Source organism: Loxodonta africana, chromosome 20 (genome assembly GCF_030014295.1).
Source record: "Loxodonta africana isolate mLoxAfr1 chromosome 20, mLoxAfr1.hap2, whole genome shotgun sequence".
NCBI lineage: Eukaryota > Metazoa > Chordata > Mammalia > Proboscidea > Elephantidae > Loxodonta > Loxodonta africana.
The window spans coordinates 8,220,790-8,292,878 of NC_087361.1; positions in this window are offsets into that span (position 1 = coordinate 8,220,790).

The window sequence follows — 72,089 nt, forward strand, 5'->3', positions numbered from 1 at the left end:
ACCAAATGAAACCCACTGGCATCAAGTCGGTTCCAACTCACAGCGACCCTGTAGGAGAAAGTAGAACTGCCCCACAGGGTTTCCAAGGCTGTAAATCTTTTTGGAAGCAGATTGCCACATCTTTCTTCTGAGGAGGGAGTGGTAGATTCAAACCATTGACGTTTTGGTTAGCAGCCAAGAGCTTGACCACTGTTCCACAAAGCCTCCTTCACTATTGAAAGACTACTTCTAAATGTTACATAAACCATTCCACACCTGAACTCATTTTCCCCCATCATCCTATAGATACACCGGTGGTTATGATTTGCATTTCTCTAATGGCTAGTGATTGCAAGCATTTCCTCATGTGTCTGTTGGCTGCTTGAACATCTTCTTTGGTGAAGTGATTGTTCATTTCCTTTGCCATTTTTAATTGAATTATTTGTCTTTTTGTTGTAGAGGTGTTGAATTTTCCTATAGATTTTGGAGATTAGACCTTTGTCAGATTTGTAATAGCCAAAAAATTTCTTCCTAGTCTGTAGGTTCTCTTTTTACTCTTTTGATGCAGTCTTTTGATGAGCATAAATGTTTAATTTTTAGAAGATCCCAGTTATTTAGCTTGTGTTCTGGAATTTGTTGTTAGTTATGGTTTGCATCCTGTTAATGCCATGTATCTCATTATATATAGGGTTCCTATGAGTTGGAATTGACTCGATGGCAATGGGTTTTTATGGTTTTAATGCCGTGTATGAGGGCCTGTACTATTGATCCTGTTTTTTTTTTTGTCTACAATCTGTGGAGCTGTTGGTTTTTATACTTAGATGTTTGATGCATTTTGAATTAATTTTTGTGTATGGTGTGAATTAGTTTTGTGTTTGGGCCCAGTTTCATTTTTTTGCAGACAAAATGAAGATCAGGTGAATGTAAGTGGGTGGATTTACATCTGGGTTCTCAATTCTGTTCCATTGATCAATGTGTCTGTCATTGGATCAGTACTAGGCTCTTTTGACTACAGCCGCTGTATAGTAGGTTCTGAAATAGTTTGAGTAGTACTGGTGTAAGCTCTCTCTGAATGTTTGCTAGAATTCTCCAGTGAAGCCATCCAGGCCAGGGCTTTTTGGGCGGAGGGAGTTTTTTCCTTACCTTTTCAATCTCTTCTCTTGTTACGGGTCTGTTCAGATTTGCCACATAATTTTGTGTTAGTTTGGGTAGGTAGTGTGTTTATAGAAATTTGTCCATTTTCTCTAGGTTTTCAAATTTCTTGGAGTATTGTTTTTCATAACACTCTGTCATAATCCTTTTTATTTCAGTTTGGTCTTTTGTAACGTCCCCCATTTCATTTCTCATTTGAGTTATTTGTGTCCTCTCCTGTTTTTCTCTAGTCACTTTAGCCCGTGGTTTGTTGATCCTTTCAAAGAACCAACTTTTGGTTCTGTTGATTCTTTCTATTGTTTTTCTATTTCATTTATTTCTGCCCTGATCTTTATTATTTCCTTTCTTCTGGTGGCTGTGGGCTTCCTTTGCAGTTCTCTTTCTATTTGTTTGAGTTGTGTAGCTAATGTTTTGATTTTGTCCCTTTCTGCGTTTTTGAAGTGTGCATCTATTGATATAAATTGACCTCTGAGGACTGCCTTTGCTGTGTCCCAAAGGTTTTGGTATGGTGTGTTTTCATTCTAGGAATTTTTTTATTCCATCCCTGATTTCTTCTATTACCCAGTGGTTTTTAAATAGGGTGTTATTCAGTTTCCATGTAACTGATTTTTTTTTTTTTTTTCCTTGTTCTTCCTATTGTTAATTTCTACTTTGAGGGTGTTGTGGTCAGGGAAGATACTTTTTATTCTCTCAATGCTTTGGATTTTGTTGAGGGTTGCTTTGTGGCCTAAAATGTAGTCTATTCTGGAGAATGTTCCATGTGCACTGGAAAAGAATGTGTACTTTGCAGCTGTTGGGTGAAGTGTTCTATGTCTATGAGTTGACCTTTAGCTCTCCTGTGTCTTTGTTGAGTTTCTTTCTAGATGTTCTGTCCTTGACTGAGAGTGATGCGTTGAAATCTGCTGTTATTGTGAAATGTCAGTTTCTCTTTTCAGTGCTGTTAGAGTTTGTTTTACCTATTTTGGAACCCTGTCATTGAGTGTAGTGTAAATATTTATTATGGTTATATCTTCATAATGGATTATCCCTTTAATCATTATATAGTGCCCCTCTTTGTCTTTTATTGTGGATTTTGTTTTAAAGTCTATTTTATCTGAGATTAGTATTGCCACTCCTGCTGTGTTTTTGGTAACTGTTTGCTTGATGTATATTTTTCCATCCTTTGATTTTTAATAAATTTACATCTTCATTTCTAAGGTGTGTCTTTTGTAGACAACATATTGATTAATCATGTTTTTCTATCCATGTCTGTCTCTTTATGGGTGCGTTTAGGCCATTTACATTCAGTGTAATTATTGATAGATATGTTTATTGCTATCATTTTGTAGTGCTTTTTTTTGTGGTGTTGACATTTCTTTGTTCCTCTTACTGTCCTGTGCTGAATTCCTTTTGTTTGTGGAATTTTTTTTCATTTCTTTTGTTTTCGTAGATTTAGTTTTTACTGAGATGTTATGTTTTTCTTTATTTTGATGAGTAGTTTTGTTAACTTTCTTTATGGTTACCTTCAAATTTACCGTTATCTTCCCAGGTTTGAAATATCTTTTATTATTTGATATCACCTTTTCTTCCTCTCCATTAAGAAGTCCTATCCCTACATTGTTTATTCCCTCTGTTATTGTTCTGACTCTGTTGTCATTTACAGATTAACCTCTCTGATTCCCTGTTGTAAATATTCAGTTCTGAATAGTCCCTGAGGGTTCATTTCCTACGTTGATATCTGGCTGGTGCAATCTCGCCTCCTAGATTGGCGATGTCATCTGATGTTTGTTCTCAAGCTGAAGGCCTCCCTTTAATAATTCTTGTATTTTTGGTTTGGATTTTACATATTCCCTTAATTTCAGTTTATCTGAAAATGTCCTAATTTCACCATCATATTTGAATATATTGTTGTTTGGCAATTTTTTCTCTCAAGGATTTATATATGTTATTCTATTGCCTTCTTGCCTGCACGGCTTCTGCTGATTAATCAGAGTTTGGTCTTATTGTTTCCCCTCTGTATGTGACTTTTTGTTTTTCTTGAGCTCACAAATTTTTGCTTTTGATTGTATCCCACATCCTTCTCAGGGTTTTTCCATTTTTCTTTATGTATTCTTATTCTTTTTCCTCAAAGTGGTGTCCAAGTACTTGTTTTCAATTTCTCTGATCCTGTCTTCCCATGTTTCAAACTTGCTCTTTAGACCTTCTATGACATTTCTGAAATCTTGTTATCTTTTCAATTTCTAATTGTAGTTTTTGTATGATTTTCACTTGTGTAATTATTTTGATATTTTGTTCCTGTATTATTTTCCTGAATTCTTCCATTGTTTTGTCTGTATTTTCCATGATTTTGTCTGCCTTTTTCATTAATTTCTCTATTTTTCCCTTATTTTTGTCTGCCTTTTGCTTCAACTCTTGGATTGCTCTGAATATTAGAGGTTTGAATTCCCTATCAGATAGTTCCAATGCCTTTTCTTCTACTGGAAGCTCATTTGGTGTTTTATTTTAGATACCCACTGGAATGAAACATCTTGTCCTTTTTTATGTTTTGATATTTGGTATTTTTATATTTGATATTTGACAATTTGATATTGTCTGCTGTCTTTGGGACATTCAGTAGTTATTTTCTTCATTTATTGATTGTAGATTTGTTTGTTTCACCCTGCTTTTTTGTTTTATCTGGTTATGTCTGAACTAGCAGCCTGTGGATCCTTTATTGTTTGCTTGCTGCAGGCAGGATACTTTTCACCTCCTTGTCCAGTGAGCAGGGCCAGTCACTCAGCTATGGTGCAGCAGGCAAGTGCAGCTGAAGGGGAGGCACGGGGTTGAGTTGTTTGTGGCACATACTGAGGACAACAGGGCAGTCCGGGGGCCAGGACAGGCTACGGTAGGCCATGTCTGTGCTGCTCACAGGTGTGATGTTCACTGCAAGGTACAGAAAGGCAGGAGGGAGGGGGGAGGTAGTGATGTGTGGAGCTAACTTGGGTATGGGAAGGAACAGAAAGAGGAGAGAGAAACAGGAGCTAAAAAAAGAAGGGCTGAGGGAGACTTCTGCTGGAATGGAGAGACCAGAAGCCAAAAACTGAAGAAACACAAAAAGGAAAAAAGAAGAAGTAAAAATAAATAAATTAAAAAAAAAAAAGCCCCTAGGAATCCCACCGGTGACCAGGGAAGTGGCTCCCAGCCCTCAGGGCACAGTGTGTCTAGAAGAGACAAAGATGGCACATAGCGACAGGTATCCAGGAGACAGGAAAAGAAGGAAAGTAGAGAGAGATGAGAAACTGAGAAATCCAGGAGACAGGAAAAGAAGGAAAGTAGAGAGAGATGAGAAACTGAGAAATCAAGAAAGACAAAAAGGAAAACAGAGGAAATAAATAAATATTAAATAAATAAGGAAAGAAAAAAAAAATGCCCCCAGGGATCCCACAGTGGATCCAGAAGGTGACTCCCAGGCTTTGGGACACAGCCTGACCAGAACAGATGGAAATGGCACACAGCACCAGGTATTCAGGAGACAAGAACAGAAGGTAAGTAGAGAGAGATGAGAAATTGAGACATGAAGGAAAAAAAGAAAACTAACAAAAAAAGGTCACAGGGATTCCACCAGCGTGGTGGTGTGGGCTGCAGAAGCAGTTCCTCCTCCAAGAGGTGCTTCACAGCCTGTCAAGAAAAAGCAAAGGTGCCACATGGAGCCAGGTACTTGAGAGAAAGGATGGGGAGGATGTGAGAAACAGGGAAGAAACCAAAAGAAGCCAAAGAAAGCAACACCAGCAACAAAGAAATGGCACTGAAGGAGCCAGCTGTTATGGGCACGGTGAATCCAAGTGACACAAAGCCGATGCCTCCTGGCGGAATGGCCTAGGCCCGCTGAGAAGCAGCAGGGGCCAAGTAAAGGGAAGGAGGGTGGGGGTTGGGAAAGCATGTATCGTTAGTTACAAGGTGCTCTGTCTCTTGCTGGGAGCTTCATGAAGCTGCTTTTCTATACTCCCTGTCCACTGATTTCTGACAGCAGTCCAAAATGGTGAATCCATGTTGCATTAGCTGATAAGGGACCTCTGCTCCATATCTGTCCTTGCTTTCTGTCTGTCAGATTCTTATTCCATTTGGTGCTTCGTTGAGTTCTTTATTCTTCATTTGATGCTTAGGGTTCCAGGATTGACGTTTTTCTCTGTTTTACTTAGTTTTTTGGGTCTTTTCTATGGAAGGATGGCATAGTGCTTCTGGCTATAGCGCCATGTTGGCTCCACATAAAGAAAGTTTTAATTATTAAACTACAGTAAAAGAGCAACTACAGGGCATAAGAAAACTGTATATAGCACCTGTCTTAGTTATCTAGTGCTGCTGTAACAGAAATACTACAAAAGGATGGCTTTAACAAAGAAAAAATTATTCTCTCATAGTCTAGTAGGCTAGGAGTCTGAATTTAGGGTGCCAGCTTTAGGAAAAGGCTTTCTCTCTCTGTTGGCTCTGGAGGAAATGTCTTTTACTAGGAAAGCTTAATGTGATCACTACGAAGGAGAGACGCTTAAAGGAATTCTGTCCGTTATGACAAAATAATGAAGGGTGAATTTGGAGCTGAGGGGCAATATATTGATAGCTGGCACAGTATAATTCTATTGTATATTAATAAATGCATTTTTTTTATTCAATGTTATAGCAATTATGTACACTACAAAGCACACTGTCCAGGAAATGTGCCCTGGGTCTATCTTACACTCTGAAGGGATCATTTACCCGTTCATGGCCTTACAAGACTGTGAACTGATCATTTGAAAAATATTGGTCCACTACATCATGCAGATCTTTCACTTGTTGATACATTTCATGATACAATATCAAAAATCGCCTTTGTTAATATCACTACTTATCTCAGCAGAAAAGTCTGAGTATTAAGAAGCTGTCAGTCTCAGGGTAACAAATGCAAGTTTTACAAAATACCAATTTTATTTTGAAAGCTTGAATTTTATCATTGGCTACACGTTATTCTTTTTGAGATTATGGCTGCCTGATTCCCAGTGTTTGTCTGTCAGTCATTCTTTCAAATAAAAATTATGGTACATGAAAAAAAGCAGCTAGTTTAGCTTGCAACTCAATCGCACAGCTGGTTTCCACAATACAAGTGTTATAGATAGGTATGCAGCAGACATCCTTTGTGAGTACATCTCATTTTATCAAACAGAATATTCAGAAGATGTATATTCAAGGGTCAGCTTTTACTATAATTTTTTTTTTTTTTTTTTTTTTTACTGCTTCATCAAGAACATTCTTAATGAAACTACCCCTCTCCTCCCTTCAGGGTTTGGAAATGAAGAATGCAATGAAGACTGTTACAGTCTTTTGCAACTTCCTCGATTGTGTGAAATTGCCAACACTTTTACCCACCATTGTTTCTGTACCATCAGTAAATGTAGTATTATTAGGAAAATAATTATAAATTCAACAATTACCTTATAGAGTCTCAGGAGCCCAAAGATTAGTGGCCCACAGTATAAGAATCTCTACTTTAGATCATGAAATTATCCCCTAATTAGCTTTCCCCCCTTAATTCAAACTCAAAATTACATCCAAGTACATAATCGAAGAATATTCCTTTGATGAACGGTTCTCTTCTCAAAATATTTTAAATTCCATAGGCTGAAATTCAAGTCTTTCCATAGATTTACCTTCCTAATATTTTTTGATAACACATTTATGTTTTTAATCATAACTTCCAGACTAGGGCAAGAAAAATTAAAGAAACTCCTATTTTTATAATAATTTTGGTGCTTATTGAAAAAAAAATTCTCACACTGTTTTACAAAAACTAATAGTTTGAAATTATTTTTCCAAAAATCCTCCTAATGTAGAAGAAAAAACCTCATTAATAGATTTTCTGATGTGATGAAAAAAAAATCAGATTAGCAGTATAATTTACATAAAACTTTACTCCACATCTCTGATTAAGTCGTAAGAGTATGTATCAACCAGCACTCTGTGTAAAAAAAAAAAAAAGCAATTAAAGTCTTATTTTATAATTTAATTATAAATGATTTAAATATGCTCTAACTAAAAAATGTATCCAATACTAAAAATGTAGCACCAATAATGTTTTCACAGATATAATTCTTTTGTAACACAGATTTGTGTGTTATAAAATTTTATTGATACACATTTTTTTGATAGCATGGGAAAAATATCAGTGGTGCTATCTAGTCCTAATCCCATTATAACTGCTAATTTTAATAGAGTCCTTGGGATTTCCACCTTGCTTTGAAATGTTTAGTAATTCACTTAGGATAGATCTATCACTTGTATTCATAAAAAAGAGAATAACTCATAATTCTTTGTCTTAGTTATCTAGTGCTGCTATAACAGAAATATCACAAGGGGATGGCTTTACAAACAGGAATTCATTCTCTCACAGTTTTGGGGGCTAGAATTCCAAATTCAGGGTGACAGCTCCAGGGGAGGACTCTCTCTCTCTGTCAGCTCGGGGGTAAGGTCCTTGTCATTAATCTCCACTGGTCTAGGAGCTTCTCAGTGCAGGAACCCCAGGTCCAAATAATGCGCTCCACTCCTGGTTGCTCTTGCTTGGTGGTAGTGAGGTCCCCACCACTCTGCTCACTTTTCTCTCCTTGTATCTCTTATAAGATAAAAGTTGATCTAGGCCACATCCCAGGGAAACTCCCCTTACATCAGATCAGGGCTGTAACTTGAGTAAGTGTGTGGCCTCCCACCCTAATCCTCTTTGACATAACCTATCCTTGCCTCATTAATCACAGGCAGAGATTAGGATTTGCAACAAATAGAATAGTTACATCAGATCACAAAATGTAGGACAACCACACAATAATGGAATCGTAGCCTAGCCAAGTTGACACATATTTTTGGGGAACACAATTCAATCTATGACACTCTTCTTTATTGAGTCTGTGTCTGAACCTACCATTGTTTAAAGGCAATAATGAATTTTATACATAACTCATGTATAACAATTTGGAAACATGTTGATGAATCAGAAAATGTTGCTATAAACCCTATTATAAAATTTTTGACGTACTTAAGTATTGCAATAAATATTACAAAAATGTCATTAATTTTAGATTACTAAATAAAATGATATGTGATTCTTGATGTGACCCTTGCATCTCTTGGTAAAGCATCATTTTGCATTTTTTTGTTTTATTTTGGTAATTGCCCTTTGCTCTTCTCTGCTTATATTCATCACAAATTGCTCAAATAGTTTTATATTTGTTACAATGAGATTATTGTTCCAACACTTTGATTTTTACCCTAACTGTATATATGTATGGACTCAGAAAAATGGACCTGGCCATACATAATCACCTCTTTTCATTTATTGCTGTGGTTCTCTGTGTGAGATGTCAGAACAGAGCTCTCAGAAATCCTCTCTTCACCTGCCTCCTCCACTTGTCTTTTGAGAGTGTGCAATTTGAAAGGTTTTGAACACTTGGTCTCAATGTCTCTGAGTAACCAGAATTGCTGCAGATAAGAAGGAAGAAGTCTGAAAAACTGAGTATTATTGAGTTGAATTTATTTATACACCACTTTACCAAAAAGATTGAAGCCAAGTCCTCCAAGTGGCTTCTCTCTGAAGAGCTGATTCCAAGAACTGGAGGAACAAACATATCTGTGGTCAGTGATGAGCCACTGACAGCTCTGCTCAGCCTACTAAGAGGGAAGGAACAATTTTCACAAGAAACATGATTTAGGAACAAATCTATAAAAGTTGAGATACATGTTCTGGTTTAATAAAATTGTGGCAGAACAGGTTAGTGGAGAATTTCTTTAAAAGCATATTCAAAAATGTAATGAAAATATAGAAATGGGGCTTGTAATCACAATCAAAGGAGCCCTGGTGGCACAGTGATTCAGTGCTTGGCTACTAACCAAAAGGTTGGTGGCTCCAGCTCGCCAGCTGCTTCATGGGAGAAAGATGTGGCAGCCGACTTCTGCAAAGATTTACAGCCTTAGAAACCCTACGGGCCAGTTCTACTCTGCTGTATAGTGTCGCTATGATTTGGAATCAACTCGACAGTAACAGGTAATCACAATCAAGTCACCAGCCTGTGGTCTCATTCTCCTGGAATATACTAGAATTATGGTGACTTTGTTATGCATTAAGTAACAGAACAAACACTAACTTGAAATATTGACTATGTGTGACCTGGATTCTCACCTGGGCTTTGTCACTAATATGGACAATTTATTTAATTTAGGGGCATATTGTTTTATCTCTTATGACATCAGTTGACTTATGAGTATATTTCAAAGGTTAGATTATAAAAAAAAAATTTTTTTTTTTTTTTTTTTTTAGATTATAAGGTACCAAAAATTCTTGTTTAAATTCTCAGAATATAAATCTAGATGTTTCAGAATTATTTTTTTTCTTCCAATTTTAAGCTATCTCCTTTCATCCACAACTTTCATCTACAACTTGCAACATGGTGATGTTAGATTTCTTTATCATTACTTCAAGTGTGGTTCTGGTAAAATATATGTAATTATGTCAACAAAAGAACTAAAAAAACAAAAACAACAAAAACAAAATGAAACTCCATATTGTAAAGTACAATTTGTCTATAATTAGATTTTTTATGCATGAGTTTACACTCCCATTTTCTTTGATGGGGAAGAGAGCTGTATATGGAAGATGGCGCTAGCCTTAAGTATAGGAAGATTTGGTGATATTCTGCAATTTCATCATTAGTGATTTATTCTCCAGTGTTAAGACGTTATACATCCATTAAGATCCTAATCAAACTGTAGATACCATTGGGAGCCATTACACATGGACCCACTACTCTATAATAATTTGTAAGATTACCTAGTAGTTTCCTGAAGACATGACTTTAGAACAAATAAGGTTTGTTTTTTTTCATTTTATTTTGTTGTTGAGAATATGCACAACAAAACATACATTAATTCAATTGTTTCAACACATACAATTCAGTGACATTGATTACATTCTTCAAGTTGTACAACCATTCTTACCCTCCTTTTCTGAGTTCCTCCTTCTCCATTAACATAAACTCACTGCCCCCTAAGATTCCTGTCTAATCTTTCACATTGCTCTTGTCACTTTAATCCCATATCAATAGTTATTAAAAGAGCATAAATAGGTTTTAATATGAGGTGGTTCCTTGGGATAAGCCTAAAAGTATAACTTTGATGCATTAGACCACTAGAAACATGAGAGGATGCCTATCAACAAAAGGAAGGGTTGCATCAAGGGGAATTTGGTCATCATGTCCTGTTGTTTACACTTTCCCATATTTCTGTACATACATCTATATTACAGCCATCACTACTCTCATCATTGCTCACTTGTATTATTGCAATCGTTTCCTAACTTGAAATACTGTTCCTAGTATTGCTCCCCTTTAATATGGCCACTTCTAGGATGCTCTTTCAAAATACAGACCTTATCATATTATTACAGAAAAAAAAAAAAGTGAATTCCTTAGTATGGCAGAGAAGGTGCCACAATCTAACCTGTCCCTATCTTCTGTATTATCATTTTCTGCCAGCCTTCTGTCCATGTTAGAACAAAAAAAAAAAAAACAAACCCATTGCTGTCAAGTAGTTTCTGACTCATACGTACCCTATACGACAGAGTAGAACTGCCTCATAAAGTTTCCAAGAGTGGCTGGTGGGTTCAAACTGCTGACCTTTTGGTTAGCAGCCAAGCTCTTAACCGCTGCGCCACCAGGGCTCCTGTCCTCTATGTTAACCCGTTGCCACCGAGTCGATTCCAACTCCTGTTAAAAAAAAAAAAACCCAAAATGACTTGCACTTCCTCAGACAGAACGTCTTACTTGTTGCCTCTCTGCCTTGGCTCATAATATCATAGTTGGCTAAACCACCCTTCCCACAATTTCCTTTTCCACCTAAAAACTCCTTATTAATTTTTGCATTCACAGCTAAAATATCTCCTTTTACGTGAGGATTCCTTGGATTGACCCAGGCAGAATGATCACCTTTCTGTTGTACCGTTTCTTTATATTTTATTGCCACACTTTAGCACAAACAGTTTATTAAATATCTACTTCTTCATGGCAGGACCTGTGTCATATTTGTCTTATCTAATCCTTAGTTCTCGAATTATGGGGGGTATCTATTAGACACTTAATTAATATTTGCCTTATTTAAGTGATTGAGTTCTGCAACTAGACTTTGTCTAACTCTAATTGATAGAAAATTATAGTTCTTAGTTTAATGCTAAGGAATAATTGATTAAGAATCCAAATTTCTCCATTTATCTTCTTGAACCTCCTGGTCAATAGCATTTGACTAAATAGTTCCCACACTTTAGAATATTTTTCAGCTTCTGAACTTGACAATTAAACATCTGTTACATTGGTCCACACCTATGTGTCCTAGAGTAGATTGCCTGGGATCGAACTCACAAGGTAGGGATTTGTATGTAAAGCATTTATTTGTACATAAAGCGTTACTCTTCCCAAACCCTGGAAAGAATGAAAGAGCAGGACTGAGTCAAAAGAGAAGCTGAACTACGATGCAATTACAACAAAGGCCTTAGTCTATTCCAAGGCGAACTCTAGAGCTTGGCTGAACATTCAGAGATAGCCAAAGTTGAGACCAGGGGGCCAAGTCTCCATGTAGAGCAGTCATTTCTGTGGAATTTTCCAGAAAAGGGGCTTAATCCTGGGTGAGGCAGCACCTTTATTCTAACAGTAATTTTTGGAGAGGTCTCAGTTTTGATCTCTCAGCAGCCAGTACCCCCAGCAGCTGAAGAATGAGGGCCTCAGTCCTGAGAGGATTTGGGTAGCATACAATAGCATCCACTGCTCTGTGGTTCTTAGAGATTTTATAACGAAGGAATGTTCTGGCTAGTCCTTGGTGTTGGCCGAAAAGGTTGATGATGAGGTTGATAGGACTAGCTGGTTTCTACAATTCCTTCCACTCCTCTTACAATGCACTGATATCTTTTCTTAATGCACCCTTCACTTCTTCTCTGCTGAAGCCACTGGCTTTTACAACTTCCTTTCATGAGCAGCAGCCTACAAAAATAATTGGAAAAGGTAATCATTTAGAACCACTCTAAAACAGATCGCTCACAAATAAGTACAATTAAGCTATTGTGTTTATTTACTGGGCTGCTGTTAAGATAATTAAGGAGAGAAAGTAATATTGTGTTTAGACAGAAACAGTGGGAGGAAGAGGTTGGGCTTGCAGAACAAATTAAGCCACAAGAATATACTTTACTGAAAAATATGACTCTTCTCAACATATGTTTTCTCTTAACTGCAGTGACTAAAGCAATTTTTGATGATAGGGGCTGCTTCTAAGTCTTTATATCCATCACTATCTTGTTCTCCTTGCAACTTTTTTAATAAACAGACTCTGTTGGATGATGACTTTAGAAAAACATCATGTGGAAGCCAAGAAGAGCTACAAACTGAGCAGAAAAAAATCATTCCAAAGTGACTGAAATTATGATCTTTGGATTATAATTTATTGTAAATGGTACATTTGGGGCCTCAGGAGTTTTTCACAAGAAGGATCAAATTGGTAGCCAGAGAGACATAAAAGGGAAAAATTTCCCAAATGAACACTCCCTTCTTTCAAAAGAAGAAATGAGATTAAAGGCAAGTTTTATGATATTGTCATAGGAGCTGATGTTTTTTATGATTTGCTTTATTTATTTCCTTCAGGCATTATTTGTTCCATTTAACTCTTCATTTTCACTAGGAATACAAAGGCAGCCCTGAATTCTCACTACTGCAACCGGTTTGGAGATAACAAGAAATCAGCAGAATTAAGATATTTGATGCCTTTAAAGTTGTCGTTTCAAATAGAAGACAGCTTTTTTCCCCCAGAGTCATAACTTTCCACCACCATTAAATTGTGTGTGTGTGTGTGTAGTAATATAATTTAGATATCTCTATATTCATCTCACCTACATTGCCCCGTTACCTGTCTCAGTAGAGTGTCATGTGCAAAAGAATATGCAAATCTAACATTGAAAATAAAAGGCTTGAAAGATAAAAGTGTGTGTGGTGGTTAATGTCATGTGTCAACTTGGCTAGGTTGTGATTCTCAGTGGTTCTGTTGGCACTGGAAGGTTGTTTTCCCATAATGTAATCATTTTCTATGATGTGATTTCATGTGAACAGCCAATCAGCTAAAAAAGGAGTTTTCTTGGAGGTGTGGCCTGCCTCCAGTTTATAAATGAATGTTCTGGCACAGCTCTTTCTCTCTCTTGATGCTGTACTTTCTCATTGCCTGACCTCCAGTTCCTGAGACATAAAAGCCTGCAGAAGAAGTCTCCCGCCTGCCGCCTGACCTGCGGATTTGGATTCAACAGCCCCCCGTGATCTGTTGAGCCAGCAGAAGTCTCCAGCCTGCCACCTGACCCATGGATTTGAAACTTGCCTGTTTTCACACCTGCTTGAGACATTTCCTTGAAGTAAATCTCTCCCTATATACAGGTATGTGTCCCTAACTTCCACAATACATTCTGTGAAATAGGATGCCATGTGATTTGGGTGCAAACACCATGTTATAGACAGGAGTGACGCATGAGGGACAGTCACTGGGTGGGCCCTTATACCCACTCCACTGCCAGTTCCTCCCAGAGGGACTGTGTGAAAATTAGCTCTGCCACTGCTGGTCGTCCGTGGTCACCACACAGTCTCCAAGAGCTGTGCCTGCCCTGCCGAGTGCACTCACTTTCAGCAGGCTGCCTCCAGGCACTCCACTGGCCCCCTTCCCTTCTTTCTTCCCTGCCTCCCTTCCCTGCCCCACCATGGGCTTAAAACTCTTCCAACCCCACCAATCCCTCCTCTGCCTCTGCCTCCTCCCCCAGCGGGTCTTTCTTGCTCCCCACATCAGTCCACCTGAGGTGGCTGCCACCAGGGAGGAGCCACAGTCTTGGGCCTGGGAGTGGCACATAGAGAGCCCTGGCTGAGTGAGGAAGTGGCCTTGCTGGGCATCCCCCTTAGAGGCTCTGGTGGTGTCTGCATGGTTCCTGCCTGAGGTGAGCATGTGGGACCGGCAGCCGTGGATGGGCGCCAGGATCCCTTCCTCCTGTTGCTCCACGACTGAAGCTAAAGTGGGCCCCAGAGAGTTAGTGAGAGACGGATAAGATCTACAGTACTTAACACAGTATTTCCAATATATCCTCTTCTCTGATCAGAATTTCTGAACTCTATTACAACCTTATGGGACCACAGATATATATGTGGTCAGACCTTGCCCAAACAGACAATATAAGGTGCGTACCTGTACTTGTATATGTGTCTCCCTGGTTTTGCTCCTTTAGAGAACCCAGACCAAGACTCTATGCTTTACACAAAAGAGAAACAATTACAGAAATGTCTTGCACAACGTACAGCGAAGTACCCTAACTTCTCTTTCATTTGAATTCCTAAAACCTAATCTGTCACTGTAACTGCTCCTCAGATATCTGTCAATCCCCCTTTACCAATTTCTTTTCCGTTCCAATCCCGACTGGCTCTCCTGTCTCTTCCTGCTTTCCCCTCTTACTCGTAGATTGTATTACGTTCTCACATACAGCTGCCATGCAATTCAAGTAGCTGCTCTCTTGTTTTTTCCATAATTTTCCACCAAACAATATAATGAAAGGTAAAGAAACCTGCTAATGAATCTACATTCTGCTTGCAAATGGAACACACAGGTTAGGGTTTTGAATGCTGTCCAGGCATGAAGCAGTAACTTGAAATTTGCCTCCAAAATTAGAAGGTGCTGAGACAACAAAGAAAGAGGCAGGCAACTGCAGTGAGGCAGCAAAACAGTCATTATTAGGGAGATTTACATATTGAGGCCAAGTGGTCTTTAGCGGCCCCAGGACTAGAGCAGTTCTCTGCACCTAATAGAAGGGGACAGAGGTTTTATTGTGGTCAAGGACAAAGGCGGTTCTATGCTAGGGTGTTGCCTCTGCAAGGTGACATAACAGGGCCTTGAAAAAAAGCAGTGAACTAACAGACATGGCAGTGAACTAACGGAAAGCTTGAGGACAGCCATGCCAGGTTTCAAAAAGCCTGTTTTCCCCTTCAAATGCCCACGTACCGTTATTTCAGTAACTGTTAAAACATGTTGCCTATCACTCTACAATTTTACACTAATTAGACATCCAAGTATAAAGGCCAGCAGTGAGGATTATACTTCCAACATATTTATAGGGAGAAGGTGGTGTGAAGGTATCTAATTGCTTGAGTAGAAAAGGATAGTGCAATATTACGTTTCCAGAAGGTGCCTACATGAAAGGGGATTTCTAAGAGAAAATTGGGATTGTTTAATTAATGTGAAAGGGATGGCCAAAGTGATATTCCACCTGCAAAGATGGTCCTCATATTTCATTCTACCTTCTCTAAAACTGACCTTCCTGAGCCGAGTATTTAAATGAAATATTTCAAATTCACAAAGTACTAAAATATGTTTTATATAAATCTGTTGACCACATTGGAATAAACTATTGTCACTTCTTATCTTTGCAGACGCAATTTTTCATTCTATTCAAATATATCTTGCTTGTCTCTTTTCTCTGTCATAAAAAAAAAAATTCTCATTTAATCTGCCTCTACCTCAGTGGTTTTTTAACTGTTATCTCCTCTTACAGATGAGGACAAAGAGCCTCAAAAAATTAAGGGCCATATTAATGATCACGCACTGGAATAGAAAAAAAAAAAAATAGTTGAGCAAAATTACTGAATTCCTCTTTTTATTTCCAAATCTATTCCTGTTTTCACTATACCTTAGAATTCCACTCAAATGGGCACAACTTGGTCCTGAAGAGAAGAGGCTGTGAGTTGATAGAATGGGTATAGAAAGTGGAGGTGCTGAATAAAGAGCCTGATCAAACCAATTAACCGCGTAGATTTGCCTTTCTCTCTAGATGAGTAATGGTCTTTGAGGTGTGGACTGTGATTAACATAAAAGAATAATAAGATGCACATCCCTGATTTTTTTTCTAACTGTGCCAGAAGGACAGATGAGTGGAGGGAAAAGGCTCGCTTATAATCCAATATTGCTGGTTTAGTTATGTGTATGAAGCAGGTATGTTCTCATATTTCCTGATTTGAGGATTGTGTTTAGTAGCGTGATAAAAACTTTGGAATAATGTACCTATACTATCAAGTGATTTTTAGATCTCTGTTCTTTTTTATACCCAGCTCCTATTAAATGTTATATTTGCTTGTAGCCAGGAAACGTATTTTAAAGAATTTCTGCCTCCATTTATTCCCATTTCCTCAGTTCTCTAACATTAATTCTCCCTTCCTTCCATGGTGCTTTTCACTGAGATAGGATCAAAAAGCTCTTTCCTTTTTTGCTCTTGGCATCTAGAAGAAATTTCTTGCATTTCTCTGCCTCATTGACGCTATCTCCTCTTCTTTTTATATAGTTCTTAGAAGTCTCTTTCTTCTTTGTTGCCTAAAGCTCTCTTAATTTTCTTGTTCCTTTGTGGTTATTTAACTGTGTAATTGTATTATTTAACTTTATAAATCATTTTGGGAATCTGTGTATATAAGGCACAGTGTGAATAAAGTACTCCTTGAATTTAGTTTGCAACTTCAAGGAAAAGCTTTGCTTAAAAACTGTAGTTGCAGTAAGTTGGATTCTTTCCTAATCCTTACTTTTTGCAATTTAAATTGATATGATACAGGAAAAGAAAAATTGATCCCACACGATCAACTTAATCGTCTTTCTTTTGCATATGTACTTCATTCTGCATCATACATGTTAACTACCTCCTGCCTGATTTTAGTGAGTTCTCCTGGAAACTCAGAAATAATATTGTATGTTTTTTGTAAACTGGTTGCTGTTATATTACATAAAAATTTAAAATAAAATTTTATTCATTAGGATAGAAAAACTTGGTGAAGACTTACTAAGTCATATGTAATCCATAGTAGCAATGATAGGGATTCTTGTTCTTTGGTTTGATTTTGGTTTTTGGCAGTAATACACTGCTGTAGATACTGTTAGTTACATAACTAATATCTGTTTCTGGTGGTTTCCTGAGTAGCAGAGCCTTAATTTGGTTGGAAAAATGTAAACAGCTGCTCCCTAGGTTCTCTGGAAGCTAAGTGTGCCGTAGGAACTGGTTCTTGGCCAATGAGGTGGAACCAGGATTGCCTAGGAAAGGTGTTAAAAATATATATTTTTAAAGGGAGAAAGTCATTTGACTTCTACTTGTTGCATTTTGTCCTTTGACCTTTCTCATTCTTGTTGACTTTTCCCACTCTTCCTGTGGAGAAAACAAACCAGGTGCCTATAAATTCAGCAACTCTGGTGTGAGTCTCAGGAAAACAGTCACACACTAAGAATAGTAGAGCTGAAAAATAGAAGAAAATCTGAGTCACTGATGAATTTATGGATCTGCCATATGAACTCTAGACTATCTAGCTGAAAACTTCTTGATACATGAGAAAAAAAAAATAACACCTCACTTTTTTAAGCTGCCACAGTTAGGTTTCAGTTATATATATTTGCATGTGAAAGTTAACTGCTACATCCTCAAAAAACTTCAACTGTGGCTTAAGGGCTCCATCCTAACTGGACAACACGGGAGACAGAAAATATGATCTCACTATAGAATGCTACCCTAACCCTCCTCTTTGCTTCTCTGCATCCTATTTGGTCTGGGTCTAATGCTCTTACTGTGCTTTAGTGGCACTGTTCCACCGAAGTCCTATCTTTTATTACACAACTTTATAGCTGCTTGTTTGACTTTCATCACTTCTCTGGTCAGGTTGCCTGGGAAACAAAAACTGAGGCAGAGATTTGCTTGGAGGAAATTTACTGGGTTGTACCCTCTGAATCAACACTTGTGAGTGAGTAAAGGAAGAGGGAATGGGGGATGAGGGGGATAGGGGATTTGATCTGTGATGCAGTCACAACAAAAGCCTGGGATTACCTCAGGAGAGCTCTGGTACTGGGATAGTGCTTCACAGTGAGACCCCTCAAGGCAAGGACACTGGGCTATCATATCTAACCCCTCACCATCGCAACAACCAGTCTTTGGATGTGGGCTGCTCCCACGGAGGGAATATGAATTTGGTCAAGGAGACTCTTTTTTCTTGAGAGCAGTTCTCAAGGGGACTCTCAGCTGATAGCCACTAGCTAGCTACCAAAGGTCCAGAAACTGGAGGTATGAATGCCTGGGTCCTGAAGAGGAGATGTGCATTTTGATGGACACAGGAGATACTCTGTTCAAATACTCCTTTAAGGAGGCACTTAAGGCCCCGCTTCTGAGAATGCAATCAGCAGATAGTTATCAGCTCTCAGCCCCTTTGGGGATTGCCTCAGCTTTGCCTAAAAACTAAATTCACAGCCTTCCAGGGGTAGCCCCATCTGAGGACTGATTGACCCACCGATCGAAGTGGGGTATAAAGGTCTGTCCATTTTGGCCCTAAGTATGAGAACTCTGTTGGATTATTTCAGCTCCACAGCTCCCCACAGAGTTGACTGAGGCTGTCCAGGCACGCATCTCAGCTTGACTTCTTCCTTTGTCCAATCCTGCTTCCTGCTTTCCTTCCCACAGGTGTGGCACTCCCTCATAAACATCCTGCACACTAAACTCAGTTTCATCATGAACCCAACTGATGTTTAAGTTGAAAAACATTTTTGTACATCTCTTCCCAGCTTCATGTTCAGTATTACCACTTTGGTAGCTTGAAATTGGCCATAAAAAATATATTTACATTAGAGCATTCTATTAGCTTCCTGAGGCTTCTGTGACAAATTACCACAAACTTGGTGGATTAATCCAACAGAAATTTATTATCTCATGGATCTGGAGGCTACTCAGAACCCAGTAAACCCAGTGCCTTCGAGTCTAGAAGTCCAAATTCAGCATGAAGGCAAGCCCGTGATCTCTCTGAAGGCTCTAACGGAGGGTCCTTCTTTGCATGTTCTGGCTTCTGGTAGTCTGAGGTTTTTGACAGCAGAACTCCAGTCTCTGCCTCCATCTTCACAAAGCATTCTTCCCTCTGTGTCTCTTCTCCTCTCCTTATAAGGACGCAAGAGGATGGATTAGAGCTCACCCTACTCCAGTATAATCTCATGTAAGTTAAACTAATTATGTGTGCAAACATGCTGTTGACAAGTTTGTATTCACAAGTACCTTGTGTTAGGGCTTGAACGTGTCTTCTTGGGGGACACAAATTAGGCATCACAACATCCATCATAGTCCAGTACTTGTGCTTGTTCAATTCCCTTGCTTCGTATAATACATTCTAGAAATTACTTCTACAGAATTCTGGTTGATTTCTTTTACTGGAGAAACTTAAAAGAGAAATGATATAGGAGAAACTTCAGCTTCACTGCTACAACTGGTTTTGAGGCTGAAACTGATTATCTTCTTTTTCTTCTACTACCCATTCTAGGTTTCCCTCATGCTCAACTATTGCTCCTATTAGCCGAGGTGGCTTATCTGGTACTGATGTAGACCTATGGTATGCTGCTTAACTGGCTCTCCCCTTTAAAACAAAACAAAACAAAAACCTTGATTTCTAGCATTTGCCAGTTTCTGTGGTATAAATATCCCCATAGTGGCTAATTTCAAGTTGCCAATATGATATCACTGTACATGGAATTTGGAAAAGTTGTACAAAATTGCTCCATCTTGAAAGCCAGAATGACTTATATCTAGTATACCAATGATCCAGACTCATACCTGGGGGGTCTGAGCACCTGATAACCATTCTTAGCTTTGATTATGGATGTTGAACATGTCTATTTATCTTCAAAATTAAGAAAACAAAGTACCAAAATGTTTCTCAGTGGACCAGCAGGTAGTACCTGTTCTTCCTGTACCCTCAGTGTGACAGTCCATGCTCTTGGGACCACACATACCCTTTAACTCTACCAACTTGGCTCTACCATCTTTCTATCCATTTGGCTGGCTCTGGGTTGGCTGATGACAGAAGCTTGGTGATGTCATTCTGCCTACTTGGTGGTTTATTGCCTCTTCAGTGGCAAATACTCTTCAGTTGCATTAACATGCAATGCAATGATTGCTACACTCTGCTGTAACACCAAAGGTTCATTGACACGTCTTTTCCCCAGAATTCCTTATCCTCAATCTTCTAACATTTTTCCTTCCACCACTCTACAACTCTGTCCTATGTTCTATCAACAGAGCAGTTTGCTATTGTTAAGGATGCTGATCCCCCACCTGTCAGTTTGTCGTACTGTAGGGGCTTGCATGTTGTGAGCCTGGAAGCTATGACACCGGTATTCAAATAGTAGCAGGGTCATCCATGGTGGACAGGTTTCAGCTGAGCTTGCAGACTAAGACAGACTAGGAAGAAGAATCTGGCAGTCTACTTTTGAAAAGATTTACCCAGTGAAAACCTTATGAATAGCAGCAGAACATTGTTTGATATAGTGCTGGCAAATGAGACCCTCAGGTTGGAAGGCACTCAAAATACAACCAGGGAAGAGCTGCCTCCTTGAAGTAGAATCAACCTTAATGAGGTGGATAGAGTCAAGCTTTCAGGACTTTTATGTGCTGATGTGGCATTACTCAAAATGAAAAGAAACACCTGCAAACATCTGTTAGTAATTGGAAGGTGGAATGTATGAAGTATGAATGTAGGAAAATTGGGAGTTGTCAAAAATGAAATGGAACACATAAATATTGATATCCTAGGCATTACTGAGCTGAAATGGACTGGTTTTGGCCATTTTGAATCAGACAATCATGTTGTCTACTATGCCAGGAATAAGAGTTTGAAGATTAATGGCATTGCATTTATCTTCAAAAAGAGCATTTCAAGATCTATCCTGAAGTACAGTGCTATCAGTGACAGGATAATACCCATACGCCTACAAGGAAGACCACTAGTGTTCAATGGGTCAAATCTATTCTTCAGATGGTCTCTAAATTCAGGTGGGATGTACTCAAGATCATATTTTGAACACTAGTGACCAGAGAACAGACAAGTTGTGCAATGACATCAAGGACATCATACATGAAGAAAGCAAGAGGTCGTTGAAAAGAAAGACCAAGATGGATGTCACAGGAGACTCTGGAACTTGCTTTCAAAGGTCGAGCAGCTAAAGCAAAAGGAAGAATTGATGAAGTAAAAGAACTGAACAGAAGATTTTAAAGGGAGCCTCGAGAAGACAAAGTAAAGTATTGTAATGACGTGCAAAGAACTGGAGATGGAAAACCGAAAGGGAAGAAGATGCTTGGTGTTTCTCAAGCTGAAAGAACTGAAGAAAAAATTCAAGCCTTGAGTCGCAATAGTGCAAAATTCTATGGGGAAAATATTAAACAACGCAGGAAGCATCAAAAGAAGACGGAAGTAATACACAGAGTCACTATACCAAAAAGAATTAGTCAATGTTCAACCATTTCAAGAGGTGGCATATGATCAGGAACTGATGGTACTGAAGGAAGAAGTCCAAGCTGCTCTGAAGGCATTGGCAAAAAACAAGGCTCCAGGAACTGATGGAATATCAATTGAGATATTTCAACAAACAGATGCAGAGCTGGAAGTGCTCACTCCTCTATGCCAAGAAATATGGAAGACAGCTTCCTGGCCAACTGACTGGAAGAGATCCATATTTATCCCTATTCCCACAAAGGTGATACAATTGAATGTGGAAATTATAAAACAATATCATTAATATTACACACAAGCAAAATTTTGCTGCCAATCATTCAAAAGCGGCTGCAGCAGTATATTGACAGGGAACTGCCAGAGATTCAGGCCAGTTTCAGAAGAGGACGTGAAACCAGGGATATCACTGCTGATGTCAGATGGATGCTGGCTGAAATCAGAGAATACCAGAAGGATGTTTACCTGTGTTTTATTGACTATGCAAAGGCATTCAACTGTGTGGATCCTAACAAATTATAAATAACATTGCAAAGAATGGGAATTCCAGAACACTTAATTGCTCTCATGAGGAACCTTTACATAGATGAAGGGGCAGTTGTTCAGACAGAACAAGGGGGTACTGATTGGTTTAAAGTCAATAAAGATGTGTGCCAGGGTTGTATTCTTTCACCATACCTATTCAATCTGTATGCTGAGCAAATAATACGAGAAGCTGGATTATATGAAGAAGAACAGGGCATCAGGATTGGAGGAAGACTCACTAACCACTTGTGTTATGCAGATGACACAACCTTGCTTGCTGAGAGTGAAGAGGACTTGAAGCACTTACTAATGAAGATCAAAGACCACAGCCTTCAGTATGGATTGCACCTCAACATAAAGAAAACAAAAATTCTCACAACTGGACCAATGAGCAACATCATGATAAACAGAGAAAAGATTGAAGTTGTCAAGGATTTCATTTTACTTGGATCCACAATCAACAGCCATGGAAGCAGCAGTTGAGAAATCAAAAGATGCATTGCATTGGGTAAATCTGCTGCAAAGGACCTCTTCAAAGTGTTGAAGAGCAAAGATATCACCTTGAAGACTCAGGTGCGCCTGACCCATGCCGTGGTATTTTCAATCCCGTCATATGTATATGAAAGCTGGACAATGAATAAGAAAGACAGAAGAAGAATTGACGCCTTTGAATTGTGGTGTTGGCGAAGAATATTGATTATGCCATGGACTGCCAAAAGAACAAACAAATGTGTCTTAGAAGAAGTACAACCAGCATGCTCTTTAGAAGCAAGGATGGCAAGACTGTGTCTTACATACTTTGGACATGTTGTCTGGAGGGATCAGTCCCTGGAGGAGGACATCGTGCTTGGCAGAGTACAGGGTCAGCGGAAAAGAGGAAGACCCTCACGAGGTAGATTGACATAGTGGCTGCAACAATGACTTCAGGCATAATAATGATTATAAGGATGGCTCAGGACCGGGCAGTGTTTTGTTCTGCTGTGCATAGGGTTGCTATGAGTCAGAACTGACTCAATGGCATCTAACAACAACAACAACAACAAAGACCTGTTAATACGACTATTATTCTAATTTATGCACCAACCACTAAGGCCAAAGATGAAGAAACTGAAGATTAGTACCAATTTACCAACAGTTTGAAATTGATGGAACATGCAGTCAAGATACATTGATAATTACTGCAGAATGGAATGCAAAAGTTGGAAACAAAGAAGAAGGATTTGTAGTTGGAAAATATGGCCTTGGCGATAGAAATGGTGCAGGAGATTGCATGATTGAATTTTGAAAGACCAACAACCTCTTCATTTCAAATACCTTTTTTCACCAACATAAGCGGTGACTATACATGTGGAGGAAACCCTGGTGGCATAGTAGTTAAGTGCTATGGTTGCTAACCAAGAGGTCGGCAGTTTGAATCCACCAGGCACTCCCTGGAAACTCTATGGGGTGGTTCTACTCTGTCCTATAGGGTCGCTATGAGTCGGAATTGACTCGATGGCAATGGGTTTGTTTTTTTTTTGGGTTGTACATGTGGACCTCGCCAGATGGAATACACAGGAATCAAATCAACTACATCTGTGAGAAGAGATGATGGAAAAGCTCAGTATCATCAGTCAGAACAAGGCAAGGGACCAACTGTGAAACAGACCATCAATTGCTCACATGCAAGTTCAAGTTGAAACATGAGGATATTAGAACAAGTAGATGAGAGCCAAAGTATGGCCTTGAGTATATCCCACCTGAATTTAGAGACCATCTCAAGAATAGTTTTGATGCTTTGAACACTAGTGACCAAAGACCAGACAAGTTGTGAAATGACATCAAGGACATCATACATGAAGAAAGTAAGAGGTCACTAAAAAGACAGAAAAGAGGGAAAAGAGTAAAATGGATGTCAGAAGAGACTCTGAAACTTGCTTTTGAATGCTGAGTAGCTAAAGCAAAAGGAAGAAATGATGAAGTAAAAGGACCAAACAGACTTCAAAGAGCGACTAGAGAAGACAAAGTAAAATACTATAATGACATGTGCAAAGACCTGGAGATGGAAAACTGAAAGTGAAGAACACACTCAGCATTTCTCAAGCTGAAAGAACTGAAGAAAGACTTCAAGACTCTAGTTGCAGTATTGAAGGTTTTGATGGTGAAAATATTATATGACTCAGGAAGCACGAAAAGGAGATGGAAAGACTACACAGAGTCACTATACCAAAAAGAATTGGTCAACATTCAACCCTTTCAGGAGGTATGATATGAGCAGGAACCAATGATACTGAGGTAAGTGGTCCAAGCTGCACTGAAGGCATTGGTGAAAAACAAGGCTCCAGAAATTGACAGAATGCCAGTTGAGATGTTTCAACAAATGTATGCAGCAATAGAAGTGCTTGCTCGTCTAGGCCAAGAAATTTGGAAGACAGCTACCTGGCCAACCAACTGAAAGAGATCTATATTTATGACCATTTCCAAGAAAGGTGATCCAACTGAATGTGGAAGCTATCAAACAATATCACTACTATCACATACAAATAAAATTTTGCCAAAAATCATTCAAAAGTGGTTGCAGCAGTATATTGACAGGATTCCGCCAGAAATTCAGGCCAGATTTGGAAGAGATCATGGAACCTGGGATATCATTACTGATGTCAGATGGATCCTGGCTGAAAGCAGAGAATACCAGGGAGATGTTTACCAGAGTTTTATTGACTATGCTAAGGCATTCGTGTGGATCATAACAAATTATGGATAACATTGTGAATAACGGGAATTCTGGAACACTTAATTGTGCTCATGAGGAACCTGTACATAGATCAAGGGGCAGTCATTCGAACAGAACAAGGGGGTACTATGTGGTTTCAGGTCGGGAAAGATATGCATCAGGGTTGTATTCTTTCACCATACCTATAGAATCTGTATGCTAAGCAAGTAATCTGAGAAGCTGGAATATACGAAGAAGAAAGCAGCATCAGGATTGGAGGAAGACTCATTAACAACCTGCGTTATGCAGATAACAAAACCTTGCTTGCTGAAAGTAAAGAGGAATTGAAGCACTCACTAATGAAGATCAAAGACTACAGCCTTCATTTAGATTACACTTCAGCATAAAAAAAAAACAAAAATCCTCACAAGTGGACCAACATCATGATAAAGGAGAAAAAGATTGAATTTGTCAAGAATTTCTTTTTAATTGGAGCAATAATCAACACTCATGGATGAAACAGTTAAAAAATCAAAAGGGGGTTGGGCCAAGATGGTGGAATAGTCAAACACTTCCCATGGTCCCTCTTACAACAAAGACCTGAAAAGATGAATGAACCAATTATATATATGACAAGCTAAGAGCCCTGAACATAAAAGGCAAAGTTAAGAAATCGTACTGAGCGGAAGGGGGAGGGAGAGACAGTTCAGAAGTAGCAACAAGTTGCCAGACCTGACTTGGTGGGAACTGGCAACACTCAGCCCCGACCCCCTGGCATGAGCATGGCAGGACTGGCAGTAGCATGCTGGACATGGTTTTCTGAGCCACAGAGAGTGAGTGGCAGAATCTACTCACACCTCTGGAATCACCAAAGAACAGCACTCTCAGCAAAAGTTAAGTGCTGGTGTCTAATTTACCACATGGATCTAAAGTCACCCCTGTCAAAAGACCTCTCTTCCATTTATCTGATCCCTCCTCTCTCTGCCCCAGGCCCCGAGCCAGCTCCAGTGAGAGTTGATTTCCCTGGGCCTAAGCTAGGTCTTTTTCTTTTTAAGATAGGTCCTTCTGCTTGTCCTGAACCATTCTCCCAGCCTTGGAGAAGGAACAAATTAACAAACAGGGAAAAAATAATCCGCCATCTACCTTAAGCTGGGAACTTAGGGCAGAAGCGGCTTCTGTCCAGGCACCAATGGTCCACTGATTTTGAATATCTTTCACCCCTGCATGGACCTGTGTGGTCCCATTTCAGCAGCTAGACCTTTGTTGTTACAGTGCAAGGGTGTATGTGCCTGAGGTCTGACTTTAGCTGTTTCAGCTGTGTGGTGGAGAGGTGGGTTTTTGACATTTGACACTGCTCTGCCTATTAAGCAGGGCCCTCACCTACCCACATCAGAGGCCTAAGGACTGGTGGCTCCACCTATGCCATCTAGCCGTCCATGACAAGGGTCAAAGGATAGGTGGTGCCTCCCAGTCCTTACAGTTAAAAGCACTGGACTCTTATGTTATAGCTGCAAAGCCCACCCACCTGTGTGTTCTTGAGAACAGGGACATGCCTCCCTCACAGACACTCGGGGGATGGTTGTCAGCCCACTGCCTTGCTCATAGTGTGACCCCCCTGCCGCAACCAGAAACCTATGCATACACCAATCACCACTGCTCCTCTAAGACTGTAGGTGAGAGCTTGCACCACACACTCGGTGACAGACTACCTGAACACCCGAGCTGAATCCACAGAAGAAACGTGAATGGACTCCTAGGCTCATATACCTGGTAACAGCTCTAGCCATTAGGTGACAGCAAGTTAGAGATTCAAAGGCAAAAATAATGAAGCTGGCTCACTCAAGCAGCCTATTTGGGCATATAAAAACAAAAAAAAGCAAGCAGCTAGGATACAGTAAGCAAACATAAACTAATACAATAATTTATAGATGGCTCAGAGACAACAGTCAATATCAAATCACATAAAGGAGCAGGCCATGAATACTTCAACAAGCTCTCAACAACAAATAACCAAGGAATCTTCTGGATAAAGATGTTTTCCTGGAATTACCAGAGTTAGAATGCAAAAGATTGATATACAGAACTCTTCAAGAGTTCAGGAAGGAGTTCAGGCAAAATGCAGAACAAGCCAAAAAACTCACAGGTAAAGCAGTTGAGGAAATTAAGAAGCTTATTCAGGAGCATAATGAAAAACTTAATAGGCTGCAAGAATCCATAGAGAGACAGCAACAGGAATTCAGAAGATTAGCAGTAAAATTTCAGAATTAAACAACTCAATAGAAAGTCAGAGAAACAGAACCAACTGAAACTAAAAGAATTGTATCAGATTACCATGAAAAACTGTAACAAATTTGAAAGCCTAGAAGAAATGTACAAATTTCTAGAAATGCACTCTACCTAAACTAAAACAAACAAAGGTAGAACAAATAAACCCATAACAAAAGAAGAGATTGAAAAGGTAATTTAAAAACTCCCAACACCAAAAAAAAAAGCCCTGGCCCTGACGGCTTTACTGGAGAATCCTACCTTTCAGAGAAGAGTTAACACCACTACTACTAACGGTATTTCAGAGCATAGAAAAGGATGGAATACTCCCAAAATTATTTTCTGAAGTCACCATTTCCTTGATACCAAAACCAGGTAAAGATACTGCAGAAAAGAAAGTTATAGACCTATATCCCTCATGAACTTAGATGCAAATATCCTCAACAAAATTCTAGCCAACAGAATTTAAAAACATTTCAAAAAAAAAAAATTCATCATGACCAAGTGAGATTCATACCAGGTATGCAGGTATGGTTCAACATCAGAAAAACAATAAATGTAATCTACCATATAAATAAAACAAAGAACAAGAACCACATGATCTTATCAATTGCAGAAAAGACATTTGACAACATCCAACACCCCATTCATGACAAAAACTCTCAGCAAAAATAGGAATAGAAGGAAAATTCTTCAACATAATAAAGGGTATTTATACAACAGCCAACATCATCCTATATGAAGAGAGTCTGAAAGCACTCCCCTTGAGAATGGGAACCAGACAAAGATGCCCTTTATCACCACTTTTATTCAACATTGTGCTGGAGGTCCTAACCGGAGCAATTAGGCTACGTAAAGAAATTAAAGGCATCCAAATTGGCAAAGAACAAGTAAAAGTATCTCTATTTGCAGATGACATGATCTTATACACAGAAAACCCTAAAGAATCCTCAAGAAACTACTGAAACTAAGAGTTCAGCAGAGTATCAGGATACAAGATAAGCATACAAAAATCAGTTGGATTCCTCTACACCAACAAAGAGAACGTTGAAGAGGAAATCACCAAATCAATACCACTTACAATTGCCCCCAAGAAGGTAAAATACTTAAGAATAAATCTAACCAGAGATGTAAAAGACTTACAAAGAAAACTAGAAAACACTACAGCAAGAAACCAAAAGAGACTTACGTAAGAGGAAAAACATAATTTGCTCATGGATAGGAAGGCTCAAAGTTGTAAAAATATCTATTCTACCTAAAGCACTCTATAGATACAATGCAATCCTGGTCCAAATACCAATGACATTTTTTAATGAGATAGAGAAACAAATCACCAACTTCGTATGGAAGGAAAGAGGCCCCGGATAAGTAAAGCATTACTGAAGAAGAACAAAGTGGGAGGCCTCACACTACCTGGTTTTAGAACCTATTATACTACCACAGTAGTCAAAACAGCTTGGTACTGGTACAACAAAAGATACATAGACCAATGGAAGAGAATTGAGAATTCAGACATAAATCCACCCATATATGAGCAGCTGGTATTTGACAAAGGCCTAAAGTCAGTTAAATGGGCAAAAGGCAGTCTCTTTAACAAATGGTGTTGGCATAACTGGATATTCACCTGCAAAAAAATGAAACAAGACCCATACCTCACACTGTGCACAAAACTAACTCAAAAACCTAAATATAAAATCTAAAATGATAAAGATCATGGAAGAAAAAATAGGACAATGCTAGGAGTCCTAATACATGGCATAAACATATACAAAATGTTACTAACAATGCACAAACACCAGAAGAGAAACTAGATAATTGGGAGCTCCTAAAAATCAAACACCTATGCTCATCCAAAGACTTCACCAAAAGAGTAAAAAGATTACCTACAGACTGGGAAAAAGTTTTTAGCTATGACATTTCTGATCAGCATCTGATCTCTAAAATCTACATGATACTGCAAAAACTCAACTACAAAAGACAAATAACCCAATTAAAAAATGGGCAAAAGATATGAACAGGCATTTCACTAAAAAAGACATTCAGATAGCTAACAGATACATGAGGAAATGCCCACCATCATTAGCCATTAGAGAAATGCAAATCAAAACTACAATGAAATTCCATCTCACTCCAACAAGGCTGGCATTAATCCAAAAAACACAGAATAATAAATGTTGGAGAGGTTGTGGAGAGGCTGGAACACTTATATGCTGCTGGTGGGAATGTAAAATGGCACAACCACTTTGGAAATCTATTTGGCTCTTCCTTAAAAAGCTAGAAAGAGAACTACCATATGATTCAGCAATTCCAGTCCTTGAAATATACCCTAGAGAAATAAGAGCTTTGACATAAACAGATATATGCACACCCATATTCACTACAACACTGTTTACAATAGCAAAAAGATGGAAGCAACCAAGGGGCCCATCAGTGGATGAATGGATAAATAATTGTGGTATATTTACATAATGGAATACTACTCAATGATTAACAACAAGGATATATCCGTGAAACATTTCATAACATGGAGAAATCTGGAAGGGATTATGCTGAGTGAAATTAGTTGCAAAGGACAAATATTGTATGAGATCACTATTATAAGAACTCACGAAAAAGTTTATACACAGAAGAAAATATTCTTTGATGGTTACAAGGGTGGGGGAGAGAGAGTGGTATTCGCTGCTTAGATAGTAGACAAGAACTATTTTAGGTGAAGAGAAAGACAACACACAATACAGCAGAGGTCAACACAACTGCAATAAACCAAAAACAGTTTCCTGAATACAACCAAACGCTTTGAAGGCCAGAGTAGCAGGGACGGGGTTTTGGGAACCATGGTTTCAGGGACAACTAGATTAATTGGCATAACAAAATGTATTAAGAAAAGCTTCTGCATGTCACTTTGGTGGGTGGCATCTGGGATCTTAAACACTAGCAAGCAGCCATCTAAGATGCATCAACTGGTCTCAACGCACCTGGAGCAAAGGAGAATGAAGAACGCCAAAGACAAAAGGTAAAGATGAGCCCAAGAGATAGAAAGAGCCACATAAACCAGAGACTACTTCAGCCTGGGTCCGGAAGTGCTAGATGGTGCCCAGCTACCACAGATGACTGCCCTGACAGGGAACACAACACAGACTCCCTAATGGGGCAGGAGAGCAGTGAGATGCAGACCCCAAACTCTCGTACAAAGACTATACTAAATGGCCTGACTGAGACTAGAGGAACCCCAGAGGTCATGGTCCCCAGACCCTTTTTTAGCCCAAGACTGGAAACATTCCCAAGCCAATTCTTCAGACAGGGATTCCACTGGACGATAAGACAGAAAATGATACAGGTGAGGAGTGAGCTTCTTGACTCAAGTAGACACATGAGACTATATGGGCAACTTCCGTCTGGAGGCGTGATGAGAAGGCAGAGGGGGATAGGAGCTGGTTGAATGGACATGGGGAATGCAGGGTGGAGAGGAGGAGTGTGCTGTCTCTTAGGGGGAGAACAGCTAGGAGTACATAGCAAGGTGTGTGTTAGTTTTTGTATGAAAGACTGACTTGATTTGTCAACTTAAACCACAATAAAAAAAAAACAAATACGCATTGCATTGGGCAAATCTGCTGCAAAAGACCTCTTTACAAGTATGGAAAAGCAAGGTGTCACCTTGAAGACTAAAGTGTACCTGACTGAAGCCATGGTGTTTTCAATGGCCCCATTTGCGTGCAAAAGTTGGACAATGAATAAGGAAGGCTGAAGAAGAATTGACACCTTTGAATTGTGGTGTTGATGAAGAATATTGAATATACCACAGACTGCCAAAAAAACAAACAAATCTGTCTTAAAGAAGTAAAGCCAGAATGCTCCTTAGAAGCAAGGATGGTGAGACTGTGTCTCACATACTTTGCACAGGTTGTCAGGAGGGATTAGTCCCTGGAGAAGGACATCATGCTTAGTAAAGTAGAGGGTCAGCAATAAAGAGGAAGACCCTCAGTGAGCTGGATTGACCCAGTGGTTGCAGCAATGGGTGTAAGCAGAACAACGATTGTGAGGGTGGCACAGGACTGGGCAGTGTTTTGTTTTGTTGTACATAGGGTCACTATGAGTCAGAGCTGACTCGATGGCACCTAACAACAACAAGGGTGCTGATATATAGATTCTTCCTTCAGATCATTTCAATTTACATCAAAATAAGTAATTAGTTATGTTGCCGGAACCTCTGCCCATTGAGAGGAGTTCCACTTGTTCATGTCTTTCAGTGGGGCTGTAGTATAAATCCAAAACCAAACCCACTGCCGTTGAGTTGATTCCGACTCATAGCGACGCTATATGACAGAGTAGAACTGCCCCATAGAGTTTCCAAGGAGCGCCTGGCAGATTCGAACTGCCGACCTCTTGCTTAGCAGCCGTAGCACTTAACCACTACGCCACCAGGGTTTCCAACAATATGTTTTTTTCATACCTGCATACCAGGCTAACTGACTTTTGCACCAAGTTTGGCCATGTTTGTTCTACATCAGCTGGTCATAAAAAATGTAACCTTCTCACATGTAACCATAGTTGTGAGTTGAGGAAGTGGTCTCTGTAGAATAGAAATGTGCATTGTACTTGGGGGCCTCTATTGTACCACTTCCTTCTACAATGGATTGCCGCTTAGCCTATTAGAACTTGTGACTTGGTGGGTCTCACAGAAACCAGCTCTTGATGGGCAGACAGTTGTGCTGTCTTGTGGTCAGGTGCTCTGTATCTATCAGGGCCCAGGAGCAGGCCATCTTCTGCAAATGGCATGGCTTTGCTCCAGAACCGTAAAGGTCTAGGTAGTTATTCCCGTACTTCAGCTTGCCATAAATCCACAGCATTTTTCCTATCACCAATACCTTTTGTACCATGGAGCCTGCAGCAGCAAGACTGCTGGCATTGCAGCCTGGTTTTTATGCAAAGCTCTTTTATTTTTTTTCTTTTCTTTTTTTAAATTTTGTGTCATTTCGTTATCGGGCTAGAGCAGTATTTTCCCAAGGGTGGTATATACTTCCTACAGAAGCCAAAGAGGCCAAATGCGCATTGGGCTTTCGTCTTTAGCAGTAGAAGAAACAAGAGGCAATAACTGACCCTTTACTTTGTCTTGTCATACCCAGACAATGGATTCCTGAAAACCCCATTCCTCTCTTTCAGTCAGTAGGTTTTGGGTTTAAAATTGGCTCAGGATCAAACACTGGGCAATGGTATGACTTTTTGGGGGTGGTGGCTACCCTCAGCCTTCTGATTATCTATTCTTAATTTAATTTTATGCATTGAACAATACCTTGTGGGCTGTCCATCTATCACGACCATTGGAATACAGTGTTCTATTACTCATCTCCATAGCTTTCTTGACTCTGTCCCCCATGGCCATAAGTTCAGACAGTTCAGGATCTTCTAGGATTTCAAGGTTCCTATGTGCGTTTTCCTAGATGTCTCAATTCCAAAGTTCAAAGCTCCACTCCTTTCCGACCAGGGCCATGATCTTGGCCTAGGATACCTGCTGTGGAGTAGATTTTAACTTTCTCGGGGTTTTCGCTACTCTTAAAATTAAGTCTTGGCCCCTGTCCCTCAGCTTTTTTGGCCTTTTGGCTGCAGGAAATAAGAGTATCCTTATACTTTTTTTTTTTTAATGCAGCCTAAGAGGTCATCTGATTTTCACACTTTGCCTTAAGTTGATGATTAAATACCCTCAGCTTTTCAGTATCTTCAATACACCAATGTCATTTAACAGGGGCAATCAGATTCCCATTATCTTTACAATTAGTATTTCATATAACCTCTTAAATTCTAAGGTAACGTACCTGCCAGTACATTTCCTTCCACCGATATTCCATTCTAGTTTACCACTGATGAAAGTTTTGACAATTACTCTGCTACGGCCCTTCAAGAATTATCAGTGTTCTACTTAGACTAGTTATGGTGTCTTCATCGCCATGTGACTTGCTACATAATCCCATTTTAGCATCTGATTTCTCAGATAACTCCTAGTATCAGCTCTCGTAGTTTGTGTTACCCATGATATAGACTTTGAGATGGAGGTTTTTGTGCTGAAATTTTATCATAGGAGCCCTTGGAAGCAATATTCATTGAAGAATGAGGTATGTGGGTTTTGGCAAAGAGAGGAATTACATTGTAAAGCAGTTGCAGCAAAGATTTCATCCTAAATTCCCAGGAAGATCTAGACCTGGGATGGTGCTTCACAGTTATTGTCTTTGAGGCCAGGGGACCCGTTGCCATCGAGCCAATTCCGACTCATAGTGACCTGTAGGACAGAGTAGAACTGCCCATAGGGTTTCCAGGAGCAGCTGGTTGATTCAAACTGCAGACCTTTCAGTTACCAGCCGAGGTCTTTACCGCTGCCCCACCAGGGCTCCAAGGCTTTATTTACCCACAGCAACGAGACACTGGGTGTGGATTTTCTCTGGAAAGAAGCCTGACTTTGCATCAAGCAGGTTGTTTCAGCTGAAGGAAATTCTCAGAGAAGCCCAGATTAGAGTCGTCCATCATCATCTCATCCTGCTGGTGGGAGTGTAGGTACCTCAGTCTTGAAAAGGGCACCTGGGCAGATCACTATAGCATTCATTTCACTGATCTAGACCCTGAGCTTCTCTAAGTCAAAGGATATAACTCATTCATCTTTGCACTCTCTGTGCTTATATCAGTTCCTGGCATTTAGTAGGTGATCAATAAATGCCTGCTGAATTTAAACTAAATTTCATTAACAGACTCACACATACATTTGTTAATGAAATAATGCCATAGAATTATTTACCATTTTTATGTAGATAGCAGAAATTATACAGCATTTTTCCTTTAATTTCTGTTTACCAATACTAACACCAATTTGGAAACCACCAATTTACTCATTCATTTATTCACTATCTCAATAACTGCTTTGTGAGTGCTCTAACATGTTATTGGCTTTGTGTAACACAGTAAGACAAACAATTTTTCTTAATGGAACATATATTTTAGCTTTCTCGTTTTGTTAAGGAAAACAGGTAGCTCCTATTTCTTTTGCCATGGTCTTGTATAAAAAAGTCAGCATAGAAATTGGTGTTATCTCCTGCCCTTTGGTCATTATAATGATAATCTCTACTGTTTCCTAATGGCTGACATTTGTTGTATGAGGAAAAATATTGATAATTGTAGTATTCACTCCCGTTACACCTACATGCTTACAATCTTCATTCTATTTTGGGTTGAATACAGACTAGGGATGGGAACAACAGCAATCTAAAATAGACATGAATCACTTAAATTAAGACTTTGCCCTGTGATTACTCAGCTGCAGCATGTGCTTACATAAAAAAAAAAAAAGAAATGGGTTTCTTCTGAGACATGAGCCTCATTTTTGTAACCCCTTTTCTACGAGTTGGAGCTTTGGTGGCGTAGTGGTTAAGTGTTCATCTGCTAAGCAAAAAGGTTGGCAGTTCTAATCCACCAGCCACTCCTCGGAAACACTTTTGGGCAGTTCTAGTATGTCTTACAGCGTCACTATTAGTCACAATCAACTCAAGGGCAACGGGTTTGATTTTTTGGTTTTTCTACAAGTTACAACCAAACCTATGCAGTGGCACATCATTGTCCAAACAGACAATGAACCAGAAATTGTATGACAACTTTTATTAATCACCTTATTATCTCTTACCAGTTTACCCCACAGCACTGGTGGTACAATGGTTAAGGGCTACAGATGCTAACCAAGAGGTCAGCAGTTTGAATCCACCAGCCCTCCTTGGAAACTCCATAGGGCAGTTCTACTCTGCAGGGTCATTATGAGTCAGAATCGACTTGACAGCAACCTGTTTGTTTATTTTTTGGTTTTACCTTATAGACTAACTAGATAGAAAATAATGCATTATGTGTTTCATCCAAGTACTCATATGTAAAAATTACTCTTACAATGCCTTTTTCTAATCATTATAGACCCGTCCTTACTTAATGGGTAGGCACCATATTAGCTGCCTAGAGTAGGCTTTTCCTAGAATAGGAAAAGTCAGTTAAAAGTACTGCTCAAAGTTGTGAACATCTCAATGATATTTCTTTCACCAAAATTCTCTATCTTTCTGAAGCATGTTACAAGTATTACTACTTTGACTCATTACAAATAACCAATTAAATCAAAGACAGATAGATATATTTTATGCAACACTAGTATGGCGATCCTTGGAAACTCTATGGGGCAGATCTACTCTGTCCTGTAGGGTGGCTATGAGTCGGAATCACTCAAAGGTGCTGGGTTGGGTTTGGGAGTATGGTAGAAACAAAATGGGTGTCACTTGGATCAATGCATCCTATGTTTGTGTTGACAGAGCCACTCGAGGTAGCATGTGTTCCAGGAGTAGGCAAGCATTTGGAGATAATGACACAGGCATTTAGTATCTTATGAATGACCGAATCAGCAGATTTCAAGGGAATTGTCTTACATTTTAGTCCCTATTCTGTTTCCCACCCCTCACTTTTAACCTAATCCTACAGTTGCCACTGCGTGCAGAAGTATTTCTTTTCAAGCTTTCAGTAATTTAAATTAGCACTGTATTTCTGAAAATCCATATAACATTTGAGCATTTAAAAAAAAAATGTGTGCTGTTAACACAGGCAGTGGTGTTTCAGGGAAGGGTAGAGTTTTGTTTTGCCAAATTAATTAGCCAATTGATTGATTAATAATACAAGCAGCTACAAAAATAACCAAGGAATAGCCTAATCCATTTGTATAAGTTACCCCTAGTTCAGCTATTTTTTTTTAACCTAAACAAACAAACAAACAAACAAAAAAGGCAATAAAAGAGTCATAATATGGAGTCCCTGGCTGGAGTTTAGCTATAAGTGAAAGGTTGGAAGTTCAAATATGCTCAGAGGTGCCTCAAGGGAAAATCATGGTGAGTTACTGTGGAAAGATCACAGCCACTGAAGACGCTATGGGGGGGTACAGTTCTACGCTGAAACACACGGGGCCACCACGAGTCAGAATCGACTCGATGGCGCCTGGTTTGGATTTTGGTTTTGGTGGGCATTTAAAGTCTTTTTCTTTGATATTTTTACAAATAGTCGATATAGTTCAGTGCTTTTCCCACTTCAGTGTGCCTGTTAATCATCTAGGGATCGTATTAAAATGGATATTCTGGTTCAGTAGGTCTGAGGCAGAGCCTGAGAATCCGAACTTCTAACAGGCTTCCAGGTGATTCTGCTGCTGCTGGTCTGTGGAAGATGCTTTGCTGGCAAAGGTCTAGTTGACATGTCCTCCCACTGACACACCGTAATTGTAGACATCTAAACAACTTGCGGAAACCCTGGTGGCGTAGTGGTTAAGTGCTACGGCTGCTAACCAAGAGGTCAGCAGTTCGAATCCACCAGGTGGTCCTTGGAAACTCTATGGGGCAGTTCTACTCTGCCTATAGGGTTGCTATGAGTCAGAATCGACTTGGCGGCAGTGGGTTTGGGTGGAAATAACTTGCATGTGGGAAATTAAACCATTGACAGAATATCTCACTTTTGCCTAGTAAAGAAAAAACATGAAGCTATGTAAATTGACTCAGAAGATTGGATATGAAATATGTTTGAGTTACTATGTAGGTTGAAAGGAAAGTGTGAGAAATAAAATATGATTCTAAGAGAAAATAAATGTTCAAAATTAGCAAACTTTCTAGCTAAACTTCCTCATCAGTCTTGAAAGTGATTTCAGTTCTTAGAAATGGCAAGCATGATATCTTTATTGGTATCATTTTGAATCTCTGAGACGCTTAATGGTGGCTAGAAGTATACCATAGAAATAATGGGGTGTTAAATAGGAGGATATGGAGCATTGTGTTTTGAGTTAAAAGAGAGACATTTAATGTTTGGAGAAAGTTAAGTTCTTATTCGAGCCTTGCTACATAGTCTCTTGTCACTGGGGAAGACACTTAATCCTTTGGGTATTAATTTCTAATCTGAAATAAGGAAGTGTTGTGTTAGATATTTTCTAAAATCCTTTCCAAGTCTAATAGCTATTAATGTTGTGATTCCAGCATATATTCATGAAGCTATTTAAGTACCCACTTCCTGAACTCTCATTTTTTTTTTTGAAGATTGATGGCAGCTAATACTTGCATATGGCAAAATATCTCCAAAATCCTCTCTTTCCTATCTCTGTTCCAACTCTAAAAATACATTTTCACTGTCTAATGAAGAACCGATGCAGTTTTCTGTCTCTTTCCTTCTGACATCATGCACCTGAGTCCCAAATCGCTTGGCCTGACACACTCGGGTAGATAATACTTAAAATCGACTTTATTCCAAACTTCTTGTGTTCACTTGTGAGCTGCTGGAGATGAAACACAGACCATCTTTTAGGGATTTTTGAAGTTAAACAATCAGGATAATGAACAACTTAGTTTTGAAATAAAAGCAACAAACATGATAATAATCTATATAAATTAAAAGTACAAATATAACTCCAAATTTCTAAACTCTATTTAAAACCAGTAAACTAAGAAATCTTATAAATTATAGTGCAATTCAAAGACACACACATACACACACACAAATACTTTCTGGTTAATGCTTTGAAAATATAGAACACATGTATTTAAAATGTTATTGATTGTAAAAGATTGTTTTACACCTAAAGTTTCAGAAACACATAATTGTGTAAAGTACAGCAATATTTGCATAATAAAATAAATATTGTTTCCCTGATAGTTATAGATGAGTAACGGAAACTCCTAAAATAAAGGAAGGTTCTAACAAGGGAATGTACTCAAACTTGGTGGTTAGACATTAAACCAGCAAACGTGGTGCTGTTTTTGATGTTGTACGTTAGCAACCAGCTCACAGTATGGGCTGGTCAATAGATTGCATTTTTATTGTAACTACAATTTTGAGAATAATTTAGAATACAATTAATGCTGTATGTATTGTGATGGAACCATGATAGGCTACAGTTCCTTCTCAGGTTATAAGCTGATAAAGCTAGTGATGATACACTGAGAATTAGTGTTACAGTCATAGTAAGTTTTCTTTTATAATTCATAAACTTTTACATTCCAGACAGGATATAGGTTGTTTTTAAAAAAGTATTTAATGAAACCTAAACATACCAGCCATGACTGAGAAATGAAATAACTATGCAATGAAGCAATAATTTCTGCCTAAGCTTCCTAGTAACTGAAGAACAAGTAAGATTGCAAAGTCAGACAAATAAGCACTTATCTGATCACATGGAGCATAGCTATGCCTCAGGAGAGAGAGACCTTTTCATCACACTAAAAGAGTAGACATTTATCATGTAGCTCTCTTTGTAACAATTACTAAGTAACAAAGTGGATGGTTCTATAGAAGCTAAAACGTTTTTCTTTTGGCTATTTTTTATACCAAGCCAAAACCAAACCCATTGTACTCACCCTTAAAAATTCAAAAGCCATGGTATAATATTGAATTTTCATGGAGGTATTACTATAGGGTATTGAATTAAATTAGGCCAGAAATAGTGTTCTTGGTAATATAATTCGCTACTAGTAAACAGCTTTGATACTCTAGACCAGTGACTTTCAACCCAGAATAAACATTATAACCATCTAGGCTTATGGAAAAAAAACAATGCCTAAGCCCCCACCCTAGAAATTCTGACCTAATTGGACTTGAATGAAGCATTGGCTTAGGTAATTTTTATAAGCTTCCAGGTGATTCCAACATGCAAGTAGGTTTGAAAAGCACTGGGCTAGAATAATAGAAGTTTAGCACATTCTTTAAATTCTCACCCTCAATAATTATTTGTCTCCAATGCCAATTTTGGTTTGTATTTATGAAATCAGCACCAATTTTAATAAGAAATAAATAGAACTCAGTATGAGATTGAACTTCCTGATGAAAGCAAATTTATCCACATAATTTCCTGACTTAGAAGTATCTGCAAAACCCATTAAGGAAAAAACAGACAAGAATCTACCTTCTTTGGAATAATTTGAGGAACTTTATGTGAAAAATTATTTGACAGTCTTTCATACTCACTATTATACATAGTCCTTCTCTATACCCAGGTTCAATGAATGAAAGAACAAAATGTTAAATTAATGTTTTAAAATCTTGAGGATAGCAGCAACCCCATAGGACAGAGTAGAACTGTCCCATAGAGTTTCCAAGGAGCACCTGGTGGATTCGAACTGCTGACAGTTTGGTTAGCAGCCATAGTGCTTAACCACTATACTACTAGGGTTTCCATATTAAGAGTTAAACCAAAAAAAACCCAACCCAGTGCAGTCGAGTTGATTCTGACTCATAGCGACCCTGTAGGACAGAGTAGAACTGCCCCATAGAGTTTCCAAGGAGCACCTGGCAGATTTGAACTGCTGACCCTTTGGTTAGCGGCTGTAGCACTTAACCACTACGCCACCAGTGTTTCCTATTAAGAGTTAGTAGTTTATATTTAATTTATAAAAACACAGGGCTGGAGAAGGGGGGAGAGCTGGAAACAAACTGAAGGAACAATTAGAACCTGTGTGTATGGGACAGACATGATCACTCTGACCTGCCCTTACATCACATTGCTCCAGTGCTTCTCAATTGAGGCCTAGAGGAAAGGGTAAGTCATAGAAGAATCCGCCTAGAAAACCTATACTTGATCTTGGGTGAAGTCTATGGCAGTGGCAAGCTTTGTTGAGAAGTCCCTGAGGCTTGTGTAGACATGAAAGAGCCCAAGAAACTCTCTGGTTTTTGAAGCACTTTATTGAGATGTGGGAGACCATCTGGAAGATTTTGTGTCCCTTGGAATGGGATGTAGAAGTTCTCCGACTGAGAGGTGATGGTGTGAGGATCAAGAGACTGATGCTACTCCACTGGGTAAGCCAGGGTGCTGGGAATTAGCCCTAGAAAGGAGAGGGCCAGGAACACTCCAAAGAGTGATTCAGTTCTAAACATGAGCGAAATAACTAATGAATCACTGGCATGACAAAATTTTCTAAAAACAACTACATTAAGTTTTCTGTATCTGATAAAACGGAGACTCAAAATAGACATTTAAATTCAGTTATATAAAATAAGTAAAATTAAATTCCTGCACTTTCAAGTTTGTTGCCTGTGAAACATGTGCCCACTACAGTGACTTAAAGTGAAATGAGATGCTACAAAGGTAGCAGCTAGTTATCTTGCTTGTTACATTTTTTGGCAGTAGTTGGAAAAGCCGACCTAATAGAAATATGCCCTACCATCAGGAGATTTTTCAGGCTAAAGAGAAATTATACTGGCCTTGTCCAATTGGTCTTACACTGCTACGTTAATGCCAGAGAGGGATAACACCACATCTGTTTCTATGGCACGTTTCCTTCTATTTTCTCACAGAGGAGGCAGTTAGACCTTTGTTATACATGACATTGTAGTTGGAGACATTGAGGCACACAGCAGCTAAGCAACCTCTTCTGACCACACAGTTGGGAACGCAGGTGGCCCTGGAGCCCCTACAACTAAGTCAATGGCTTATCCAGTCAAAGTCTGCTTTCCATCTGACCATCTCCTAGTTAAAAATGATTTGGTCACGGTATGACCTATTAGGCTGGTTCTAGACTTTTCCACTAGAGATTGTCCAAACATCTGTAGGAAGGACCTGGCCCTATATTCAAATAAAAGGGCCAGTCATAGGTAAGGTATTGGGAAACTTATCTCTGGTAACTTTCCATCTGCACCTCAGCTTTCCAAGGAAGAAACATTCTTATTTGGAATTAATTTTAAAATTGCAGGGGAAGTTACTGGACTGGTCTGTCCAGGCTGGGAAAAAATTGTCAGCTTATTTCCCTACTTGATAACGACCTTTAATACGTCCAAAACATTGTTAAATATGGTTTTTAATAAAGAAACAATACATCGATGATAATATTTTAGCCTACACTATTGAATGATAACTATGTTGAATTTACTGAAAAATTCATTAAGTTTATTTGAATTGACATCATATAAATAACACTAAGAATTGGAACATTCTCAGTTTCTCATCCCAAGGAATTGGAACTTTTAGTTTAATGAAACTGAGGGAGGTATTTCTGTACTCATATTCTCTTCTCTTCCTGTCTCCCGTGAGTGTCTCAGGCATAGCTTAATGGCTTCCTATATATCAATTTCCAAACAAATTACAGAGAACTACGAGACTTTGATTATACAACTGCTCAAAATTCACATTTCAGCACAGTTGTATTTGTATGATACTCATTGTTCCTGCACTGTAGGTATGAATTTAGTCAGTGTTGAAGTTTTGCTTTTTTTATGATGCACTCTCAGGAAAACGTTTGGTGTAACTGCTGATGGTCTGAGGACGGGCAGCCTCGTGTCAGTCCTGTACCCTTGGGGCTCTCTGCAAATGTCTTTTCTTCAGCATCAAACCGATGATCCTTACTTCGGTGGTAAGCACTGTCACTCACCCATCGCTCAAGCCAAAACTTAGAAGTCTTTCCTGGATGCTTCAATCTCTCCCATCCAATTGATTGCTGAATCTTGTTGATCCCATTTCCTAAATCTTCCCTATACTTGTCTTTCTTTCTGCCTTCTCCCCTAACTCAGGTCTCATCAATGCTCAGTTGGAGTTTATAATATCATTTTGATTAATTCGAAGTGTCGTGAGAGTGACTTTTCCAACAAGAAAATCTACTGCTCTGGATGCCTGTGGCTCCCCATTGTTTATATTATCTCCTTCTTGCCCCTTTGACTCCAGGGATCCTAAAATCCTTCATGGCCCCATGTACTCTCATGCCTTCTTGACTTTGCATGATGTCTTTGTTGCTTGAAAGTCACAGCTTAAATTTATACATGTGGCAATTTCCTACACATGATTTAGATCTTAGCTCAATTCACCTCTTCAGGGAAACCTCTAACTCTCCCAACCGAACCAATGGACTTCATTTTCTATACTACCACTATCTACCCCCATCAAAACAATCGTTATATTATGTTTTTGTTTTCTTTCTGACCCCTAGCAACAACCCTACCTGGTGAGAGTTCATTGTTTTTGCCATTTGATATTCAAAATTATTACATGTTTACATAAGAGAAAATTGACAGTTGGAAAGTTTAAGTAACTTGCCCAAGGTCATCTAACTTTAGTAGTAGTAATATAGCAATAATTTGAATTCAGATGTTTGGACTTTAAAAATAAGGAGCCTAAGGGGACTTCTAAGTCAATTGGCAAAATAATTCTATTATGAAAACATTCTGCATCCCACTTTGAAATGTGGCGTCTGGGGTCTTAAATGCTAACAAGCGGCCATCTAAGATGCATCAATTGGTCTCAACCCACCTGGATCAAAGGAGAATGAAGAACACCAAGGTCACACGATAACTATGAGCCCAAGAGACAGAAAGGGCCACATGAACTAGAGACTTACATCATCCTGAGACCAGAAGAACTAGATGGTGCCCGGCCACAGCTGATGACTGCCTGGACAGGGAGCACAACAGAGAACCCCTGAGGGAGCAGGAGATCAGTGGGATGCAGACCCCAAATTCTCATAAAAAGACCAGACTTAATGGTCTGACTGAGACTAGAGGAATCCCGGCGGTCATGGTCCCCAAACCTTCTCTTGGCCCAGGATAGGAACCATTCCCAAAGACAACTCATCAGACATGGAAGGGACTGGACAATGGGTAGGAGAGAAATGCTGATGAAGAGTGAGCTACTTGTATCAGGTGGACACTTGAGACTGTGTTGGCATCTCCTGTCTGGAGGGGGAATGGGAGGGTAGAGAGGGTTAGAAACTGGCAAAATTGTCACGAAAGGAGAGACTGGAAGGGCTGACTCATTAGGGGGAGAATAAGTGGGAGTATGGAGTAAGGTGTATATAAGCTTATATGTGACAGACTGACTTGATTTGTAAACGTTCACTTAAAGCTCAATAAAAATTATTAAAAAAAAAGTAAGGAGCCTAAACACTATTGATGCCATATATTGTCATTCATTATGCAAATAATTGGTTCCTGAATGCAATCTGATATGTTGAGTCAGAGTAGGTAGAATAAAGGCTTTTTCTGGCTTTTGGGAGTAAGAACTGAGACTTTGGATTGAAAAAGAACTATCACTGAACGGTAAATCATCTAGTTAAGGACAGCTCCCCAGATATCCCTAATAACTCATCTATCTGTTACTTGAGTTTTTTTTCAGTTGACAGTTGGATGTTTGACGACTGACCATGTTAAGACGACATTGTTGCTGTTGTTAGCAGCCCTTGAGTTGGCTCCAACTCAAGGTGACTGTAAAATAGCAGTAGTAGTAGTAGCAGTATCATCAGAGCCTGCCTAGCTTCATGGGGAATAATGAGAGTTACCATCAGCACCAAGCCGATTCCGATGAGGTGGAGGTCGAACAAACCTCCACGCTCCAACCTTTTTACCAATTCTTACATCAGCCATCCCTCCCATAGCACTCCCTACTTCTAGGCTCGATAATCTGTTGCAATGGCCAACAGAGCTCACAGACCATGTTTACAGTTAAATGGTTTATTAAGGAAGTAACAGGGTACAAGTTGGATCAGGACCAGTAGGCTACAAATCAGGATGAGGAGCTCCCTTCTTCAGTGCAGGATGGTTCTCTCAGCTCCTCTAGGCCATGCAAGCCTCCTCTCTGCCCCCTGAGGACAGGCTCCCCTCGGCCCTCCCTTTTGTCACTGCCAGCTGCCCCTGGGCCCCTTCTAGGTCTCTCACTGTCTTCAGTGTTACAGTCTTTGACCCGTGTTACAGCTTTTGAATTTTAGGAGATTCTTTGCCTCCTCTCTCTCTCTGCTTCTTCTCTCTTCTTTCTTTCTTCTATTTCTTCCTGGTGCTTCTTTTCCTACTTCTTTTTGTCTGAAAAAACTCTATGGGATTAGCTGCTTACATATACAACTCCTTGTCAGTTTAAAGGCATGGCCCTCCCAGAGAGGCCACAAACTGATCAACCCCCTCTCGGTAGGCCACAGGCACTTCATTTGCATAGTAGGCTACAACTCACCTCATTTGTATAGTCTATTGACCAATACCTGCAAGGTCTATACCAATCACAGGGCAGGCTACAGCCCAGGACCAAATTACAAGTATCAAACCAAGTTGTTTACAGCTTACCCAGAAATGTCAATGAGCCCAGCAAATGTAACAGACACTATGGGGTAAAAAACTAGGGCCTCAGGGCTTAGGAGAAATACCTCTCAAGCTGTTTTTCCAAATAACTAAAGCAAAAGGCCACGTAAAGGAACTCATTTCACCACAGCAATCTTATGTGTAACAGAACAAAGCATTGCCTGGCCCTGTGCCACCTTCATGATTGTTAGTATGTTTGAGTCCGTTGTTGTCGCTATTGTGTCAACCCATCTCATTGAGGGTTTCCCTATTTTTTGCTGACCTTCTACTTTACACAGCCTCACAATCGTGAGGATTGTGCAGGGCTGGGCAATGTTTCATTCTGTTGTATATAAGATTGCCATGAGTCAGAGCCAACTCGGTGGCCACTAACAACAACAACTACTTTACCAAACATGATGTCATTTTCTAGTGACTGGTGTTTCCTGTTCTGGTTATATTTCTTCCAAAACTTATTTGTTTGTTCTTCTGGCAGTCCATGGTATATTCATTGTTCTTTGCCAAAACCACAATTTCAATGCATCAATTCTTTATGTCTTCATTTTTCATTTTCCTATTTTCTCATGCATATGAAGCAATTGAAAAGAACATGACTTGGGTCAGGAGGACCTTAGTTATCAAACTGACATTTTTATTTTTTAAGATTTTAAAGAGATCTTTTGCCGCAGATTTGTCCAGTGCAATATGTCATTTGATTTCTTGACTGCTGCTTCCATGGATATGGGTTGTTGATCCAAGTAGAATGAAATCATTGTTAACTTCACTTTTTTCCTCCATTTATCAGGATGTTGTTTATTGATCCAGTTGTGAGGATTTTTATTTTGCTCATGTTCAGGCATAATCCATACTGAAGGTTGTAGTCTTTGACCTCCATCAGTAAATCAAATCTTCTTCACATTTGGCAAGCAAAGTTGTGTCATTTGCATATCACAGGTTGTTAATGAGTCTTCCTTCAGTTCTGATGCTGAGTTCTTCATATAGTCCACTTTTTGGATTATTTGTTCAGCACACAGTTTGAATAATTAAGGTGAAATGATACAACCCTGTCCCGACATTTTCTGATTTTAAACCATGCGGTATCCACTTGTTCTGTTCTAATGACTGCCTCTTGATCCACGTACAGGCTCCATATGAGCACAAGTAAGTGTTCTGGAATACCCATTCTATGTAATGTTATCCATACTTGGTTATTATTTCTACAGTTTAATGCCTTTGCATAGTCAATAAAACAGGTAAACATCTTTCTGGTATTTTCTGCTTTCGACCAAGATCAATTTGATATCCCCTATTCCATCTTCTGAATCCAACTGGAACTTCTGGCAGTTCCCTGTCAATGTATGGCTGCAGTTGTTTTTGAACTATTTTCAGCAGAATTTTGCTAGCATATGATATTAACAATACTATTTGATAATTTCTACATTCTGTTGGATCACCTTTCTTTGGCACCAACATACATAAGGATCTCTTTCAATTGGTTGGCTATGTAGCTTCTTCCAAATTTCTTGACACAGACCAGTTTTATGGATTGAATTATGTCCCCCCAAAATGTGTGTCAACTTGACTAGGCTATGATTCCCAGTATTGTGTGGTTGTCCTACATTTTGTGATGTGATGTGATGTCATTTTCTTATCTGTTGTAAATCCTAATGTCTGCCTGTGGTTAATAAGTCAAGATGAGGTTACTAAAGAGGTTTAGAGTGGGATGCAACACCTTTACTCAGATCATAGCCCTGATGGATGTAAAGAAATTTTCTCTGGGGTGTGGCCTGCATTACCTTTTATCTCGCAAGAGATAAAAGGAGAGAGGAGCAAGTAGAGAGATAGGGACCTCATGCCACCATGAAAGAGGAGCCAGGACTAGAGCACCTCCTCTGGACCCAAGGCCCCTGGGCTGAGAATCTCCTAGGTAAGGGGGAGATTGATGACAAGGAACTTCCGCTATAACTGACAGAGACAGCAGGCCTTCCCTGGTAGCTGGCGCCCTGAATTCGGACTCGTAGCCTACTAAATTTCTGTTTGTTAAAGCCATCCACTTGTGATATTTCTGTTATAGCAGCACTAGTGTTAACTAAGACAATAAGTAAGCACTTCCAGCATTGCATCCATTTGTTGAAGCATCTCAACTGATTGATAGACTACATTCACCCCTTCAAAACTCTTCAATCTAAACATTCTGCATCCCACTTCGGCGAGTGGTGTCTGGGGTCTTAAATGCTAGCAAGTGGCCATTTAAAGATGCATCAATTGGTCTCAACCCACCTGGACCAAAGGAGAATGAAGAACACCAAGGACACAAGGTAGTTACGAGCCCAAGAGACAGAAAAGGCCACATAAACCAGAGACTACATCAGCCTGAGACCAGAAGAACTAGATGGTGCTCTGCTACAAATGATGACTGCCTTGATAAGGAACACAACAGAGAACCCCTGAGGGAGCAGGAGAATAGCAGCATGCAATCCCAAATTCTCGTAAAAAGACCAGACTTAATGGTCTGACTGAGACTAGAAGGACCCCGAAGGGCATGGTCCTCAGACCTTCTGTTAGCTCAAGACAGGAACCATTCCTAAAGCTAACTCTTCAGACAGGGATTGGAGTAGACTATGGGATAGATAATGACACTGGTGAAGAATGAGCTTCTTGGGTCAAGTAGACACACGAGACTACATTGGCATCTCCTGTCTGGAGGGGAGATGAGAGGGTAGAGAGGGTCAAAAGCTGACCAAATGGACATGAAAATAGAGAGTGGAGGGAAGGAGTGTGCTGTCTCATTAGGGAGAGAGCAATTAGGAGTATATAGCAAGGTGTTTATAAATTTTTGTATGAAAGCCTGACTTGATTTGTAAACTTTCACTTAAATCACAATAAAAATTAAAAAAAAAAAAGCACACCAGCCGTTCCACTCCTAAAGATATGCCCAAGAGAGCTGAAAAAAGAGAATCAAAGAGATACGGTACACCAATGTTCACTGTAGCCTTATTCATATTAGTCAAAAGGTGGGAACAACCCAAGTGTCCATTAACAATGACTGGATAAACAAAACATAGTAGGTACATTGCTGTTGTGTTGCTATTAGCCACTGTCAACTCAGACCTAACTCATGGCAACCCCATATATGATAGTACAAAACACTGCCTGGTCCTGTGCATCTTCATGATCATTGGTAAGCTCAAATCCACTGTTGTGGTCACTCTCTATTTTCAATGCCTTCCAACCAAGGAGGCTCATCTTGCAGCTCTATATCTATATTCCATAGTGTATTGTAATTCATAGGGTTTTCATTGGCTAATTTTTGGAAGTAGATTGCCAGGCCTTTCCTCCTAGGTATATGCATACAATGGAATATTGTTTACCCATAAAGAGAAATGAAGCCTGATACATGCTACAACATGGATGAACTTTGAAAACATTGTGCTGGGTGAAATAAGTCAGTCACAAAAGGACAAATACTGTTTGATTCCATTTATATGAAATATGTAGAATAGGCAAGTGCATAGAGACCAAAGTTTATCAGTGGTTACCAGGGGCTAGGGGCAAGGAGGATGGAGAGTTATTGCTGAAAACATGCTGAGTTTCTATGTGGGGTGACTTTAAAACACTCGAAAATGGATAATAATGAGGGTGGCACAACATGGCAAATGTAATTAATGTCACTGAATTATACACCTAAAAATTGTTAAATGCCAACCTTTTTGTTTCATGTATTTTACCACAGTAAAATTTACAAGGAAAAAAAAAAAAAAAAAACTCTTCATTCTCCTGAAAACTCCCCTTACTCTTCCACAAACTCAAGAATTGTTCTGAGTTTCATATTCAATTTTACGAAAATCAGGTTGGAAATTAATTGTGAAAGTAATCTGGTGAGCCTAAAGTGTAAGTTATAATTTGCATTATGATTGGAAACTCTTAAAAAAAAAAAATGTAAAATCCAGACATACGAGCCTCTTATAGAATGACAAGTTCTGGGTTTTAGAAAGAACATCCTGTCCAGAACTTGTCTCAAATCACAACGATTAGATGAATTTCTCCCTGAGTGAAACTAGTCCTGCCTAGAAATTACTTTTTAACCTTGAAGCAACTTACTACCAGGGTATAGCAATGAATGCATTGCATTGGGCAAATCTGCTTCAACAGACCTCTTTAAAGTGTTAAAAGTGAAGATGTCACATGGAGAACTAAGGTGTGCCTGACCTAAGCCATGGTATTTTCAATCGCCTCATATACATAAGAAAGCTAGACAACGAATAAAGAAGACTGAGTTGACGCAGTTGAATTAGGGTGTTGGCAAAGAATATTGAATATACCATAGACTGCCAGAAAAATGTACAAATATGTCTTGGAAGAAGTACAACCAGAATGCTCCTTAGAAGCAATGTTGGTGAGACTGTTTTATGTTATATTATCAGGAGGGACCAATTCCCAAAGGACATCATGCTTGGTAAAGTAGAGGATCAGTCAAAAAGAGGAAGACTCTCAACAAGATGGATTGACACAGTGGCTGGAACAATGGGCTCAAACATGGCAACAATTGTGTTTGTTCTGATGTACATAATGTTGCTATGAGTCAGAACCAACTTGACAACACCTAACAACAATAGCAACATAGCAATGAAAGTGTGAGTCTCTTTGAAAATTTTGTTCACTCCAAATATAGCTGAAAGGTATGTGAGTGACTCCTGTTCTTAAATTTGCTCGCAAGCTATGTCTGCTTCAGAGACGAGATGAAAGAAAAAGAAGGCGGCTTACTGATAGCCCAAACTACTTCAAAAGAACTCTTGAATTGACTTCATCTCTCTTCAATTCACTGCACTTCACTGCATTGGTTTTAAATTATCCACTATGATCTCGCCCTTCATCAAACTTACAGAACTAATGGGCAATTAATCATTGGAGATATGTATGAGGAAATTTGTTGTTGCAATCCTCCTTTGTATCTTATTTTGAAAGACAAATGAATCCTTTTTTTTGTCTGCCTTTTTTTTATTTAAAGTAAAAAGGCGTAGGATAGGGGCAGGGCATTGTTACTTCTGATACTTCAGCGTTACAAATTCAACTTAAAGACTGGTAACCAAAATTCATGGTGTAAGCGTTCTTTCCTTTTTTTTTTTGTATCTGTCCAGTGAAAGTAAGAAGATACAACCCAAGTTTTTACTCAGTCTGCCTACCTAAAAAGAGTATTCCATTTCAAGATCTAGAAGCAGAATTTATGTATTCTCAGACTTTGATCTTAGAAAAAAAATAAACAAAAACTATGGCATGGGATGCATAAGAACACTGGTTAGACATTTTGTAGATCTTTTTGGTGCTGAACATGACATGAGCCTTATAGATTGTAGAATAGAGATAGTGGAATTAATGTACAGAATTAAATTTTTTAAACCTTTAACTTTATTTGCTGTTAAATTCTGTAAAGTTTCAGTTATCTAAAATAACTTACAAAACATGAACTGTAATGTTTCAAATTGCAAGGCGACATGTAATATATTTGTAAAATACTCTCATCTAATATTAACTAGTAGTATTTTATTTACTACTAGTTAATATTTAATATTAACTAGTAGCATTTTTATTTGTACAGTCATAATTTATTAAAATTTTAACATCCACTCATGGTAGATTAGTAATGTAAGTTCAGATCTAAAGATCAGTGGGAAATGGTGTATGTAATGCTTTTGCAAGTATTGGGAGTTCAGTATATATTTAAAAGAGTAATTTAACTTTTGGGTGCAGTTAAACACTGTGGTGCAATGAAATGTTTCCCTATTCAACATGCTTTATGAAAGCACTGCTCAAAGTCAACAATAAAGGCATTCTCAATAGTTTTTAATAGTTCACTTGGAAAAATATAAAATATGATGTAAATTAGAAAAATCTAAGCATAAGTCAATGTTCTTGGGTTACTTAGAGTTCAGGAGTTTAGGGGAATGGTTTTGTTTGATTTTAGGTTACATGAATTGGCGACTATGTAAGAATACGTAAATAAGGGAAGCAAGAAAGAGAGAGAGAGAAGGCAACTGTAAAAGCAAGTCTCTTCCTCTGTACCCATTGCCATTCAGTGGATTCCGACTCATAGCAACCCTATTGGCTGTTCAAAATTAGATTGACTTTTCCTTGTCATCATTGATCTACCTATTAAATTGAAAAGTTAACCTCTTTCTGAGAGATCAGTGAAAGGAGTCAAACTGACCATATTTCATGATGCGTGCATTGATCTGGGAGATCACTGAATATCATTCTAAGAACTTAGAAATAGTTTTGGCTCACCGAAAATTTGTTTTGCCACTTTTAACAAAATGTTCAGGTTACCTAAGTGTGATGTTAACGTAAGTAATCGAACAAGTTCATTTGTAGTAAGTATTCTATATTTATTTAAATATTGCTTATTTTTTTTAATCTAAGATGGAAACCCTGGTGACGTAGTGGTTAGAAGCTACCAAGAGATTGGCAATTCGAATTCACCAGGCGCTCCTTGGGAACTCTATGGGGCAGTTGTACACTGTCCTGTGGGGTCGTTACAAGTTAGAATTGACTGGACGGCAACTGGTTTGGTAATCTAAGCCAGCCTTTTCTGCTTTTCTTATTTTTTCTTTGTTTAAGCTGTGCTATATTAGCAAAACCAAACCAAAACCAAATTCATTGCCATCGTGTCAATCCCGACTAACAGCTACCCTACAGGACGGAGGAGAACTGCCCCATAGGGTTTCCAAGGAGCAACTGGTGAATTTGAACTGATGAACTTTTGGTTAGCAGCTGAGCTCTCCTTAATCACTGTGTCGCCAGGGCTTCAGGACCTGTTCAATTCAAACAGCTTATCAAAACCACTTCATGTGTTATTGGAGGCAGTTCAGCTCTCCTTTGGATTATTCCAGGAGTTGAAACCTTACAGAAATAGGCTTTATTGCTTGTGTCGTAGTTATGTAGCTTTTATTGTTTGTTGACCTTCTAAAAGCTAAGCATATTTTTATTTTGCCATTCACAAGCTACAATGTTAAAGCTAGGTCCTGGGTGACGTAAAAATTTGTTTTCAACTGCTAACTGAAATATTGGAGTTTTGAATCCCCCGTGGCACCAAAAAGAAAGGCCTGGCACTCTGCTTCAAGAAAATCCTATGGAGCTTGTTTCTGTAACATATAGGGTTGCCATGAATCAGACTTTACTTGACAATAACAGGTTTTTGTGTTTTTTTAAGTGTTAAAGTTTAATCACGACGCTTAGGTAAATGAGTAAAGCAATGTATTCTGTTCAATAAAACCTCTACTGAAATTTACTCCAAGTGTGTTGGGCTATTGTAAAATGTTGTTGATAGAGTTTCCAGAGAGAAAGAGGGAGCCAGAACAACCTTGGGGATAACAGAATTACGTACACTCAATTTTCTTAGCCTCTGTGTTGTTTCTTGAATACTGCTGGATCAGAAACTCAAATCTTAAATTTAGTAGTTAGATCCTCCTGGAGAACGCGGTGACATATTTTTGGATCTAATGCTCTCAAATAGTTTAATGCCTCCAAAGCAGTAGTGAGTTTAGATCAACTAAAATGGGCCACGATATCTACACTTGGCCAATATTTATAGCACTCTCTCTGTGCCTGGTGCTGGGTGGGACTCTGTGCCTAGCTTGGTAATGTAGGTAGCTATCTAACACTGTCAAGAATTTGTCTAGTATGTTCAGCCACCCTCAAGGACCACCCATGTAGAACCTGAATGAAGAGTTGACCTTTACAATAAAGGCAGCATCTGTTTCAAAGGAGGGTGATGCTCTTGAAGATTAAAGGTCCTCTGGTTTGAGGGATTGCTTTAGGTTCTTTGATTTCTCAGCTGGTAGAATAAAAGCATATAGAGATTCCTTACTCAACATCTTTAGATGGCTGTGTGACTTTAAGGCCTAATTCTTAAAGAATGATAAACTCTGTACTGGTAGGGGCCATATCCTTATTTTTTAACATATTGTTTCCAGCACTTAGCACAATATATAAAAAGATAAATAAATGAAGGTGAGAAAAATGACTGTTGTAATATGTTTTTTTTTAATGGAACAATCTTAATTGAAAGTTTTCATTATCCCCTTACCTAATTTAATACTTGAAATTGTTTCACAAGTTATATTTTATTATTCATAAATCACAAATGAGTGTAATAGGTTTACAGAGATTAAGCAATTGCCTAATATCACATTGGAAGTAACTGTCAGAGAAAGGTTTTGAACCCAGTTCTCCTTAACTCCAAAAGCCAGGCTATTACACCGATGTACTGTAGTACCTCCCTCTCTTTCTTGCTTAACTACTAACCTAAGAAATCGAAGTTGTCAATTACTTCATTCTGCTTGGATCAACAATCAACACCCAAGAAGCAGCAGTGAAGAAAAGAAACAACATATTACATTGGGAAAATCAGGAACAGAAAACCACTCTAAAATCTTTAAAAGCAAAGATGGCCCTTTGATGACTAAGGTACACCTGAAGGAAGCCATGGTCTTTTCAATCGCCTCATGTCCATGTGAAAGCTGGATAATAAAAAATGAAGACTGAAGAAGAATTGACACATTCGCATTGTGGTGTTGGCGAGGAATACTGAATATGCCACGGCCTGACAGAAGAACAGTTTGAATCCGCCAGGCGCTCCTTGGAAACTCTAAGGGGCAGTTCTACTCTGTCCTACAGGGTCGCTATGAGTCGGAATTGACTCAACGGCACTGGATTTGGTTCTGGTTTTTGGCCAGAGAACACACAAATCTATTTTAGAGGAAGTACAGCCAGAATGTTTCTTAGATGCAAGAATGGTGAGACTTTGTCTCACTTACTTTGGCTTGTCATTAAAAGGGACCAGTTGCTGGAAAAGGACATTAAAAGGTATAGAATCAGCAAAAAAGAGGGAGACCCACAATGAGATGGATTGATACAGTGGCTGCAACAAGCAGCTTAAACATAGTAATGATTATGAGGATGGCACGGGGCCAGTAAACATTTCACTCTGTTATACATAAGTCTCACTGAATCAGAGATTCCTTGACACCACCTAGCAGCAACTAAGGAAAAGTTTGAAGATTCAAATCTACCCAACAGTACCACCAAAAAAAGGCCTGGCGATCTACTTTCATAACATTACAGCAGTTAAAAACTCTATGGAATGCAGTTTTACTCGGAAACACACGGAGTCGCCCTGAGTTGGAATCAACTGAATGGCAACGTTTTTTTTGTTAGTTTGTTTTCTTCCCTCAATGTTTTTCCTCTAACTCTGGAAATTGGTCAGAGGCAATGGACATCTCTTTTGCTCTTTCTTTTTTACTGGCTCTTCCCTTTCCCACTCATCTTTATGTTGATGCATATATATTTACCTTTACTGCTCTACAAGATTCCAGTACAGGGGTTTTCTGATTTTATTTTCCAAGTCTCCTGTGGATGGATGTTTTGGCTGTTTACATTTTTCTTTTCCTAATAAACATTAATGCTTCAGTGAGTTGTCTTGTGCACATTTCCTTGTGTACTGTGTGAGAGCGTTACATTCCTACAGGTGAAATTTCTGGTCTTATACGTGTACCTTTTCTACCTATTGTAACATTGCTCTTTAAAGGGGTTGGAGGAATTTACACTTCAATCAGTAGGGCCTGAGAGTTCACATTTTTCTATGCTCTGTCAATATTTGGAAGGAGCCCTGATGGTGTAATGGTTAAAGCACTTGGCTGCTAACCCAAAAGTCACAGGTTCGAACCTACCAGCTACTCCAAAAGAGAAAGATATGGCAGTCTGCTTCCATAAAGATTTACTGCCTTGGAAACCCTATAGGACAGTTCTACTCTGTCCTGTAGGGTCACTATGAGTCAGAATCGACTGGGCAGCAGTGGGTAGGACAATATTTAAAATTAGCAAATAGTATTATCTTGCCGGAGCGCTGGTGGCGCAGTGGTTAAGAGTTTGGCCGTTAAACAAAAGCAGTTTGAATCCACCAGCCAGTTCTTTGGAAACCCTATGCGGCAGGTCTACTCTTATAGGGTTGCTATGAATCAGAATCAACTTGATGGCAACGAGTTTGGTTTTTAATTATTTCCATTTGCATTTGTTTAAAGAGAATGGAGAAGCCCCTGGGTGGCTCAGACAGTTAGGGCTCTACTATTAGCCAAAATGTTGGTGGTTCAAACCCACGCAGAGGCACCTTGGAAGGCAGGCCTGGTGGTCTGCTTCCAAAAGGTCACAGTCTTGGGGTAGTTCTGTCTGCACCCATGGGGTCTCCATGAGTCAAAATCGGCTAGACAGTAATTAAGAACAGGAACATGGAAGGTGGATCATGATTTCCTATATTTATTTGTCATTAGAGTTTCCTGTTCTGTAAATGGCCATTTTATAACCTTTGCCAATTTTTTTTTTCTATTTGCTCATTTTTTTTTTTTGCAGTTTGAATTGTATTCTTTATATATTCTGGATAGTAGTTCTCTCCTTGGTATGTATTGTTCCAGTGTTTTCTTTCAGCTTGTGTCTTGAATTTTCAGTTTTTAATGGTGGTGTCTTTTTTGTTCAGCATTTAATATATATAATATAGCCTAATTTACTTTTATTTTATAATCTGTGTCTTTCGTGTTTCAGAAATCTTTTTTTTTTTAATTCTGAGGAGATATATGTATATATGATACACACATGTATGATTATTTATACATATATATTATATAACTTTATTCCAAAAGTTTTAAAATTTGTCTTTTCACTTTAGATCTTTTATCCAACTGGAATTTATTTTTGTGTTTGGTGTGAGGTAGGGGTCTGATTTCCATTTTTAAATATGGGGACTGGGTAGTCTCCCTCAGTTTGCTAAATTAAGTGAGCACTTTGGCTCTATGATCACTAAGCTTCTTTCAAGTAGTCTTTTTCTACTTTCTGCTCGTCTTTCAACTTTTTTCCAAATTTACCTGTGAAGCATGGCAGCCAGACCTACACACTTCAAGATTAGGATTCTCTAGACTCATACAGACATTTCTAAAACTGGTAGTTTTCTTATTTTAGTCATGGACAAGAGGCTATAACCCCTGGAGAAAAGTTATCGTACCCTTAATCTGAGATATATCTCCTCATAGGCAATAAAGTCACTTCATCTCTCTAAGGATCGGTTTCTAGCTGTTAAATGTAAGAATTGAGCTGGTTCACCTTTACTTCCTATTTGCTCTTATAAAATTGTGATCTCCATGACTTGGAATTGACTGGACGGCAATGAGTTTATTTTGGTTTTATATCAAATTCAAGTATCTGAAGAGGCTAGGGCCTTTGCACTATAGTATCTGTATCTAATGGTCACTTTCCAAAACTTCAGATGCTTGATTTCCAAAACCTTGTAAAGGCAAGCTGGTGTCATGCCAAAAAAACTTCACAAGTTACTCCCTAGTTCTCTTAGGGCACTTCTTTCTTTACTGGGGTAGTAATCCTTAGCCATGGACGAAACAAAATCACCTAAAAAGCTTTTTAAAAATTCTGGTACCTGGCCCCATCCCACCTGAGTGAGACTTAAACTGTAAGGTCAGAGGGGAAGCCTTGAGTTCTTTTAATTTAGCCACGTAATTCCGATGTAGAAAACCCACCGATACAGAGGAGATTGAAAAACATTGATTTACGAGGCACTGATTTTTTATGTGCTCTGGGTTGGCTTTCTGCAAAATTAGAAAACATAAAAATGCTGAGCCAATTTGCAACGTTAATCTTATTTTTCTCCCCCACGTGATGCACAGTTTATGAATCCTTACATTTAGTTCAAAAACGACCCCGTTTTCCACATTTGCATTGAATAGTGCAAAGGCTGTGGCTCTTTTCGCTTCTGCTTCTCCTTGTCATTATCTTTCACGCCTCCTATTAAACCTGGACAGTGGTTTCTTTTGTTTTCTTTAAAAAAGAGTGCATGACTTGTATACTCTTCAGCCACCACAGAAGTGTTCGAATGTATCATGCCTATCGCACATATGCCTCTTATTCACACTTCTGTAACACCACTTTTTAATACACTATACTGCCCATTTATACTCACCTATTTTATAAAACACTGCACAAACTTCAGATTGAGAACTACAAGAAAAAAAAAATTGCCGGTGGGTCGATTCTTACTCGTAGTGATCCTACAGAACAGTGTAGAACTGCCCTATATGGTTCCAAGGAGTGGCTGGTGGATTCAAACTGCTGAGTTTTTGGTTAGCAGCTGAGCTCTTAACCAGTGCACTAAAAACGGTAAAGGGAGATTAGGGAGCACTGGCGGGGCAAAGGCTAAGCACTCAGCTGCTGACAAATAGGTTGATGGTTTGAGCCCATCCAGCAGCAAGGTGGGAGAAAGACCTTGTGATCTGCTTCTGCAAAGATTAGAGCCAAAACAAAACACTATGGGCAGATCTACTCTGTCACGTGGGGTCACTATGATTCAACTGGATGGTGAAAAGGATGGTACTCAACAACAATACCAAAGGGGAAAATACTTTCGAAAATCAAATTTTACATATTAAAACAAAACGATGAGAAAGGAGCCATTTGTTTTTATCAATTTTCTGCCTTTGCCTTTAAATTACCATTCAAGAGGCTCTCAAGACAGATGAGTAGTTTATTTTGTGGGGTAATCAGACATCAGAGAACCTGAGCAAAATCTTAAGACCCTCAGTGGTTCTGAGTTTACACAAAGTGGTGAATATGCCCAGGACAGAGCTTACCTGAGGAGCAGAAGCCACAGTGGAATGAGAAAGCATTGGAAGTGGGGTAAATCCTTCCCTGTGTCTGATGTGAGCATAAACTCCTCGCTTTTAATTTTTTTTTTTTTGGAGGGGGGGGTTGGGAGGATAGTTCGTCATTTGTTGTTGTTACGTTTGCTCATCTGACTCTCTCTGGTAAGCGTAATGAGACAGGAAATGATATTGTGACTCTGATCTTTAATCCCAATTCCTGACTCATCCATGATTCCCTTTGATTGTCTTTTGTTTAAAGCTGCTCAAAAGCAATGTCGACTGAAGAAGGAAAACAGTTTATAGGGTCGGATGCGGAGTTTTCTCTGTAGGTTTGTCTGGCTCTCCTTCTTCCCACTGCTTCTTCACCAAAAACCTAGCAGGTGGTTAGGGGCTCCTCATTTTGTGTTCTGTCTCATAGCAGGCTGTCTGTTCGGCTTCTCCTTCTGCTCAGTCAGACATGTCAGCAGAGACAGTGGCCGAACAGATGCTGATACTCAGCCGGGATCAGCCTGTGTTGATTTTATGCTTATTAGTCTGAGCTTTTAGTCTGATTTTTAGTCACAGCCAGCTGGTTGCCGTTTGCCTTGTCTGAGCAGTAGAAAGACACCCACTGCAATGGCCTCTTGAGTACATAGACACCCCCGTATGCTGGCAGCTGCAACAGTAATTCCTCCCAGTATGGGCAGTATTTTTGGCCTTTTTGTGTGTGTGTGTGTGTGTGTGTGTGTGTGTGTGTGTGTGTTAGGACAGGCACAGAAAGGGAAGAGCTAGGGTCCAGCTCACCAGCTCACAAGAAAGCTATTTTTAAAAGAGTCCTGGTGTTGGCTCTCTGGTGACTGGAGAAAGAAGCTAAAGTTTAGCTTCGTTTGCTTATTAGCTTTCCCTAATGGCGGTGAGAGAAGGCGGTGTGATTTTTAAAGACCTCATAAGCAAGCTGCCTCTGAGGCAGAGCAGATGAACTGTTTCCTGGGCAGCCAGGTGCTTCGATGTTCACAACTTACTCCTTTATGGGTCCCAGGGCTGAAATGTTTTCAACTGGCCAGTAAGCGCTGGGGGCTTGCTGTGACCTGTCCCACTTCAGAGATAAGAAGCTGCTTGAATGCTTTAAGTACTCTCCTGCCTAGAATGGAAAGAAAATGGGAACTCCCTTTTAGGGTTGCAATTTAGCTTTTATGTTCTAGTGAAAGTTCTTGCCTTAATTTTTAAAATAATTAAAATAATTTTAATTAAAGTTTTTAAATAGTCCACTATGCCTACTATAGCCTCCTCTCACTGCCCTCTGTCATTAGCAATTTTAATGACTCCTGTTGACTGCTTACCCATCCTACCTTACCCATTTCTAATGTTTTATATTGAATAAACATTAGTATTTTTCAGGTAAGTACATGTGATTATTCTTTTCGTGCTCATATTCCGAAGAAATCATTTCAAAAAGGAAATTGGAGAGGCTGAACATACAACTTGTTTATTAGACCTGCTTCTTGATTGCTCTTAGATGTGCCCTAAGCATATGGAATAATGCGCACAGTGGTTAAGAGATTGGCTACGAACCAAAAGTCAACAGTTTAAATCCACAAGCAGCTCCTTGTAAACCCTGTGGGACAGTTCTACTCTGTCCCACAGGGTTGCTATGACTTGGATGGACTTCACAGCAACCTTTTTTTTTTTTTTTTATGATATAGTTGTTACACTTATCAAATTTGTAGATGTCCTATAAATCTGAAGAATAGAAAATATGTTTGTCAGAATCAAGATCTGAAACTAGGTCAACAGACTAGAACGATGGACTCAAGTAAGACATAATTGAAAAAAATAAATGTAAAATTTTTCACTTTGATTCAGAAAAATCAACTGCTCAAAATTAGTGTTGGAAATATATGGATCAAGAGGAATCTAGATGGAAAATAGTAAATGTAGTAAAAATGGTACCACTTCCCTTCCCTTTCTAGAAGAAGACATTTCTAACAGTCATAGCACTCTATTCCAAGGAACTGGGGTATGATTCCAGGTCGTGCCCTATAGGATGACTAATAATTGGAGGGAAAGCACTGATCTACAGGTTTTTGACTTGGAGACTGCTTCTGGCACCTCAAGTATCAGGAAATTAAGCTGTGGGACATTAGTAAAATTATTTCCTTTCTCTAGTCCTCAGTTATTACTTCCTCACTTATAAAAATGGGAGATTGACTAGATGATTTCTAAAGTTTATTCTAGCTGTGATATTCTATTTTTCTGTGACTTTATGAATAAAGAAAAATACAGAAATTTAATGCTCTGAATTTAAAGTAATCGATACAATTTTAAGCTAAATTAGATAAAAGGATACAGGATTTCTAGTATGAAATGCTGGCAAGTCCCAATCTGGATTGCCATGTTTTTTCCTAAATGTTATGTTATAAGAACAATGTTAGCGAGTTGGAGTTATAAAGACGAGGGAAGCAAGAAAGAAGCAAAAAAAATGGTATGTGAAGAATCTGCGTATGTTTACCCTATCTGCCCGCCCCCCCCACACACAATTAGGAAACAGTAGAACAGCACTGTAATTATAAATGACTATTAAACAAAAGAAAGTCCTGGTGGCGCCTTAGTTAAGAGCTGCAACTGCTAACCAAAAGGTCGGCAGTTTGAATCCACCAGCCACTCCTTGGAAACCCAATGGGGCAGCTCTACCTCCCCCTATTGAGTCACTATGAGTCGAAATTGACAACAACGGGTCATTAAACAAAAGATGCACTAGACTCTTTCTTTTAAAACTATTAAAAGAGAGAGACCCAAGTTCCAGATTGTAGATTTGAGTCAACATATGGAATACTTTTCTGTATTAAAAACTATTCAACAACAGATTGGCCTACCTTGTGAACTCATGAAGCACACCATTAAAAATGGCTAAAGAATATGGAAGTCTGTGAGTCAGGCACGGTCCTAAGTGCTTAAATCATTCAATGCCCACGCTGACTCCAGGAGGTAGGTACTATCATGATCTCTGTTTTTAAAATAAGGAAATGATGTGCCAGATAAATGGAGTAAATTTTCAGATGTTACAAAAGCAGATTTAGTATTTTGTCCAAAGTTGTTCAAGATGGCAAAGGTAGGATATAACATGTGATGTCATGTGGTGATCATGTGAATGACATGCAATGATATGTGAATGTCATGTGAATGACATGCAAGCTAAGGTGAAAGACATGTGATGGGTATATGGTGGTCATGCAAATGACATGTGATGGTCATGTGAGGTCTGTGGAAATGACATGTGATGGGCATGTGAAGGGCATGTGATAGTTGAAGGACATGTGAAGGTCATGATAGTGGTGTGATGGTCATGTGCTGGTCACGTAAATGGCATGCAATGGTCATGTGACAGTTGTGGGAATGGTGTGATGTCATGTGAATTACATGCAATTGTCATGCAACAACCATGGAAATGACATGTGAGGTCATATGGATGACATACACAAACAACACATGATGTCCTGGCATGTGAATGACCTGAAAATTACATATGGATATCATGTGAATGACATGTGATGTCGTGTGATGGTTGACTTGCCGTAAAGCCTTGGGTCAGAGCCTAGGTCTTTACCTACAGCTTTATACTGCCCATGCTAAAAACGATTATCAGCTTGATGCTCATCATCCATGGATATTAAGAAGAAAGTTGGAAACTGAAAAATATAATGCCTAAAGTTTCTTCTACTCTATGATTAATACTAAATTGGAATTTCCTATATTTCACCCTTCTGAGCATATGCAAATACACTGTTTGGAAAAAAAAATTATAATTTGTATTTCATCCTACTGTCCTGATGTTGTTCTTTAGTTATTAATTTAAAGCTATACTTTGTAGATACGTTGAAGAAAATAGTCAAAAGCATACAAGTAATTGGACTGTTGATGTAATAATAAAATTAATTTTTATACATGTTTTTTCCTTTTTAATGACTTTTGCTCATCTCAAATAGAAACAACAAGCAATAAATGTAGAGACAAATTAAAAAAATATATTTCTTTATATAAAAAGAAAGTTCTTAACCTTCTTGAAAATGTCTAACAAATATCCCTTTCCATAAAGTGCATCTGTATTGCTCAATGGCACATATACTGGCCACAGTAAATGTTACTAAAATTCATGCTTACAGTTTCATTGCTTATACACACTAGCTAAAGCACCTATGAATAACCTATACAACTCATAAGAAATAAAACTACGGAAGTACCAAGAATTTGGAGGGAATAAAGAGAAAGCCTAGGCCTGTTATTTTTCTGTCTGCAAAGTATAGCCCATCACTCCCTCTAAGTACGTAGCCCTTCATAAGCTTCTCTGAACTGTCTGGGACATTCTGATCAGACCATTCAAGTCCTGGAACAGTTATCCAGATAGCTCCGGCTTTTGCAGAAACTCTGTCTAAGGAAAACAAAATTCTATTTACTAATTTCCCACTCTAGGAATTTCAGAATTATATGCATTTTCTTCTGTTATTTTTTCTTTCATATGCAATTAAATTAACAGTGATTATCAAGTAGGGCCATTATATTTACAATTCAGTAAATAATCTGGAGAATGATAGAGACTTAGATTCTGTAATCAGACTGAGTCTGTGGTACGGGTACTATAATTCTCTTTTCTCAACCCTTTTATCCCTCCCAGATCATGGATAAATCTCGGTGACCTTTGCGGATGTAGCTAATGTCCAGAGCAACATTCCTCCAGCTGCTTCATCTGTTGCTACTCTGAGATGCTAGAGTAGTTCTCTGGTATCTTTCCAACAGAAGTGAGGCACGTGTTATTTGCCTATTTTTAAATATTTCTCTGGCTTTGAGGTTGTCTCTTATTCTCTGTTTGTTACCTAATTTTCTAACTTTCCATGAGCATGCTGTCTCTCGAGATATATATTATATTGTACTATACGATAATACGATATTATATATATTTCAATGTAACTATCCAGATGTCTTTTGCACTCAAATCAAAATGTATTATTTATTATTTTTATTATGGACCTTTTACCATCATTTCCTCTCCTAATGATTGGTCAATAAAAGGTGAAGGATATGTGGTTTCTCTTCAGTCAAAATAGCATTACACTTGGTTGCTATATGAGTTTTGAGGATAACCTTGGCCTGCAAGATTGCCGGAAGAAACGAGTGGTTGAAACAATGTAAAAGAATGCTGTCCGGGTAGAAATAGCATTATCAATTCTATTATTTAGGATAAAGAAATATTTGTTATTAGAAAAAAAAAAGCTAAAACCATAGTGTTTCCTCTGAGAGATTCATTCTTTATACACTAAAGTTACTTAAATACTAACACCTTTGAACAAAAAGACTCTTATTCATAGTTGAGTCCCTAAGCCTTGCATAGTTAGTGGCACATAGTAAATCCGTTTCTGTCCAATCGATTTGGACTCATGGTGACCCCATGTGTCTCAGAGTAGAATTCTGCTCCATAGGCTTTTCCATGGCTGATGTTTTTTGGAAATAGATCACCAGGTCTTTCTCCCAACATACTTCTTGGTGGACTGAATCCTCCAGCCTTTAGATTAGCAGCCAAGTGTTCTCAATAAGGTATACACAAGTGATGGTAAGGTTGTTATTATGCACAGTTGGTATGCTACAGAAAATGTGGCACCTGAGAAATAATAAACCCAATAAATCAACCATATAATATTATGTAATTTTAATCTGCTCTCTTAATGCCATATTATAAATATGCTTTACTGTATTTTAAAATAAAAATGTCTCTGTGCACCACTTGATAGGTTAGTATATCTACCCATCATGAAGATGGAAAAGAATTAATTTTAATATGTATACCTATTTTTTTATATAATCTGATTTAACATCTGTCATTATTATTCATATACATCATGACATAGACCATATGGTCTTTAATTTTAATGAGTGTCTTAAATTTCTATGACTTGGTAATTTTATGATGTTAGATTTCCCTTCCCTCCCCAATTTTAGAAAGGATAAAAGTAATGATTATTAAAAGGTCTGGAACCACAGTGAGAAGCATGTTGTTGATGGAAGCTCAGTAATCTGTTGTCATAAATCTTAGAATCAGAATTTGAATTTTCGCTAAATCTTAGTGTCTACAAAATTCGTATTTTTCAATTGTCACATGAAGTCACTATGCACTCAATGAACTGCTGGAGGGTTATACTGTTAGGTAGTGATAGAAAAAGAACGGTTTCCTAAAACTGGGAATATTACTATTTTAAAATTAACTTAGTTCCTCCCTCAGAAATTCTACCAGTTGCTACAAGTTCAATTCAAAAGACTATTCTAGGTTCTGTTTTTCTCATGTTAGCTAGGAAGACCTTGTATTGATCCAAAGTAGGCAGTAACTTGTGAATTCACTAACTCTTGGCTTGAGTAGTAGATGGTCACAGGTCAAGACTGTGGTGTATTAAACCTACTACAGGCAGTCCCCGGGTTATGAACGAGATCCATTCCTAACTGTGCCTTCAAGTTTTAAATCAAATTTGTAAGTAAATTGGAACAGGTGCATATGGTTCTTAAAAAGCTCAAAGCCCTTTTAGTGATTTAAAAATACACTTGCCACAAACGAAGGTGATTGTGATGAAGGATTTGTTTCTAGAAGGGATTGCCTCAACCATTTCAAAGTGAAGACAAATTTACATAACAATAAAGGGTAAGTACAACTTGCCCATAAGTAGGATGTCCCTAACCTGGGGACTTACTGTATCGGTTTTGCATCTACACAGCTCCTTCAAAGTACCCTTTACTAACATCCAGATTCCTGCCAAGATCAAGGCTGGACCCTAGTCCATGTTTTCATGAAGGTGCTAATTACTCTCTACATATCAAGCTTTTTTCATACTCTATTTTCAGCAGTCATTTTGGAGATGTTCAAAGAAAAACTACACCATGGTCCTAGACTTGGAGATATCTTAATTGCCGATTAACTATTCTCTTTTACCCTTTTGACCCAATTAAGCAACCAAAAACAGTCACTGATACCTGCTTTAAATTCATTCTGGTGGCTTCAGAGCTCCAGGCAAAAGTGAAAATGAGTAGTTGCTTGCAAAGAAAAGAGAACCCATGGGGCCTATTTGATGTGTTACTAATTTATTTCTTTAGTGTGTGAAAGAGCAAATGCCTAAGTATGTTAAATCTTCTTTACTCCCCAATAGTCTCTTAAATTTTCTTGAGTTGTAATACTCAAATACAAATAATTCTGCTGCTTTTTTTTTTTACTTTGTTGACTTGTACCTTTTCTTTTCCTGCTCATATTAATCTCATTCCCTGAGCAAATTTCTTGCCTAGATTTTAGCATTATTTCTGCTATTCTATCCTTATTTGTTCTACTTTCTATTCTTTGATAAGTAGATTTGACATGTCTCTCCTTTTTGTATAAATCTATCTGTATTTTGGATTTGGTACTTAACATTCCCCAATACCATCTCTTTTAGGAACCAAGATTTAGGCTTTCAACTTCAGGATCTTATTTGGGATCTGTTCCTAAGGGACTGTTGGAATTGCCAACCTTACTTGCAGGCTAAAATAGGTAATGCTTTTCTCTGGAAAACATCCACATATTTACTTCAGGTTTTCAAAACACTTTTCAATTTACATGCATTGAGAAAAGTGGGAGAGAATATAAAGATGAAACTATAATATCACCATGGGATTTATATTTGGGAATAAAACATAGAGTCCTAGCATTTAGAAAATAGAAATACACACACACGCACACACACACACACAGCACTCAACTCCAGGTAACTGGAAGTAGAAGCAACTTCATCATGGTGAAAGTAGTGATAAGACACACATTGTTTTGAAAAATATTTTCCATACAGGATGAAAATTTTATCAGGGATTATTATAAGAGTACAAATTCAACCAGAAAACTTGTAGGTCTAGGGAAAAAAAAAAAAAATGGAGTGAAAGTATACGGAAAAAAGAAAGAAGAACTCAGAGAAAAGAAGAAAGAAGCCTTATGAATGCTATAGAGGTCATTAGCAAATAAATCAGACATCCATTTGGCTTAAAACCAGAATTCTGCTAAATGCAGTTAAGTCAGATATTACCTTAAGCTGCGTGGCTCTTCAAGGAGAACTTGAAAATAATACGTCTATCAACTTTTTAGATACTTTACATGAACATCACAGAGGAAAGCAAAAATGAAACCACACAAAAGCAGTGAAGGACTTCAATACCCATTGCCGTCGAGTGGATTCTGACTCATAGTGACCCTACAGGACAGAGTAAAACTGTCCCCTAGGGATTCCAAAGACTAAATGGTGGATTTGAACTGCTGACCCTTTGGTTAGCAGCTGTAGCTCTAATTCACAATAAATCTGGATGCCACCAAGATAAATCCTACCTTCAGGTTAAGAGAATGAGGGAATAAAATCAATATGATTTTTCTAGCCAGGGATTTAAGGCATATGTGGGATTAACCAGGTTCACTGAAACAGGTTTCACTGGGCTATATGCTCTCATTAGCCAAAACATTGAAATCCCTGCAAGGATGTTTCTCTCTCTTACTGTTTCTTTTTTATTTGGTTGCTATTTTTTCCAGCCTCTTTGCATCTGTCTGATATACTTTAGCTTCTACTCATCCTTGTGATATATTTTGTTTAATACCAGGAAGTCCTGAGACTGAGGTGAGCAAATCAAAAATGAAGTATTTGTGAGGTAGAGCTCCATTTTGCTATTGATTTATTCTGTGAACTTTAATGAGTTACCTAATCTCTACTTTCTGTCCTATTTACAAAAAAAAAGTAGAAAAGATCTCAAAATTTCAGTAATAGTGAATATATATATTGCATTCAAGCTAACTATAAAAATGTTTGGTATTTGTCTTAATTTTTCTTAAATTTGTCTCATTCCTTGTAGTTACATTCGCCAAGTATTATAATAGTACCCGTTCTTTCATGATTCTGTCCAATTTGAGAAGATATACATTTTACAAATTTACCATCACCACCTTTCTTAATTTTTTACCCTATCCCTTTTTGCTAGATTATCTCAGTATTTTCATTAATTTAAATAATCATCCCCATTAGAATGCATTTTATTATCAGAAGTCATTATGTATCATAGATCTGTATAAAAGAGTCCATTACCTGAATCTATGATGGTAAAGAAAAGGCTTGCCTTACAATGAAACAGGACAGGTTTTGAACAGTGCCAGAAAAATCCAGCCGCCTTCGTAATATCTCTCTAGTGTCATGGTTAAAATTTTTTAAAAAATACTGGAAATCTCAAGTAATTTTGAACAACCAAATATAAATAATATAAAAAGCAAGAATTTGATAAAAAATGCATCAAATCTTAAAAATGGGTATTATTTTAAATACAAAGTACACATTAAAATTTACGATAAAATTAAGATTCCGGGAGATAAACAGGCCTAAAACAAGAATACATAATTAATTGAAAAACAAACAACAATCGAGGTACAGTGACCACAAAGGAGACAAACTATCCTACACATCAAAATAAAATACAAGAAAAAAACTGAGACTCAGCAGAAACAAAATCAACAACAGCGAATATGAGGAAAAGACAAAATATAAACTATGCAGCACAAAAAAATTAAGTGGGAAAAAGAAACTGTCAACAACACACAAAAAAATTTGTCAAAATGATAGCACTAAATTCATATCTATCCATATTTGTGCTGAATGTAAATGGACTAAATGCACCAATGAAGAGACAGACAGTGGCAAAATGGATTAAAAAACACAATCCGTCTATATGCTGCCCAAAAGAGACACACCTTAGACTTAGAGACACAAACAAACTGAAACTCAAAGGATGGAAAAAAATATATCAAGCAAACAACAATCAAAAAAGAGCAGAAGTGGCAATATTAATTTCTGACAAAATAGACTTTAAAGTTAAATCCATCATAAAAGATAAGGAAGGACACTATATAATGATTAAAGGGACAACATACCAGGAGGATATAACCATGTTACATATGCACCCGATGACAGGGCTGCACGATACATAAAACAAACTCTATCAGCATTGAAAAGTGAGATAGACAGCTCCACAATAATAGTGGGAGTCTTCAACACACCACTTTTGGTGAAGGACAGGACATCCAGAAAGAAGATGAATAAAGACACGGAAGATCTAAATGCCACAATCAACCAAATTGACCTCATAGGCATATACAGAAAACTCTACTCAACAGCAACCAAGTATACTGTCTTTTCTAGTGCACATGGAACAATCTCTAGAAGAGGCCACAGATTAGGTCATAAAACAAGCTTTAGCAGAATCCAAAACATTGAATTATTGCAAAGCATCTTCTCTGACCATAAGGCCATGAAAGTAGAAATCAATAACAGAAAAAGGAGGAAAAAGAAATCAAATACCTGGAAACTGAACAACGCTCTGCTCAAAAAAGACTGAATTATAGAAGACATTAAGGATGGAATAAAGAACTTCATAGAATCCAATGAGAATGAAAACACTTCCTATCAGAACCTTTGGGACACAGTGAAAGCAGTACTCAGAGGTCAATTTATATTAATAAATGTACACATATAAAAAGAAGAAAGGGCCAAAATCAAAGACATATCCATACAACTTGAACAAATAGAAAGACAGCAACAAAAGAAACCCTGAGGCACCAGAAGAAACTATATAATAAAAATTAGAGCAGAACTAAATGAAACGGAAAACAGAAAAACAATTGAAAGAACAAGACCAAAAGCTGATTCTTTGAAAAAATTAACAAAATTGTTAAACCTTTGGCCAAACTGACAAAAGAAAAACAGGAGAAGAATCAAATAACCTGAATAAGAAATGAGATGGGTAATATTACAACATATCCAACTGAAATTAAAAGAATCATATCAGATTACCATAAAAAATTGTACTCTAACAAATTTGAAAACCTAGAAGAAATGGATGAATTCCTAGAAACACACTACCTACCTAAACTAACACAAACAGAGGTAGAACAACAAAATAGACCCATAACAAAAAAAAAGAGATAGAAAGGTAATCAAAAAACTCTAAAAAAAAAAAAGCCCTGGCCCAGACAGCATCACCACAGAGAGTTCTACCAAATTTTTGGAGAAGAGTTAACACCACTACTACTAAAGGTATTTCAGAGTACAGAAAAGGACAGAATACTCCCAAACTCATTCTATGAAGCCAGCATATCCCTGATACCAAAACCAGGTAAAGATACCACAAAAAAAGAAAATTACAGACCTATATCCCTCATGAACATAGATGCAAAAATCCTCAACAAAATTCTAGCCAATAGAATTCAACAACATATCAAAAAGTAATTCACCATGACTAAGTGGGGTTCATACTCAGTATGCAGGGATGGTTCAACATTAGAAAAACAATTAATGTAATCCATCATATAAATAAAACAAAAGACAAGAATCACATGATTTTATCAATTGATGCAGAAAGGCATTTGACATAGTTCAACACCCATTCACTATAAAAACTCTTAGCAAAATAAGAATAGAAGGAAAATTCCTCAACATAATACAGGGCATTTATACAAAGCCAATAGAAAACATCATCCTAAATGGAGAGAACCTGAAAGCATTCCCCTTGAGAATGTGAACCAGACAAGGGTGCCCTTTATCACCACTCTTATTCAACATTGTGCTGGAGGTCCTAGCCGGAACAATTAGGCTACGTAAAGAAATAAAGGGCATCCAGATTGGTAAGGAAGAAATAAATGTATCTCTATTTGCAGATGACATGATCTTATACACAGAAAACCCTAAGGAATCCAAAGAAAACTGCTGAAAGTAATAAAAGAGTTCAGCAGAGTATCAAGATACACAATAAACATATAAAAAATCAGTTGGGGAGAGGGGGCCAAGATGGCGGACTAGGTGGACGCTCCCGCGGATCCCTCTTGCAACAAAGACTCGGAAAAACAAGGGAATCGATCACATACATAACAATCTATGAACTCTGAACAACAAGCACAGACTTAGAGACGGAGGACGAACAAATACGGGCAGACAGCGACTGTTTTCAGAACTAGGAGCCAGCGCACCAGGCAGGTGACCTTCGGAGCTCGATCTGGGGCAGAGCCCAGGGGGGCAGACGGCACAGAAAGGGGGCCCACCCCTTCCCCCCCGAACCCATCCCGGGAGGAAGCCTAGCAGGTTGGCGCGGGTGGCGTAGGGGCGCAGCCGGAGGGAGAAACACCCGGGAGGCAGTGACTGATCTGAGAGGGGGGAGAACAGCGTCCCAGCTGGGGTGCCCTGCTGTCCGCCGGGAGTTAGGCGAGAAGCCGACGGGGCGCGCGCGGGGGGGGGTCAGCTGTGTTTCCCTGGAGTGACCCCAGGGCGGGGCCCACGCGTTCGTGCGGGAGGACGCGCACCCAGTCCGCGCGTGTGGCACGGCACACCAGAGGGAGAAATCCCCGGAGGTGTCTGGTCTCAAAACAGGGAAAGCAGCATCCCAGACGGGGAGCCATTCCGCTGCGATCTGGGCACGCGCGCGCGCGCGCGCGGGCGGGGCATGAGCGCGGGGTCCATTTTTATTACCCTGAATTGACCCAGAGGGCGGGAACACCTGGTCGTGCGAGTGACGCCCTCCCAGTTTGCGCGAGAGGTGCGGCACACTGGAAGGAGAAGTCCCCGGGAGGAACTGATTGGTCCCAAAGCGCAGAAAGTAGCATCCCAGACAAAGTGCCGCCCTGCTGGGGCTTGGGCGCGCGCACGAGCGGGCCGTGAGCGCGGAGTCCATTTTTATTGCCCTGAATTGACCCAGGGGGCGGGCCCACCTGGCCGTGCAGGTGACGCAACCCAGTTCGCGCGAGAGGTGTGGCGCTCCGGAAGGAGAAGTCCCGGGGAGGAAGTGACTGGTTCCCGAACAGGGAAAGCAGCGTCTCAACCCGGAAGTCATCCCGCTGGGATTTGGGCGCGCGCACAGGCGGGGCGTGACCGCGGGATCTAATTATAATCGCCTGAATAGACCCTGGGGGCGGGCCCACCCGTTCGTGCGGGAAACGCCCACCCAGTGCCCACGAGCGGTGCCGCGCACCGGAGGAAGTCCCCAGGAGGAAGGGACTGGTTTTCGAGCAAGGAAAGCAGTGTCCTAGCCAGGGACCCGTCCAGCCCGGATTTTGGCAAACGGGGGCGGAGCGTGAACGTGGTGTTCAGCTCTATATTCTGTGGTGCTACACTCCTAGCTCTCAGATCCCTCCCCCACCCTCCCCAGGCGACCCCATTAACATCCGAATACCCGGAGCCAGAGAGAGAATTCAGATAGGGATCTGACTGCATTTTTTTTTAGCTGACTACTGGGAAAATCTAGTTTCCCAGTGATGGCTCGGAGACAGCAGTCCATATCAAACCACATAAAGAAACAGACCATGACAGCTTCTCCAACCCCCCAAACAAAAGAATCAAAATCTTTCCCAAATGAAGATACAATCCTGGAATTATCAGATACAGAATATAAAAAACTAATTTACAAAATGCTTAAAGATATCACGAATGAAATTAGGATAACTGCAGAAAAAGCCAAGGAACACACTGATAAAACTGTTGAAGAACTCAAAAAGATTATTCAAGAACATAGTGGAAAAATTAACAAGTTGCAAGAATCCATAGAGAGACAGCATGTAGAAATCCAAAAGATTAACAATAAAATTACAGAATTTGACAACGCAATAGAAAGTCAGAGGAGCAGACTCGAGCAATTAGAATGTAGACTGGGACTTCTGGAGGACCAGGGAAACAACACCAACATAGCTGGAAAAAAATCAGATAAAAGAATTAAAAAAAATGAAGAAACCCTAAGAATCATGTGGGACTCTATCAAGAAGGATAACTTGCGAGTGATTGGAGTCCCAGAACAGGGAGGGGGGACAGAAAACACAGAGAAAATAGTTGAAGAACTCCTGACACAAAACTTCCCTGACATCATGAAAGAAGAAAGGATATCTATCCAAGATGCTCATCGAACCCCATTTAAGATTGATCCAAAAAGAAAAACACCAAGACATATCATCATCAAACTTGCCAAAACCAAAGACAAACAGAAAATTTTAAAAGCAGCCAGGGAGAAAAGAAAGGTTTCCTTCAAGGGAGAATCAATAAGAATAAGTTCAGACTACTCAGCAGAAACCATGCAGGCAAGAAGGGAATGGGACGACATATACAGAGCACTAAACGAGAAAAACTGCCAACCAAGGATCATATATCCAGCAAAACTCTCTCTGAAATATGAAGGAGAAATTAAGATATTTACAGATAAACACAAGTTTAGAGAATTTGCAAAAACTAAACCAAGACTGCAAGAAATGCTAAAGGAGATTGTTTGGCCTGATGACCAATAATATCAGGTACCAGCACAATACAAGGACACAAAACAGAACGTCCTGATATCAACGCAACTCAAACAGGGAAAGCACAAAAACAAACAAATTAAGACTAATTCTAAAAAATAAATAAATAAACAAAATAATACATACAACAGGAAATCATGGAAATCAATAGCTAAACGATCAAAATAATCAAAAAGAGGGACTAAATATAGGAGGCATTGAACTGCCAGATGGAGAGTGATACAAGGCGAAATAGAAGGATACAAGTTAGGGTTTTACTTAGAAAAATAGGGGTAAATAAAAAGGTAACCACAAAAAGGAATATCAATTCCATAACTCAAGAAAAAAGCCAAGAAAAACGTAACGACTCAATAAACACAAAGTTAAACATTATGAAAATGAGGATCTCACAAGCTACTAAGAAAAACGTCTCAGCACAAAAAAGCATGTGGAAAAATGAAATGGCCAACAACACACATAAAAAGGCATCAAAATGACAGCACTAAAAACTTACTTATCTATAATTACGCTGAATGTAAATGGACTAAATGCACCAATAAAGAGACAGAGAGTCACGGACTGGATAAAAAAACACGATCCATCTATATGCTGCCTACAAGAGACACACCTTAGACTTAGAGACACAAACAAACTAAAACTCAAAGGATGGAAAAAAGTATATCAAGCAAACAATAAGCAAAAAAGAAGAGGAGTAGCAATATTAATTTCTGACAAAATAGACTTTAGACTTAAATCCGCCACAAAGGATAAAGAAGGACACTATATAATGATAAAAGGGACAATTGATCAGGAAGACATAACCATACTAAATATTTACGCACCTAATGACAGGGCTGCAAGATACATAAATCAAATTTTAACAGAATTGAAAAGTGAGATAGACACCTCCACATATATAGTAGGAGACTTCAACACACCACTTTCGGAGAAGGACAGGACATCCAGTAAGAAGCTCAATAGAGACACGGAAGACCTACTTACAACAATCAACCAACTTGACCTCATTGACTTATACAGAACTCTCCACCCAACTGCTGCAAAATATACTTTTTTTTCTAGCGCACATGGAACATTCTCTAGAATAG